Here is a 72089-nt window from a genome sequence, read left to right on the forward strand (position 1 = left end):
GCCTGTTGTGGCAAATTTCCTCAGCACCAAAGTATCTCCACCAAAACTGAAAGTGGCCACATTCATTGATATATTTCGTCCAATATATTCGGAGGAAGGGACGAACACGAAAACAAGAGAAGTAGCAACATTTGCTACCTTTGTAAAATACTTGAGGGATGTGGCGGGTTAGTGTCCACAATATTTCTTCTAATCATTTTGTTTTTAAATTGACAATCATTCCATGTCTTTGAATGTTGAAATAACGTAAGTTTGTTTAACAGAGGTTATCACCTTTTAAACACTATGTGCCATGTGCCACCTACGATATCTGACCTGGGAGTATTGATTCCTGCGAACAAAATGGACGTTACTCAATCATGGAGAGGAGTGTTTAAATAAAAGAGAAGAGGAAATGGAAATCATTATTAAGCTTTGATCTTTACTTTTAGCTGGAGAAAGAGGGCCAATCTCGTTAGAGAGAATTCTTCAGTACACAACGGGTTGCCCACAGATGCCGGTGTTTGGATTTGCTCCAACACCATCGATTGTGTTTGTCAATTCTAATTCAATGCTGTGCACATCTTCAACATGTGCAAATGTCCTCAAGCTGCCAATTCCAAGGGCCACTGACCTAACTGTCAGGAATTGTGAAGACATGGCTCAGCTCTTTGACTTGAGCTTTGTGTCTGACACTTTTGTTAAAGATTAACTGCCAGGGTTTAGTGATGTGGACAAAATATCATGAAAAAAATATCATAATTTCAAAAATACCATGAAGAACCTGTAACTATTCCATGACTAGACTACATCCCAAAATTATCTGTCGCAAAAGTTTTGGCCTCTGCTGTCAAAACTACTTGGCCAATTTCATTGAAGTTTGAATTTTATTCACCTATAAAACCTGGCCAATTATGATGCTGAGTTTCAGCAGCATAGATAAAGTATTCACAGATCTGTCTCAGTAACTTTCAGTAAAAATTCCCACTCCGTTCAGCCAGTTTGTATGCATTGAATGTACACAAAATTGCTGCCGGGATGGGAATTTTTACTGAAAGTTACTTGGCCAAGTAGTTTTGACAGCAGAAGCCAAAACGTTTGCGACAGATAATTTTGGAATGTAGTATAATCCTAAGAGCTCCTGTTGAATCGAATCGAATTCGAATCGGAGGGAAATTTCATGATCTTGGATTCTGGCTCCGTCCGGGAGTATGATGCCTGGAAGGATAGACTGTTGTAGACCTTTTCTATTACCGGCATACATGTGAATATGAAGGAATATGAAAAAGTGCCTTTTATAGGGTTTCCAGCGATTTTAATGGAGTTCTAGGGTCCGATCTAAACCACTATTTAAGCACTGATAGAAAGTAGTCTCATCTCATGTTACCTTGATGTCAGGTAACTGGACCGGACTAGAGATAATGTCCTGCATGGCATCACTGGAATGTTATGACGGTCCCTTATATCTTCATTGTTGAAATTTCATTAATCTGCACGTTGATTGTTTGAATAGGCCGCAATATGTAGATTGTGCACACCGGTCGATTTGAAAATGCCGCCCATCGGCGGTACTCCTTGATCACTGCCATGATTGGAATAAAAGTTTTGTATTTTTTCTAAAGTTTCTAAATTTTGACTCCTAGTATCTTTATAATGCTCACCTTAGAGGAAGAATCCTCTAAGTGCTCACGAATGCTCACCCTCTTTTTGGCTGTTCCAGCATTCTTACAAACCCACATGCATTTCTAACGTTTTCATTGCTTCCTGCTGATAGCACGGATTCATGTTCTGGTCAAACTGCACACAGGTCTATCAAATAGTAATTGATTCTGAACAATTTTTCTGTGTCCACATGCGGTCAGAAGTTCGATAGGTGGTCCCAAGGCAAACCCTATAAAGAACTCAAACCTATGGTGGAAAATGAACAATTTTCCAGGATCATTTCATTTGATAAGACATGTTTTTATTATTTTGCCCCCAAGCTTAATGTCTGCATGCTATCAGCAGTTGCACTCAGTGAAATTTGCCTGTCTGTGCAAGATTCTGGGTGACTAAGAATGCAGGGGCAGCCAACAGGTGCACAGTAGTTGGTGATGAGTCACTCCGCCCTTTGAACTACGCTTGCAGGGATGGGAATTGGAAAACAAAGCAATTTAGGGAGCATAAAAGTATTACTTGTACATAAACAGAATCTTTTAACCCCCCCCCCTTCCCCTTTACACAATCATGGCATACACAATCCATGAATATCCCCCTTGTACGTTCTCCACACGCACAATCTCCTCCTTTCAGGAGTTACAATGCATCAGTACATGAAACATCAGACACCGTGTTCATCAAGCGACCCTCGAAAATTACCAAAAGAGGATGCCTTTGGATTTTTTCTTCCTTCAAATAATGATTTTCAACGCAGACTAAGGAACGCTAAAGGAGGAACAAATCGGCCAATCTAGGCACACTGGGGGCGGAGGAGGCAGAGGCAGCGGTGTCGACATCTATATCAAGCTTAGTAAACAACGTAGGTCAATACTACAATCAAGATGTACAGACCGGGGGAGCTGGCGGTATGTACCCATAAGTCTTTGCGGTAGTCTCGCGCGTACCGGATATAACCTATCAAGCTTTTCTCCTTCAGAGAAATACTGCGTTGCGCTCAACTGCCAATTATGCATTAGTCTGGTGGACACGAGGTTGGCCTTGAAATTATCATATTCATAAAGTGCTTTCGTCATCTTCGGTACCTGTCGGCACATATTTCGGCATGTTCTGTAGTGATACGTCGAGCGGGATGCAGCACGTGCTGTTCTGACACACCTGTTTAGAATTTAGAGCTCTGTTATGTCATCGAAGTGCATGGGGTTAGCCGAGTGTATCATATCATGGCCTACTGTTATCGATAGTGTATAGTGTATATGGTATAGGCCCCAGTGATTTGATTTACCATCACACGGTACTGGCATGTGACTAAAAAATGTATGTTTTATGACAAATTTGTATCTGTAGCCTCTATTAAATTAGAAAATTCTTGTTCACATTGAAAATAAAATGCGTACTATGAATCATTTTTTTGTTGCTTCTTTTGCTACACTGGCCTCATATTTTCATCCCGGGCCAAATTTCTTCATTCCCAAACGTACATTTCAAGATATATCACAAACACGATGGAAAATGATTCTGATACCCCCGATTTGTCTCTGGATTCAATTAAACATTGGTCTGTAAAGTCGTTAAAAGATTACTTGGTAAAAAGAGGTCTTAGAGTCGGTGGTAACAAGGAGGACCTGGTAGCACGTGTTTTTGTGGTCCACGAGCTTGGCATCCCTGTTGTACCAGATTCCAATGAAAAACTTTGCCTGGCTCGGAAAGAGTACTTCGAGCTACTGACATTGGACAATGGCACGAAGCTTCCAGATCCACTCTCAGTCCGAACTGGTTGGATTGGGGAGGCGGATGGCCTTAAGAAGTGGCCTCCTATATTTTATCATGACATTTGTGTTTTTCTGATGTTGGATCAACCGGGGAATTGTGATCTAAGTCACAGAATTTTGAATGATTATAAAGAGGGCAAAGCCTACCGCTATTACGAAAGGGAGTGGGTGAAGGAAGTGTATGTGAATGAAGTCTTGACATCAAAAAGTTCAGTCGTCCTACTAAAGAATCAGTGCACGCCGAGTGAACGTCTCAACGAACCCCCCTATGAAGTATGGGTAGCAGCAGATAAGAAAACGGGGCGGATTTTGCGCGCCTATTGCTCATGTACAGCAGGGTAAGTTAAAGGTTTCATGAAGTAAGTTTGGTTTGTTTGGGGTCTATACTCCTACAACTCCATTCCCAGGCACCCTAATCGATGCATGTCAAGTCATGGAGTCATGTAGTCTGATATTTCAGTGTCATGGCAGATTCACCAATTTCCCGCCATTTTATGGCGTCATTTTTAACGTGCGGTAAATTACATATCTACATCTAAACAGCTACAGAGAAGCCCCGGCCGGTAAAAAAGGGCGGGGACATAATATTGCTTTCCTGCCCAAAAAGTGCAAAAATGTACAGTGCATCGTGGTAGCCCTTTAATGGCAAGTCCGTGGAAATACAAAATTTCTCACGCTAACATTCAATTTTCAGGTTGGGAGGAACATGTAATCATATCGCGGGGCTGCTGTTCAGAGTCGAAGCCGCAGTCATGGCAGGCTTGACGAACCCCGCCTGCACATCCAAACTCTGCTCATGGAATAAGCCGCCTAAGATTACACAAGTTTCGAACAAGCCCATAGTGACGATGCTGGTAGATTGGAATAAACCAACGCGTGGAAAAAGAGGCAAAGGTATTGATTGATTCTTGAATTTCTGTGTACTAAATGAGGGGTTTTTTTTCATGGGGCGCACTTCACGATTAGAATTTCATGTTGAGCGAGAAGTCACACTTCTGATAGAATCTGGTGCTAACGATTTATCAAATAATAAATAAAATGAATCTGTCAGACTGTGGAAGCAGAACAGGACTATAGTTAATTTTAATAATGCAATCAATTTTGAACGTAAAATAATGTTTAAATATTGCTAGAAATGTAATTTACTGTGTTATACCCCTTTTAAGAGAACAATGTCATCTGATATAATTATACTCATTTCAGGTGAAAGTGAAAGATATCGAATGTTTTCGTCGAAGCGACAACTCTTTGAAGCTAAGAAGAGCCGAACGCCAGCTCCAACCGCTTTACAGTTCGCCAAGAAGCTCAAATGTTTGCCCGGTGCAGTTTTTTTGACAGGACTCAATGACGAGGAGCTTGAACAATTAGATGAGCAAGGTCAACAGCCCCAGTTTGATGGGAACCTTAGTGGTTTATGGGAGAATAACGAAGAAGAAATGCAGGTCGATGGAAGTGAAACGGTAGGTCAGGCGCAAGGCACTGAGCAATTTCATTCACGTGCCATGTATATACTTTTACATTGAAAAAGCATTTTCTTGCTGACACATCAATCAGTTTAAACCATTCCTAGTTGATCTTGTCTTCGGCAGTGGGGTTCTATTTGACCAAAACTTTGAGACGTATCAAATAAATCTTTCAATTACATTGCAGCCACCAACAGAAGAAACAGCAATGGAGATCAACGATGCACTGCCAGTGAATGCTGCGAATAAACCCACCCTGATTCCAACCGATACGCCAGAGACAGTGCCAGAGAGAGTTCTTAGTATGCATGAGTTGGCAGATGAATACCGTGCCAACTGTCTTGGCCAACCCTCAGCAGAGGATTTTGTGGCATCCATCAAACCACTTTCCCAAGCCCAGGTAGAAATGTTAGAAACAGACACAAGGGAACAGGGGGACAGCATTAGATGGAAGGAAATGAGAAAGGGACGAATCACTGCTTCCAACTTTAGGAAGGTTTATACTAGAATGAAGACACTGGTGAATCCTGGTTCAGGTCTCTCGAAGGACACTGCGCCGATAATAAGCGAACTAATGGGGTATGGGGAATCTCTAGAACATGTATTTCAATTTAAATATGGCAGAGCAATGGAGCCAAAGGCGAGGAGCGCTTACTCGGAACTGCTGAAAAGTGTGGGCCATCCGAATGTAGAAGTAAAGGAAACCCGTTTATTTCTTCATCCACAGTATCCCTACCTCGGGGCAAGTCCTGATGGCCTTGTAAGTTGCGACTGTTGTGGAGAAGGTTTGCTAGAAATAAAATGTCCATCATCTATCCCACTCACTTCTCCTACCGCAGAAAACCTACCATGGTTAGTCAGTGGGGAAGATGGGCGTGTCCATCTTAAACGCAACCACGCGTATTTCGCCCAGGTACAAGCCCAAATGTTCATAACAGGTCGGTTGTGGTGCGATTTTTTTGTGTATTCTTCAGGAGGAATCCATCTTGAACGCATTGGGCCGAATTTACGAAGGGTGTTTTTCATGTGTTTTACCAGTCGCCGATTAAGTCTTAAACACTGACTGAACATGGTTTGTACGCGGACAGCTAACCGCATGTGTTTATCCGAATTTACGAAATGCGATCATCGCGCGATTTGCTAGACGCGAGTAAGTTGGTGTTCATCGCCTGTTCAAATACCCGCACTGAGTGGTTATGCAAAGAATGAAGGTCGTTGCGTAATATTCTATTGTTGGTCAGGTCACGTTTTACCTAACCACGTCGCCAGTTCACGGTAGTCCTGCACAGTACGAAAATGTCGAAGCAAAAACGGAGTGTGAATTTTACATCTGATGAACGGATGGGTCTAATTGAATCAATAGATGAACACAAAAAAGACATTGAGGACAAAAAGAGCGATGCATATGCAAACCAGCGCAAACAGGTGGCATGGAATGATGTTACAACTAAAATGAAGGCATTATTCCCTGAACGGTCGATGACTTCAACTAAGGAATTGAAGGAACTATGGAGAAGACTTAAAAACAAAGCTAAAGCAGCCCACCGGAAAAAGAAGTTCGATATTCAGAAGACCGGTGGTGGAGTAGCAGAAGGTGGAGATCTAGGCGAGGAGATTCTTGCTGTCCTAAATATCATTGCAGGGGAATTGGAGCAACTCCGTAACACTGTAGATGACGATGCTGATGCTTCCCAGGGTGCTGCTGCTCGTGATCATGGGGAAGAAATCATGGCACAGGTTGCTTCAATTTCGGCCGCTGATTTGGATTTGGGGTAATTATTCATTATTGAACTGACCATGCTTGGCCCTAACGATATGCCTCGTTCGTACTTGGTAAAAGAATGCAGGGATGCACTGAACAGCTTGCATGTCATTGAAAGAACCCCAGGTGAGCATGCAGGGGTTCAAGTGAAGTTTTTGACAGAGTTAAAGTCAAGTGTAGAAAAGTTGATAAAGGTAAATCCTGAGACATCAAAGATCCATGTAAAAATTAGTGGTGATGGGGCGAACATGTCCAGGAAGTCAAGTTTTCTGCTTTTCTCATACAGTTTGCTGAATCATCAGAAAGAAGCAGCTCTGAATTGTGATTTTGTTCAGCCATTGGCTGTTGTAAAGGCAAGTGAAAGCTACAGTGTTCTTCAGATCAGCCTCAAAGAGGTTCTTGCAGAAATTAATCAACTAGCTGAAGCTAAGGAGTTGATTGTTGGTGGAAAGAGATTTACGGTAGAACTGTATTTTGGGGCAGATACGAAATTTCTACTGTTAATGATGGGCCTTGGTCAGGCAACATCAGATTACTCATGTATTTGGTGTCTATGTCACAAAGATATGAGGCATGATGTCACAAAGACCTTGAGCTACTGGAATGAGCGTCCAAATGTGAGGACACTTGAAAAGATGCGAGACTGGGCAATTGAAGAAAAGTTCAGTTGCCATAATTTGCCTCTACTGTTCATAAAACCTGTGTACATTGTTCTAGATGAACTACATCTGCTCCTTAGAGTCACTGATGTACTGACATCAAACCTGGTTGACCACCTAGCAAGCATTGACAAGAAGAAGTCCTTCAATCACTTAAAGGAAGAGTCCAGACTCACATTGTTAGAAAGGGTTATAAAAGAAAAATGTCACTTATCTTTTTCTGTATGGAAAAAGAAAGATGGCGATGGCAAAGATTCAGGGATTTTCCATTTTACAAGTCTGGATTTTCCATTTTCCATTTTACAAGAAAAAAGGTTTTGAAAACATTGCCACACCACTTCCATGAACTCCTTGATGGGGCTGAGGCAAAAGAACTGCGTGACTTATGGCTTGACTTCCTGGAGGTGTATGAGAATATAACTTCTTGGTATCCTTGGAGCTCCGAGGAATGTTTTCGTAGGGCAAGTGCCTAGGTGACAAACTTCACTAGTCTCTCTGGCAAGATGCCTGGGTTTAACAAGAAACACGTCACACCATACATTCATGCAATGTGTTATCATGTGCCAGTATTCATCGCAAAGTTTGGAAAACATCAAGCAGTTTTCTGGCCAACCAGTTGAAAAGAAGAATGATGTAGCAAGGCACATCCATCAGTCCAAATCTATGAAACATGATCCTTGCTATGACATTCAAACTGCTTGCCAAAGAATGTCTGATCTGAGCAACAGAAAGAGAGTTCCAAGGCAGTATAACTTCAGTTCACCAGAACAAAAGATACCAAAATGTGCTGTTTCGAGCCATCTTGGTAATTGCGTCCTTCAAGGAACAACAGAAGACACAGTGACTGTGAATGGCAAGGTGTATTCAGCTTAAACTTCTAGTGTGGACTTCATTTCATGTTTGAAAGGTTTGGGAGTTGCAACAAGGGGGTTCCGCAAACCTACAAAACTGTTCAAAATCCTTCTGAGTGAGTAATTTTGTCTCTTTTTTAGCTCAGCTGACGAAAGTCAGCAGAGCTAGTCAAATAGCTATTCGAGTGGCGTCTGTCCTTCCTGCCATCCATCCATCCATCCATCTGTGGACATTTTGGGCATTTTGTAACCGTAAGGCCTAGGCACTTCAAATTTAACAAGTGGGAAGAATAGCCTTTGAAATGCTGCTGACAGAAAAATTTAGCCCGGTTTGACTCTAATTCAGCCCACCAGGGGGCAAAAAGCGTAAATTACAAAAATATTTTTTGTCGCTTTATGCCAGGAGTTCGAAGCTTGAAAAAAAGTTGAAGAGGTCTGCATAACAATCAGGTTTTGATATAAAATAGATTAATTTTGATTTATGTGACCAGTTGGCAGTAATTGGGCAAAAGTGTAAGTTGGCACATTGCCAGCTGTTTTGAATTTCGCGGTTCGAGGCATTCCCTCAGAAATTCCAGTGACGTAAACGTCGGGAAATGTCAGAAATTGGACACGTTCGGAAATGCGATGTAGTTTCTATAATTTAACGTTGAACTGTTCGAATTTGGAAACCTGTCTAAATTCTGAACTTTTCCCGGATTGTGCAGAGGAAGCGGATTGATAAGTGGTAGGTGAGCCCAGGTAGAAGATATAGGTCTTTCAGTACGTTCGAGTAAGATGCGTGTTATTGTGTTAGTAATAAACGATAAATGATCTAAAGCTATTTGGTGTGTTTCTATTGTCATTTTCTGCACGAAATAACAGCTTGGGAGCGCACATTGAAGGAAAGTAGTGCCGCATTGGCACGACGCCAGCTCACGCCGTTATCTGGCAGCATGGTCAGCTGTGTGAAGGTAAGAGGGTTTTATATCGCTATATTTCCCTTGATGTTCTTACTGTCATTGGCCATGAGAACTGTTATTTGAAATGTAATATTGTAGTATGAATCTCATAGATTCGTTACGTAGCAATATGCTGTAATTTTTGGCTTGCGATCCCGTAAGATTTTCTCGGCTAAAGTGGAAATTTCATCGTTAGAATGAGGTCGTTGCAATCCGAGAAGATGGCGGGCCGGGTGCACTTCGGCCAAAACGACATTATGCTTTCATGGTTAGGGACACAGTGTAAACAAAGATTTCTCGAAATTGTTGCACTGATTGTAACTGTAGTGTACATGACTAAGTGGCAGTGTTATTGTCATTGCAATGTACTCCTGTTTTTGAGAATTTTGACAGAGAAGTGGTCGTGAAATAACGCATCGGATGGCCAATGCATGAATGATTTCTCAGTGTGGCTGGCTGCTGGCGGTGTGCATGCCGTGTATGTAGCTATACGTACATACGGTTCTGATGTGGTAGTAGCTGTGTAATGGGTGACTAGTGGCGTAGTATTGGTGGAATTCATTGTGAATAGGCCTAGGCCTACACCTGGATATTGAGGACACCCTGCTGCTGAAGGTGCATATTATCGCCATTTACGTTGTAACGTTATTTTGCATCTCCTGTCCATTAAAATATTTGGCGATAATTGCACGAACTCTCTGTCATCATTGTCAAGTCCATTGAGATAACCTGCTCCATGGTACCTTATAATCAAGTACACCTGCATATCTAGGACATCCTGCTTTATGGTAGGCTACCTCATTGTCATTTAGTATTGTGTGAAGTCCACCTACCTATGTTTAGACGACATACAAGAACACGCTGATGTCTGTGTCATCATTGTGAAGTCTATAGATATAAAGTGCTATATGGTACCTTGTTACCAAGTACACCTGCATATTTAAGGGTTGGCTATAGGCACTAGCATTTTGGCTAGAACTTGAAATCTTAGAGCAATTAAAACTCCTTCAAAATGAAGTGAATGCTAATTTAAAAAATGGGATGCAGTTCTTTGTTTTCCAGGGAACTGCATCCCACCCCTAAAGTGGTATTCACTTCATTTTGAAGGAGTTCTAATTGCTCTAAGATTTCGCGCTCTAGCCAAAATGGTGGTGCCTATGGTCAACCCTTAAGACATCCAACTTTATAGACTTGTAACCAAGTACACCAGCATATTTCGGCCACTCTGTTGTATGGTACCTTGTGATCAAGTGTTGTTGCGTATTAGGTCACCCTCTTTTGTAACCTTGTGGTCAAGTACCCTTGTGTATTTAGGGCACGTATTACACCTGGGTATTGAGGTCGCACTGCTTTATGTTACTTTGTGATCAAGTACACCTGCCAAATTAGGATACCTCATTGTAAAGTCCACGTAATTGTTTAGATTAGTACAGGCTGCTTTCTCTGTCATTGATGTCAAATCCATTGAGATAACCTGCTTAGGTACCTTGTGATCATGTACACCTACTTACTCAGGACACCCAGCGATAGTATGGTACCTTCTTTAATGGTACATGTACCTCATTGTAAAGTCCACCTTAAATTTAGAACACGCTCTCTGTCATTATTGTCAAGTGCTCTGAAATAACCTGATAGGCTAGGTACCTTCTGATCAAGCACACCTGCATATTTAGGACATCTTGCTTTATGTTACCTTTTAGTCAAGTACACATGCATAATTTAGGACACCCTGGCTTATGGTACTGTGTAATCAAGTACACATTCATATTTAGGATACCCTGCTGAAAATGTTTTTTTTTGTGATCAAGTAGACCAGCATATTTAAGGTGCCCTGCTATATGGTACCTTGTAATCAAGTACACCTGTGTCCATGGTACCTCATTATTAAAGCCGCCTACATATTTAGGACAGTGGTGCTTTGTCACACCTCATTCAAAACCACCTAAATAAAAGACACAATGCTTTGTCAGACAGTAATTTCAAGACCACCAAAATATTTTGGACACCCTGCTCTGTCAGACCTCATAGTCAAAACCACCTAGATATTTAGGACACCATGCTCTGTCAAACCTCACTGTCAAGTCCACCTAAATATTTAGGACACCCTGCTCTGACACTAGTGACAGACCTCATTGTCAAGAGCAACTAGATTTTCAGGGTAACTTGTGGTATCTTGTTATCAGGTACGCCTGCATAAGACACCCTGTTCCATGGTCATGGTCATGGTGGTGGTGTGGTTTAAAAAGTTTTACCTTAGAGGACACCCTCCTATATTTATTATTTACCTTGATACATAGGACACCCTCCTATATCATGTATATTGGTTACATGCATTACAGAAATAAGACAGTGCGACTGAATATTTGGGTGCCTTGCTGTCTTACCTTATAATCAAATCTATGTGGGTGTTTCGGATGCAATCCTCTGTGATGTTGTCTTTAAGTCTACTTTGAATATTTAGGACATGGAGCTGCTCTATACTCGAGCATCTGGGCTACCTACAGTACATGTTTAAAAAAGTTGGCCTAGTCTATGTGATGAGACCTCATACTTTGACATTTTATAAGTAGTTATCAAGGTCACATTAAACTTACTAGATATTTAAGACACATTGCTCTATGGTGTTTGTGGTTTTGGCAATTGCTTTCAGACCTCCAGCTGTTCGATCCGGCGGGCACAATGGCCCAAACTTTGGTTTATTCTGTCTTTTACTTGCAGGATTGATTGCCAAGCAGAATTGAAATCTTGTCTTCGAGAGCTGTAAGGCAAATTGCACTTACAACTTCCAGCCGTGACGGAGGAAAGCGTGAGGCGTATTACACTCACTGCTTCCAAGTGTGAGCTACACTACACTCACATTGGGCCAGCTTACAAGAACAGCAAAGCACGAGGCGTATTACACTCGTTGCTTCCAAAATCTCAATATATTATCAAAACCACAAAATCCACAAAAACCACCAAAACAAAGCCACAAAATCTTCAAAAACTGCTATACTAATGAACACTGCAAATTGAAACGAGCATTAACAGAAATTACAAATTGTGAAATAACCAAATTGAAATCAAAAGACAACGTTTTAAAAAGAATTACATAAATTACATAATTAAAATTTAAAGACAATTTAAAATCTGTTAAGATGGGTATTGATCTTGCACAATATCGATCAGCTATCGGCCAGTTCGCTTCAAAAGCATTGAGAACCAGTCCCTCATTTCACAGAAATCATTGTGGTTGTTATTATGCTTACAATTTGTGGCAACTTGATCGTTCTGAAATATCATGGATAACAAAGGGAGATGAAGATGACTTTAGATCTATGTGGTATTTCAACTCACTCTGGCTGGTTATGATCCATATGCAGAATACAAAGAAGATCTTTCAAAAAAATCAGCAGCTAAATAACATCAATAATATCAAGGAATTAAATCAAGAAACTGAATCAGAGTCGAAATGGTTTGCAAGAATAGTCACTAATTATAAAACCAAGAAAAACCACAACATTTGTTATGAAATGGATACCGGTACTGACGATAGTCGAACAAGTCTGTCACCTCATCCATCCATGAAAAGTAATTGCGTAACGTCGTTGTGGCATAACAAACATAAAGTCTTTAAATTGTCATTAGTATTATTGTGTGTTCTTGCTTTGGGATATGAAGTGTACACATCCAATGTTCTGAAATTGAGTAATGATGTTGAAACAAATCCTGGCCCAGTTGATCACTCTGAGGGTTATCTTTTAAGAAAAGTTGTCCAAGGTTCATATCACCAAGGCCATGAACGATACTCTGACATTTCCTTGGGCAGACAGTGTGTTACAAATGCTGCATCTTCTCTTTTATATTCTCTCATTATTTCACCAGCACATTGGCAATCACAAGATCTTGATGATATTTTAAATGAAGGAGATTCTTGGTACAGGGAAATCAAGTTGACCAAACCATCCTTAAATTACTTGGCTGTTGATGAACTACCTGCTTACCATTCATGTTTTAATGAACATTTCAGAATACAACCTGTTGGTGTGTCATACAATTATTCATTTAATTCTGGTGCAAATTCCGAAGCTTTCTCAGCAGAACAATTCATTGCCAACATGTCATCAGAATATGGTGCTATTGTGGTAGTGGCATCTCAAGCCCTTGCTGTTGTTTGTGTTGATGAGAGATATTATTTATTTGATTCACATAGTAGAGATAAATTTGGTAAGCCATCACCGGATGGATTTTCAGTTTTACTTTCATTTACAGATTTAGAACAATTAGGTGCCTATTTAAAACAGCACATTGCTAATTTTAATGATTTAAGCATATTCGAAGCAACATTTTTCAAAATACAGATTGTCTCAAAAAGAACATTCAAACGCAACATTGAAAAGTTACCAACATCAGAATCGGCAACAAATAAATTAATGGACAATTACTTTAATGATCAGTCTAAACAAGAAAAACGAAAACATGATAAAAAATTGTACATGCAGTGCAGAAGAAGCATGGAAACATTTCGCAAAAATGAGCAAGAACAACAAAAGCAGTTTAAAAACAAGAGGCCCAAGGGCCTGGCGCTCAGCTGAAATGGATAGGTGAAGGCAAGGGTCAAGTGTGTGTCGGTACCGTTATTATGAGGCAACGAAGAAGATAAAGAGTTGGTTAACAAAATGAACTTTATTGGTGCGGCAGATATTTGATGCCTTTCGGCAGATATTGAAGCGCCTTGCGGCAGATATTTGTTGCCTTGCGGCAGATATTTGATAACGCTCTCCAGGAATGGAAAGCAGTAAAACGAGTAAGCACACCTTACTCTGAATGTGGGAACAGCAAGTGCTTTCCTGGACTTGAAATGTGCCAACGACTCCTCTTGCAATAACCAACAACAGTTAATCTGTAAAAAAAGAGAAGAGAAATTAACACTGACTGAATAAATGAAACGGCCAGGGGCCATTGTGCTCACCGTATACATCTTTTATTAGGCAGGATCATGCTTAGTTTAGAGGTGAATATGGTGAACACAATCAGGCATGAAGACTTTTTTTAGATGTGTATTGATGTCAAGTAATAAGACAGGGCAGTATATATAAGTTTATGATCCAACCAATAATTGTCTATGACATCAACAAGATCAATATCGTGTGATTGCTAAGAGTCCCTGCAATAAAAAATTCATCGAAAAAAAGTCATTAATAAGCGAGATATTGCACGTCCTACTTTTTCAGTTTTGACCCCCTGGTGGCCAAATCAAGAATCAGATCAGGCCAAAATTCGGTGTCAGAGATTATCTGATGTAGGGGGTTACATGTACCAACTTTCAAGTTCATAGCTTTAGCAGTTAAGAAACGTGCCATAGTTACACTCGAACGGTCAATTTACGCCATTTGACCTCTGTGACCTAGAAAAGGAGGTCAAATCCAAAAATCATAGGAAATGTGATGTATCCTTGCTAGGAGTCCCTGCCATAAAATTTTATCGAAAACAATTCACTCAAATAGGCAAGATATTGCACTTCTTCCTTTTTCCGTTATGGCCCCCTGGTGGCCGAATAAAGAATCAGATCAGGCCAAAATTCGACATCAGACGTTATCTGATGTAGGGGGTTATATGCACCAAGTTTCAAATTCATAGCTTTACTGGTTAAGAAACGTGCCATAGTTTACACTCTAACAGCCAATTTACGCCATATGACTTCTGTGACCTTGAAAAGTAGGTCAAATTGAAAACCCGTATAATATGTGATGTATTCTTCAAAACAGTACCTACCATAAGAATTTTATCGAAAACAAGTCACTTATAAGCGAGATATCACACTTTTTAGATTTCCACTTTTGGCCCCCTGGTGGCAAAGTTAGGAATCAGATCGAACCAAAATTCAGCGCCAGAGGCTATGTGATATAGGGGGTTATATGTACCAAGTTTCAAGTTCATAGCTTTAGTGGTTAAGAAACGTGCCATAGTTTACACTCCAATGGCCAATTTACGCCATATGACCTCTGTGACCTTGAAAAGTAGGTCAAATTGAAAACCCGTATAATATAAAATGTATATTTGCTATGAGTACCTACAACAAAAGTTTTATCGAAAACAAGTCACTTATAAGCGAGATATCACACTTTTTAGATTTCCACTTTTGGCCCCCTGGTGGCAAAGTTAGGAATCAGATCGAACCAAAATTCAGCACCAGAGGCTATGTGATATAGGGGGTTATATGTACCAAGTTTCAAGTTCATAGCTTTAGTGGTTAAGAAAGGCTTGTGGTATTCGACTCGATGACTCGACGACGCGATGGCTCGATGACGCGATCGTTGCTATGGATTTTGCTAAAATACGGAATCCCATGATCCTGGTCTCCGGGCTACCGCTGCAACAGCAGAGGTTTTAGCTCGGCCTTCCCATACCAAGCTACGGTATGTGGAAGGATGTCCCCCCCCCCCCCCAGCCATGGCCACTGAAGATTGGTCCCCGCGATTGATTTTGATATTTAAAGGACTCGTGGAAGTTTCATAGCATGCAAAATGACCGGAGATTTAATTGACAAACAAGCTTCTAGTGGCCAATGTCAGATGTCATGTGGTAGTCTGTCAAGAATCGGAATTTCGCATATGTGCAGTTTTTTAGACTCAGTCACTCAGTCCCTCTTCTGTCCCTTGACATCTGCCCCCCCCCCCCCCCCCCCCAATACATCAGCCCCTATACATGCTTTCCGAAATTGGTGGCTTGCATTGGAACTAACTTTTTCCCCCTTGTCCGTCATTAAAGGCATTCAAGTGTGTTGGTCAACCATGACTATCTCCTTTGTCCCTCCACCACAGGCCTAGTTTCCCCTTATGACATCACTATTTCGGACACTCAGCGCCCCATTTCTGGAAAGGTGTATAGGACATTTAATATTGCCGTGCTGAACGGATATCCAGAGCCAACCTTGTCTCCAGGAACTCGCGTGTCATTTTAACATTGGAATTTCTGCTCGTAAAGATCCTGGGTAGGAGGTTGATCTGAACCAGCTATATTTAGGTGTATTAGCTGTATTGACGGTAAGATACCAGTGGCTTGCATAGCAACATGGCGCATGGTTTTATCAAAAATGCGAACTTGTAGGAAACGAAAAATGGTCGGATTAGATACGGTGAAAACAGCTTGAAAGGGGTTGGTAATGATCGGTTCTTTTTTATTTTCCTCCACTTATGATTCTATGTATAAATTACAGTCCAAGCAGTGATATTCTTTAAAAAGATTCCAACCGGATCGCGTCATCGAGTCATCGCGTCGTCGAGTCATCGAGTCGAATACCACAAGCCGTTAAGAAACGTGCCATAGTTTACACTCTAATGGCCAATTTACGCCATATGACCTCTGCGACCTTGAAAACAAGGTCAAATTAAAAACCCGTATAATATAAAATGTATATTTGCTATGAGTACCTACAACAAAAGTTTTATCGAAAACAAGTCACTAATAAGCGAGATATCACACTTTTTAGATATCGACATTTGGCCCCCTGGTGGCCAAACAGAGAATCAGATCGGACCGAAAATCAGTGTCAGAGGTCAGCTGACCTAGGGCATTCTGTGTACAAAGTTTCAAGTTCATAGCCCTAGCAGTTAAGAAACGTGCCACTGTTAGGATACGACGACGACGACGACGACGACGGACACAGCGCTATCGTATAGACTCCCCTTACGGTGAGCCAAAAAGGGTGACATAGACGGGGAAATGTACACCACCGGATACAGTCTGTGCTTGATCAGGCATCGGTCAGATGATATCCTGAACAAGGCATCTATGGAAGCAAATCCAGAAAGAGACTTAACCTTCGAAGGGCACACTTATCACTCAGTGAAAAGTCAGTCCTGGGGGTTGTTTTCCAATTCAAAATAAAAGTGTAACCTCTTTGAATTAGTCTCACAGACTGAACCATAACACTCAACAGCCAACCGTGCCCACATGATGTGAGCCGTGAGCGAGTGGTGTACTACATTTTGAAAATTGTCTATCATGTAACAGAACAGGATCTAGTGGACTTAATGATGAGGTACTATCAAATAAGGTGTCCATCAAATGAATCATGAGGGCCTGTTGAGTTATACTCTAAGCCTGCACAGCGCAGTGTACAGACAGTACAGGATTGCCAACCAAAAACATGAGCATTGCTGCGTAAGGAAACTGCAGTGGAATTCATACTACGATGTCATAGGCCTAATGTGACTTTCAAAATAATTGTAAACAAACGTAAATGGCGAGATTTGTTGACCGTCCCAAAATGGCCGACGGCGAATTCTCCGGTCGCTAGCGCAGTCCATAAACAAGCATCAATTTTACCAACTTTGGGTGCAAGCTTGGTCATAAAAGTTACAGAACTGTTAGAAATACATCTAAACAACATATATATACAGTTAAAAGTGCATAAAAATCCCGTTTCAACCTCCGGGCGCTACCTTTTTTTCTCCGCCACACGCCGGGCCCTACCGGTCGTTATTTAGTGCGACCGCCACCAGAGTGTTTATCACGATCTTTCGCCGTTTTAATTGCGCGTTTTAGGTAGATTAATCAATTATTACATGCATGCATTATATATCACCGAAATGATAATTGCGTAGGCTATTTGAAACTAAGTTCAGATGTCATTTTCGATCTTTGAATTGAATTTAGGCGAGTGATTTTTGACACCCGGTCGACATATCAGGACTTGCAAAATTCACGCGAGATCGCTTGCATCATCGGCACGTTTGAAAACCGAATTTCACAAATTCCACAAATATTTATCACATACCATATGTATCACCACAAAGGTAACTCTCTAGACTATTTGAAACCAAGTTCAGATACTTATTTTCACAAAAATTCGAAGCTATGCAAGCGATTTTTCAGTGGTAGAGATCGACGGAAACAAATTTTTCGCTCTAAAATGACATGAGACGAGCACCAACTTCCGCTGATTTGTGCACAAAATTTCCGGAATATTATAAAAAACTATTGATAAATCTGAATTATATAGACTCTTTTCAGTACCTAAACAAATTTCAGGTACATGGTCATGTTGATTAAAAGAGTATCAACCGATTGAACATGAGAAGTTCACTCACCTTCATTGAAGCAGCGACTACCGCCATTTTTAAATGGTGGCATCTCTTCTATCGATCGGCCAATCAGCGGCACTGCTTGCAAAAAAGTTAAGCCACCGCCAAATTTGAAATCGCCAAAATTCAGGCAATGTGCCTGCAGCGCCAACTGGCGGTGAAAACTAAATTAATTCCATTAAAAGTAAAAAATGAAAAAATATTTAAAAATATTCAGCCACATTTGAAAACAATATTTGCTCTGTGGACCGAGGTAAAAAGGGAAAGAAATCTAAACGCGAAATGACCTCATTCTCTTAATACAGGTCGGATCGCGCCGATTTTTCGTTTTTTGAGTTCACCTTGGGCAACTCCTAATTTAGCACGGTCAATGAAGTGGCTAGGCCTTCCCGGTCAGAAATGTCCAATTTTGTCCACAGATGGGTCCCTAGATGGATGGATTGCAGGACGGACACCATTTGAACAGCTATACTACTAGCTCCGCTGACTTTGTCAGCTGAGCTAAAAAAGCGAGATTTGATGAAACTACACGAAAAAAAATTTTACAAATTGAAAAGACATCAAAGCAGAAAGCCAGACTAAATGATTCAAAAAGACAGAATGTTCAAGAAATTGAAAAAAGATCAAAGCAAAAAGCCAGACTAGATGATTCAAAAAGACAGAAAGTCCAAGAAATTGAAAAAAAATCAAAGCAAAAAGCCAGACTAGATGTTTCAAAAAGAGAGAAAGTTCAAGAAATTGAAAAAAGATCAAAGCACAGAGCCAGGCAAAATGATTTGAAAAAACAAAATGTTAAAATAATAGAAAAAAGATCAAAGCAGAAAGCCAAACAAGATGATTGTAAAAGAAAACATGTTCAAGAACTTGAGAAAAGATTAAAGCAAAGAGCTAGGCGCGATGGACCTAAAAGAATGCATGTTCAAAACATTGAGAAAATATTGAAGCAAAAGGCACGACTTGATCAATCTAAAAAAGTTCATGAAAATGAGAGAGAGATGCTTCGAAAAAAGAGAAAGCGTGGAGATCCTTCTTACAGAAAAACAGAAAGTTTACAAAAACGGACCAGGTACATGGAAAAGAAATGTAATAAACAAACAGACCAAACCCTACCAACTTGTCCTACATGCAATATAACTGAATTGAGCAGTGAAATGTCTTCATATCAAAAGAAGAAATACGGTGTAACATTAAAAGAAAATATTGATTTATTTCTTAACTTAACTGCCGAGGGTCCTATTTATATCTGCACCTGCTGTCACCAAACGTGGTTTAGGCATTCGGTAAAGTCCTCTGAATCCTGGCCTAAGCTTTTTGACTCTGATTTTGTTAAAAGTCTTTTGACAGAAAAAACATCTGTGGATGGCAAACGATGGCTTTGTAATACATGTGTAGATTCTTTAAAATCTGGTAAAGTCCCAAAACTGGCTGTTGCCAATGGAATGAAATTTCCAGCAACACCACCTGAATTACTTGATTTATACCAACTTGAAGAGCGTTTGATTGCTTTGAGAATACCATTTATGCAAATACGGCAGTTACCAAGAGGCTCACAATTATCTATGAAAGGATCTGTAGTCAATGTACCTACAGATGTTGAAAATACAGTCAATTCACTTCCAAGAACACTTGATAAAACATGCACAATTCCGATAAAATTGAAACGAAAGCTATCCTATACGCATGCAGTGATTACACAGAATGTACGTCCTGCTGTTATCATAAGCGCCCTGTATTATTTGATGAACAATAGTGAATTATATAAGAATGCCAATTTGACAGTGAATGATGGGTGGCTTCAAAGTTTCCCTGCTGAACTTGTGGAAGAGGAAACTCCCATTTGCGAGGCAAATATTAATAATCCAAACAATGCGAGTAGTGTTGACACTCTTGTAAAAGAATTCGAAGAAGCCGAACAATTTAATCCTGATGATCATTTTGAAGAAATTCAGGACGATACGCCAGGCAATCTTGATACTTTACTAGATGAACCTGAAATATCTAACTCTTATGTATATTCATTTGCACCAGGTGAAAATCAGAGACCACTTGGCCTGTTCCAAGATAAAGATTCTGAATATCTCTGCTTTCCATCTATATTTATTGGCCAGAGACGCCCAGATAATGAAGAACGTAGAGTTCCTGTTCATTATAGTGACATATGTAAATGGGAACTGAGAGCTGCAGATAGAAGAGTGGCTAAATCAGTGCCAAATCTTTTCTACAAAATGAAAAAACTGCAAATCAAACAAATTTCAGATAAAGTTCAGCTGGCTATGCGACGATGTAAAACACAAGGTAAAACATATCACGCTAGTGATTTACTGAATGCTACTGTTGTAAATGAAATTACCAGATTAGATGAAGGATACCGAATCTTCAGAACTATAAGAAGTTCACCACCATATTTTGAAGCTAAAAAAAAGGAACTCTTTGCAATGATAAGACAATTGGGTTTGCCCACTTGGTTTATTTCACTATCTGCTGCTGAAACAAGATGGATTGACCTTCTTCGTACTCTGGGGAATTTGTTGGATAACAAAACCTATTCAGATGATGAAATACTTGATTTCAATTGGACCAAAAAATGCGACTTGATTAAATCAGATCCTGTTACTTGTGTGAGATTCTTTGATCATAGAATCCATACTTTTCTTCACACTGTATTGTTAAGTCCTCATAATCCCATTGGCAAAGTAACAGATTACTTCTACCGTGTAGAAATGCAACAAAGAGGAAGCCCACACATTCATATGCTAATGTGGATTGCAAATGCACCGCAATTTGATATAGACTCTGATGAAGATCTAGTCAAATTTATAGACCAATACGTAACATGTTCACTTTCTCATACATCTGACTTGGCCTTCATTCAACTCCAACTACATAAGCACAGTATGACATGTCGAAAAAACGGGAAAGCAATTTGTCGTTTCAACTTTCCTCTGCCACCAATGCCTGCCACAAAAATCTTGCGCCCATTTGAAATAGAACCAGAGGACATTGCTAAACACAAAGCAAATTACACCAAAATAACTGCTGAATTAAACGCAATGGGAGATGGTTCAGATATATCCTTCAATGAATTTCTAGATAAATTAGAATTATCTGAAGATGAATATTATTCTGCTCTCAGGACATCAATCAGTGGACCTAAAGTCTTTTTGAAACGAGAGCCATCAGAAATCCGAGTAAATGCCTACATGAAATCATTGGTAAATGTTTGGAAAGCCAATCATGATATCCAGTTTGTTTTGGATGCATTTGCTTGTGCAACATATATTGTATCCTATGTCAGCAAATCAGCTCGTGGTATGAGTAATTTATTACACAATGCTTGTACAGAAGCAAGAAATAGAAACGACAATTTACGCCAGCAAGTTCGACAAATTGGAAACAAATTTCTGAATGCATGTGAAATATCAGCTCAAGAATCTGCTTATCTGGTGATGCAGTTACCCCTAACTAAAGCAACACGTGATGTTATATTCCTTCCAACAGCACCACCTGATGATCGTACTTTTTTAATCAAGAGTACTGCTGAATTAGAAAAACTTCCTCCAAATTCAACTGATATCAAAGTCGGTAATATAATATCAAGATATAGTACTCGACCAAAACAGTTGGAAAGTTGGTGTTTAGCAGATTATGCTTCAAAACTCAATATCACTTATCCGAAACAAAATAATGACCCATTCAAAGATAATTTAGACGATGTTAATGAAGACTTTATTTTAAACCTTGACACTGAAAATATGCAAGCTGATAATGATGAAAATGAAGTAAACTTCACTACAAACAGTGGTGTAGTCTATAAATTGAAAAAGAACCCAAAAGTCATTAGATATGTGCGATACAATGTAAACACTGATCCTGAAAACTGTTACCGAGAAAGAATTCTTCTTTTCTTGCCATGGAGAAATGAAACATCAGATTTACTTGGTGGCCATAGTACACATTATGCCCATTATAATGCCAAGAAATCCATAATCGATATCAAAAGAAAGCAATATGAACACATGGCTGACATCCTTGATGAAGCTGCAAAAAGAGCTGAAACTGAATCACAATCGTTTGATGGCATTGCCCCAGGCAACATGCACACAGAAGCTGAAGATGCTGATCAAACAGTTCATGATTGTCCAGAATTAGCTTTCTTCAATCCTGCAAACAGTGAGCAAATAAGAACCTATGACATAGGGGTTGACATTGGACTCCATCCTCAAAAAGAATCACACCATTTTGATAAACTACCAGGTAGAATATCTGACGAAGAATACCACCAACTGGTGAGAGATTTAAATACGAAACAGCGTGACATCTTCAAACATGTGTTGAAACATATCAAAACGTCATCTAACATGTCTAAGCCATTACACTTATTTGTCACAGGTGGTGCTGGTGTAGGCAAAAGTGTTACTATTAAAGCTATTCATCAAAGTCTACTCCGTTGTTTGTCTACGAATGCAGGTGATGACCCTGAACATTGTCGTATTCTACTAACTGCTCCAACTGGAACAGCGGCATACAATATTCGTGGCACCACCCTGCACACAGCTTTCCATATTTTACCAAACCAAGGCTTAAAGTACACTAAATTACCAAATAATCTAAGTGAAAAATACATAACATACTACAGAAATCTCTCTGTTCTCATCATTGATGAAATTAGTATGGTCGGACGCAATATGTTCCAATTTCTATCTCTTCGATTACAAGAACTAAAAGGTAATAAAGAGCCATTTGGTGGCATTCATGTCATTACTTTCGGAGATCTGTACCAACTACAACCAGTTATGGACAAGTGGATTTTCTCAGATCCAGCCAAAAGAGAAAAGGTTGATTATAGAAATTTAGCAACCAATTTGTGGACTGGTGAACAATTCGATACTAATAATGATAATGAATCAAACCAGACCTATTCTAATAAGGCTGAAAATGAAAATGAATGCCATTTCGAGATGTTTGAACTAACCGAAATTATGCGCCAAAAAGATGACATGGATTTTGCACAACTGCTCAATCGTTTAAGAGAAGGCAAACACACAAAAGATGACATTGAAACATTAAACTCGAGAGTAATTTCCAAAGATGATCCTAATTATCCTAAAAATGCATTACACTTGTACTGTACAAGAGCTAATGTATCAACACACAACCAATTTGTCTTTGATCACATATCGTCTGAAAAAATCATTGTCAAACCCGTTGACACAGTACTAAGTGATTTTAGTGATCAAGTCAAACAAACCATTATTGAACGTATTCCTGATGACCCTTCTGTAACAGCTGGCCTAGTGAATGAACTCTCTGTAGCAGTTGGCCTGCCTTACATGATCACATGTAATGTAAATATAAGTGATGGGTTGACTAATGGAACCATGTGTGAAATGAAAAGAATCCAATATATGAATAATTTTGAGCGACCTGCAATTCTTTGGGTATTGTTTCAAGATCCAGAAGTTGGAAAAACTATACGATCTACTTACAAATCATTCTTTTCAACTGATACCCCTAAAGACTGGACTCCCATTTTCGCAGTAAAACGCACATTTTACCGTGGCAAGAGTTTCACACCGGTTACAAGGACTCAGTTTCCATTAACAATTGGAGCCTCAAAAACTATCTGGAAAGCACAAGGTTATTCCCTAAAAGAAGTCGTTGTCGACATGACTTCACATAGAAAAATCAACCACGTACACTATGTTGCATTGAGCAGAGTTACAAATATCAATGGCTTATTCATTTTGAATTTACAAGAAGACAAAATAGGTACTGACTCGGTTGTTACTGAAGAAATGGATAGACTTAGAAACAAATCTCACTTGAACTTCAATTACACCATACCAACAGTACTTGAACAAGACTATCTGAAATTAATATTCCACAATACAAGATCCTTAAATCTTCATATGAATGATATATCTGCTGATCACCATATGATGGCGGCAGACATACTACTTATAGCAGAATCTCGTCTTGTTGCCACAGACACCAATGATTCCTTTGACATCCCAAACTTTCATCTGTTTCGAAATGATCAACTTAATACAACTACTGCAAGAAGACCACCACATGGTTTGGCTATATATATATCGGCTCCTCTTTCTCAGTTCTGTACAGTTCAACATGTATCAACTCCAAACTTCGAAGCCACCTGCATTTCTTTGTCAAAATCCATGCTCTTCCTCCAAATCATCTGCTTGTACAAGTCGCCTTCGTGTTCACTTACAGAATTGTGTGCAAAGCTTCAAACAATTGCATCAGAAATAGATCTTACAAAACCTTTACTTGTGGTTGGTGATTTCAACTTCGACATTTGGAATGGCAAAAATAAATCACATTTACAAAAAGTATCTAAAATATTAGAATGTGAACAATTCATCAACGAAATTACAACTGATTATGATTCACAGATTGACATGGTCTTTTACAATCGAACCAATCTTATTACATCAACAATAGAATCAACATGGTCAGACCATAAAATAGTACTAATAGGCCTTCCAAATAGTCAATAGTAATATAATCATTACAAGAAAAAAATAATTCAGAAGAGGAAGGTGGACTGGGAGGATGAGGGGAGGTGGACCAAACTGGGATAGGTCAACAGTGACTGCATTTAAAAAAATCAGGCGAGTGTTTTTTTGCTCACCTGAAATTGTTTAGGTGGACTCATTTCTCCCAGGGGCTTGTAGCTCACCTGGTATTACATGTTTTAGGTGCTCAGTTGTTGATGTCAGGTAGACAATTTTTTTCCCACCTCAATTGATTTTAGGCACTTAATGGGTGGACAAACTCAACTGAGTGCCTCAAAATAAAGTCACTGCAGTCAGGATCACTCATGTTCCAACAGAACAGAGTACTGTACATGTAATTCTTAGACCTAATTATTGACTCTCTATGTTAACAGAAAAATGTATAAATATTATAACAGATCCATAATAAGGGGGGCAGAACCGAAAAAGAAACAGTGTGGACCAGAATCAAATTACTGAAACAATACTCCTTATCCTCCATCCACCAAGTGTACAAAGTTCATTTAAATATACAAAATCCAACCTTTCATGATAAACATTTTAAATGAAAAATTATCCAGTACTAAAGCTTTCCACCACCTGCAGCTTAAAAAGATTACTACTGGGGCTGCAACTTGGACAGAAGGGCAAAATAGAAGGGGGGGGGATAGGGTGTCAGAAAATTCAGTTAAACACTTGGACATTTAATTCTTATGAATACAAGACTAATGGACGTCAATTCACAATATGGCGATATCAGGATTCAAAGCGATCTACTACAAAAACATTAGTATTTAATTCTTGTGAGTGGTGGATGGACATCAATTCAAACATGTGATATCAGGATTCAAAACGGTGTATACACAGACATTAACATTATCAATCTCATGGATTTATGGACGCAAGATTTTGGTAGCAGACATTGCCGTCTGTGGCAGAGGAAAGTTGAAACGACAGTTCACTGGAACAAGATAACATGGAAGTGCAGAAATCATGTAATTATTGAAAATGTTCAAGACCTTTTCTTTTCAGGCATCAGAATTTATCAGTTCTTCTTTCACGTTAAAGCTTTAATCAACTATCTTTTACTTTATAGACCTCATGCCCCTGTGACTGCTTGGTTACCACTCTTACCACAACAAAGAAGCTTTAAAGCACAATGAGATTTTTCCTTTTCTTGCAACATTATCTTCTCTGATTTCAGACATCTTCATCGACAACATGGCATCGAATTCGAACAAAAGAAAATTTGAGGATGAACCAAAAATTACCCAAGATCTTTATGTATTCAACACCAGTCCAATGAAGACAAGTAAGGCTAACAAGGATTATTTCAAAGCCATTGCACAAACAAATAAAAACACTTACATGGACCTTGTGTGCTTCCAGCCCAAATTGCACAGCCAATTTCGAAGAGCAGAACAACAAAAGTAAGTCTATACTGCCTTGCTAATTCTTCTCTTCATGCATGCATATACAGTGGAACCTCCCTTAGCGGACACCTCTCTATAAAGGACACTGTTTTTGGTCCCAAATTGGTCATTTCCATTGAATTTGACCTCCGTGATCAGGACACCTCTCAATTAAGGACACCATTTGCCAGTCCCAAGGGTGTCCTTAATATATAGACATGGAACAATTTGATTATTCACCATGTTATCTCCACTGTTTTAGATTTGCAACCTGACTATGGACATTTCTCCAGGCAAACTCCAAAAATTATTCTCCATTGCTTACCTCCCAAATACTTGGAAGTTAGCAAGTATTCAATAGCTTTAACTTGTGCTTACAAATCTCATTCTAATGTCAATAACATAAAGTCTACATCATTTTCCTTTCATTTGCAGAAGCCCAGTCAAACTGAGGGATGCTGCCCTTACAAAAGGTTTTAAAGACGATTCAGTAAATGACTTAAAAGTGACCTACCAAACAAGAATGTCTATTGAAACGCAACCTCTAAACTTTAAACCAAAAGCCCCGAAAGTTAAAGTCACACCCACTATCAAGCTCAACTCCCTGAACAACCAAAGGATTTCTCAAAGGGTAGGTGCTGAGTTAATGTATTACCCAATCAATATATGAATTAATAACTTCTCAATACCACATGTAGGCTAGTACTACTTATAGTGAAGTACTTGATCAAGATGAAGAGCACCTCCTGCATAATCTACGTACTGGAAAACTAGAAGTGCTAAACATGACAAGAACCATTTCCCACTTAGAGCAACAGTTTCAACATGAAACACCAACCTTTCAGACTCCTAATTCCCACTATAGAATACATTGCACAATGTTCAGTGTATGTGTATTCTTGAAATAAATTCAGATGCCATCATGCATCACACATACATGTACTATAATCAGATAGGCAATAAAGCATTCCACTCACAACAACTATAAAGAACAACATTTCTCTTACCAACAAAATGACCCTGTGACACTTTGGCATCATTCATGTCTAACAACTAATTGTCATTATATTTCAGCTCAACATCACAGCGAAGGTGGTGAAAGTACTTGAAGACACCTGCCTCAAAGATGTTCGAGGACAAAGCCTAAATGCAAAAGTCATACTTGTTGCAGATGACACCGGATGTGCCAAGTTAACATTATGGGAAAAGTTGATACCTATGGTTGAAAATGAAAAAACCTACCAGTTCAGTGAATTGTCCGTATACTATTTCGACCAAAACTCATTAACAACCACCCCGGAAACTGCTATCAAAGTTCATACTGACATAACGGTGATTGATATATCACAAGATATAATTGAGGAACAACATCTCGATGACACCAACACAACAGTGAAGAATGCCACAGTTCAGCAAGTTTCTGTAACAATGAGAAAGGCATGCTTGTCTTGTAAACATGTTGTGCCAACAACCGACCACCACACCACAAAGTGTGGAAATTGTGACATGCGCCAGTTAACCAAAATGTTAACACAAAACATTCGGGTAAAATTGCTCTTAATGGCAGAGGACAAGGAAAGAATCGCTGTCACAGGTCTAGACCAGATCATGATTGACTTTCTGCTGAAAGAGGGACTAGTCATAACTAATGATGTCACGACTGACGACATTGAGGAATTCATTTTGAATTTAGAAACTATCCCATCAGTAACATACAATGTGGACAGACTTGTTCTAAAATTTTGAACCCAATTCGTCAAACTGCATAATTCATTTTCAAATGCACATGATCCAGGCCTATGGTAAAGCCTCCCAGAAAATGGTGCACCACAGTTTGACATGATATGTAAACCAGCACTAAAAGCGCCCTTCGGGTTGTGCAGTAATTTCATTCAGTTTTGGAAACGAAAAGCATTTATTTAGTTATAATTTGAATACAAGCAGAATGTTCCTAATTGAAAGTCTATTGTGTTTAGCCTTTTATTATCATGAAACATTGTAATTTCTTACAAATCTTATACTGATTTGATTGCATACTAAGTTACATAAATGTTCATTTTCAGTACCCTTCTAACATTGTCTAAAGACCGTGCCGCAAAAACATCCACATTATGTATACTCTTACAAATGCAAATAAATAAGACAAATACGTGTATGATTATGAATGCATTAATACTCATGCATATTAACCAGATACAAAATGTAGACATTTGTAATTGTTTGTTTATACTTCTTAAGAAGGTATTATTTTCTATGTTCTAAGTTTATTTTATGCATCCTTTATGTTCATAGATATAGGGATCATTTCAGAAGTTTTATCCCAGGAGAGATAACATGATCTTGCATATAAACATTGTAATTTCTGTTAATTCTTGTACTAATTTCATCACATACAAAGTTATGTTAATGTTTTCCTAAGGACTGTGACGCAAATACGTCCTTATGATCCATTAAGTTACACATGCGTATGAACACATACATGTACATGATTATGAATTCATACGCATGCATAACCAGATGCAAAATCTAGATATTTGTAATTGTTTGTAATTTTGGTCATAATGTACCTACATATGTATATTGTTTCATTATGTTCTAAGTTTATTTTACGTATCCTATATTGTGTTCATGTATAAATAGATCATCTCAAAATTTAAGCAACCACAGTTTTAACAAAATTTTCTGCTACATGTAATTACTGTAACCCTGGAAATTTTCGCGAGCTGTTTAATTTTGCTGATTTTGCGCATGGTAGTAATCTGCAAAAATAACCAGCGCGAAATATAATCTTTCTTTCTTGTTAACTGAAGAGCAATCTCGTGTTCGCAAAATTTATCAGCGCAAAATATAAGTTTTTCATTGATTTTTTACAAATCCGCGAAAATAACCAGCCGCAAATATTTTCCGGGTTACAGTATGCAAATTCAACAATTTCTAGTCCAACTCACATGCCAAGAGCCCTGTGTTCTTAAATCCGTTTATTTTTCTTTTGACTGCAATCATTTATGTACATACTGTAATTGCCTGCTGGCCAGGATATCACCATTTTTAACTTTTTCACAATATTGAATAAAACTAGTTCTTTTATAAAATCTTGTCTCAATGACTGACTTCCCACTCATTCAAACCTCTTAACAGCGCTTAAGAACCTATCAACAGTTTCAATATTGTAACAAAAACCAAAACAAGCCCTCTCTGCAACCCCCAATCAGTTCACATTACTAGTACGTAGTAATGTTAGTCACATTACTAGTACATGGTAATGTTAGAACCCCAAACAATGTATTTGCTGGATATGATGGTGTTTGCAAAGGTGTCTATAAAGGAAAGTGTCTGGCGAGTGTGGCTTGTGACAGTGAAATCAGTCTGGAGCCATTTATGACACATTGCGTGACTTCAAAGTTGGTCTTGGTGTTAATTTTGTAAAAATTTTGGGGCTTATATGTAGCAACAAGACAATATTTCAGAATGACGCTATGATCAACACGAACATTAGGCGTAATCTTAGGGTAGACAGCCTTGTTTGTGGAAATGATGCATTCTCAGGGCTGCTCAAGAACTACAACACTTTCCCAAAATTAACACTAACACCAACTTTGCCAATTGCCATTTTAAGCCATTGGCTGTAGACCTCAAGAGGCCGCATTCTCATGGTTGAATGAAATATCAATAAACATGTACCCCTGCATTAACCCATGTATTTCAGCTGAGCGCCAGGCCCTTGGGCCTCTTGTTTATAGAAAAAGTGCACAAAGGTCTTATATCGTTCGTAGTAGCTAATTTGATACATAAATCCTGGAGTATTTCAACTTTGAAAATTGATTTGGGGATGCTAATGACTTTGCTCTAATTTTGAGAAGAGAGGTGATTTTCGACCTTAGGTCAGCCCACTATACACAGTAAATTCCTTGGTTGTATGCAGCTCGGTGGTCTTGCCAAACTGTTAAAAGTGCACAAAACTCACAAATAATTTCAACAAATAAGTTGTATCAAATATTGGCTATGCAATTTAAGGCTCCATACGATCTGGATCTGGACGCAATTTGATACTATTTTTGTCATGCTGTAATGAATTTTCCATTACCAATCGGCTCCATATTCTCCTTACTGTATTCAGCCAATGGGAAGCAATGTCGCTCATTTCCAGTGATGTGTAAAAATGGTGTCTCTTGGCAATGTAATGATTAACAGTACGCTTTTCTGTCTAAATCGCACCATCCCTGTAAAGCAGAAATATGGACTGTTTGAGATGCTTGAGATTTTTAAAATGCAAAGAACAACGGTTCGGACAGCTGTTGAATGCATAGAATATCTTGCAAAATATCCTGACATTCACACTCTATCTCGAGATGAAGGCTGGGAACTGCAGCAAAATGGAAAATCTGTATTGTAAAGGTGTCCGCCAAGTTATGTGAGAAAATCCCTTGAGTTTGCATTTTACAGCGTATAACCCTGAATTAGACAGTTGCGAGGGTGTCATTGTGGTGCCAGGGGTGGTGACATGTGTTGAAATGGCCGATGACTCACGTGTTATAGTTATTGAACGAGACACAATGCAAATTATTAAAATCGTAATAGCCCCGAGGCAGTGGTTCATTTTGCAAAGTTGTCGGTCTGCATATTACACGAATGACACTAACCTTTACTTGGTATTTAAGGATGCTATGTATTAAAATATTATAGTACGCAATTATGCGATGTCAGAACCGAACTTGTATATTGTGTAAAAAAAAAACAAAGCGTGTGTCTATAGAGAAAAGGCATGGCATCATTTAATGTGGAAAGGGCAAGTTTGTTTTCATTTAGTTGTCCGACATGTCATATTATCAGGTGTGCAGAGAGTATAATACAGGGTGTTTTTTTTTCCAGCGAAAACCTGTAAAAATGTTCAAGAAGTTATGTTATGCAGATGCAGTGTCTGGAAAAGACGCTAGCGTTGGTGAGTTGATTTTAAAAGCCATTAACCACACAGGAAGATGCAATCATGAATTTCATGGGTGTTAACCCTATGTTGACTCTGTACATATGGCCCCCCACACGCACAGGCAATCGATTTTCGATCCACATGGAGCATACTCTTCACTGTCAGGTTTAATGTTGAATAATGTATGCGTCACTAATCCAAATTACGAAGCACTGCTTGAAAAAACCCCAACATGTTACGTTTTTTGCGTTATTCAGACCGGTCATGAAGTAACAGGTGTCATAATTCTTTTTATTTGACAGTCATCATAGATTCAGAGGACGAATTTACGGATGCGACGCCTTGGGTAACGGTTAAACGAAAAAGGAAAAGGACATCTCGTAAGTCTCATCATACCGCTATTATTCTGCATATGTGCCACAGCTAGTAACCACAATACGTTTATTTTTTATAATAATAATTGTAACTACTGTTTAACGTTCTATATTCAACATTACAGGTTTGGCTCTTAACAAGAAGAAACGAAAATCGACACTAGAACACCCGCTACCCACAGCCCAGACGCCAAAACTACCTGTAGTGTCAGGTCCAACAGGGAGAGGCCTACAGAAAAAAACAAACAAACAAGGTAGGTTTACTAAAACAGTATTTATATATATATACATGTATATATATAGGCTTTAAGAACCGCACATACAGTAGAAAAAATAAGACATCCATGTATTTTGATATCTAAAAAAAAAAAAAATTTCACTGGATCTCTGTGAACACATGTTTGATTGAAAGTTTATTTTATAATAATCACTGTTCAATCACACGAATCTGATTTACAGTTGCATACCCTCCATGCTTTCAGAAACATTGAAAACACAGATGTGCAGTTCTACAAAAAAAAGAAACTCGTCACATACACTTCCAGCGTCGACTACGGCCGCAGCCGCAGGGCACCCACCACCACCTACCCCTAGTGGTAAGACAGACGACGACGACACCCAAATGCAAGGTATGTATATTTCATGAAGATGATGATAATAATGATAATAATAATAATAATAAAACACTATTAATGGACATGTATTGTGCGTGTGCATGTTGATGCAATAGCAATGTTCTAGAGCCTGGATCAATGAAGTTCCTTCATGTATGTAAATTAACCAACACATTTCCCTCTTTTCATATAGGTTCTCAAACCGCCGTGGACCGTCTGATGGGTGTTGTGAACACTATACTAAATGAGAGGGCATCGAAGGGGCGGTTTGGACTACCAACTGCAATGCATGAACCACATGAGTATGATAAGGTTGTTCAACAAATCAACCCTTTCCTTAGAGCAAATGATAATAATAATATTGAGGACGATGTGCAAAAATGTGAGGGGGAGTCAGAACAGGTATTACATTCTGTGCAGAGCACTTCTTCCTCTTCTTCTTCCACGTCTAAAGGTGCTAATGCAGAGGACGTAATTATAATTCCCGACTCCCCCTCTGAGGAACGCATCGCCCCTTCACAAATTCCGGGGTCGTATACACGTATTGATGCCGTTGCTGCGGTTGTTCCAGCCGATGCAGACCCTTATGATATAGACGCTCGTCTATATTTTCCTCTTACACCTCCTGGAGTGCCAGGTGCAGTGCCGTTGCAAGATGGTGAAGGGGCTTTACCTGGGTTACTTAGCCCGTCTACATCGGCTAAGGAACCGCAGCAGCAGCAACGGCAGGAACCGCAGCTAGACGCAAACGAGTATTGCGTGCCACCTGTTAACCCTATCGAGGGTTTACCTGTGACCCATGATACCTCAGATTATCCTGATCTAATGGACTTGCTATCCTGTGATATGGTCTTTTTATGGTGGCTTTTCATCTCAAATTAAGTTTAATAATTTATTTCAATTTTTATGAAGAATTCCCATTTCTCACTTTAGTTGTCCTACAAACTCTGAATTAGGGAAGTCCCTTAGGATTAAATACGCCCAGAGCTGTTGCGCTTGTTAACCATTGTTTTTATGTTAGTTTGCTTAGCATTTAGGCGACAACCCATTCATGGTTAAGAGACATCCTTTATTCTGGGATTATCGCTATGTGGACAAATCACCCTGTAATCTGTGCCACCTTTGTCTTATAATTAATTGGTAAGCCATCTGTCCTAGCTTGTTGTTGTAATTATGTCATTAAGTTTTCTGTGTTGTTAGAAACCAATTTTCTTGGTGAATCTATATTTTATGTGTGGTCATTCAGGTCCTGGACTCCAGCCTGAGAAGAACACTACCGGTTTTGGACTTCCAAACTGTGAAACTGTGTGACCTATGATTGTGTAGATGTGTATATGGTGAAGGAACAATATAGTTTAGTAAGTTATTCATGTCTTCAAGTTTTATTTGAACTCTGACCAGCTAGTACCCCCACCCGAACCAGCAACATAATAGTATCGTGTGACACAGGTGAACACACCTCACAGACAGTATCACCGCCAACGCTATCAACCCCTACATTTTCTGTTGCTGATGAAAAGGAATTGGACAGGAAAATAGTTGAACAGCTTTAGAATTGTATGAAGCTGTTTGATTATCTTGCGAATGGACAGTTGGGACTTGAGACGGTCCAGAGCAGGCAAAACATCGATGATGTTGGCCTTCAAACGGCTCTCGAAACATTGCCTGAACCGGAGCGATCTAATATAGAGGTTCTTCACACCTCTCAAGTCGCAACGACTTCAGACGCTTACGTGTGCCCTTTGTACAAAACACCTAAGCGGAAAATTCCTTTTCGTCAGCAGAAAAAAGAAAAAGAAGTACAACCGAAGGTGATCGCCCGATTCTAAGGAGTCTTTTATCTGAGGGCAATATAGCGGAGCCTTCGGGTGTTGGAGCTCGTTACGCTCCAGGGAATACTGTCAATAGACAGTATCCTTTAAAAGTTCCCGATTCCTCGGAGCGTAACGTCGCGTCACACCAGTCTTTTTTAGATTTAGGCGGTCACAACGAAATAGGCCCCTGATGGTGTAGCATTCTGGCGGTAACAGACGTCTGGCACAAAATACTCGTATTGCTGAAGCCAACGGTGACGATGGGGGTGACAATGTTGATGATGATGATGATGATGATGATGATGATAATGATGATGATGACGATGACTGTGATAACACTAGTGATGATGAGTTTGACTCTGACACTGATGAGGCTCGCGAACACATACAACCTGTTTTTCAGGTAGTGTCAACAGGTGAAAAATACATTCCAAAATATCGACAGAATGGAATTGAAATGGATATTAAAGTTGATGGCTTACAAAAAAGTTCATCGTACAATGATGTCTTATTTCACCTGTCAAATGCCTTTTCGGAACTTTTGGCCACCCTCATGAAGAACGCAGAGTCTCAAGACAGGGTCAGACTTATCATTTCGGGTGATGGTTTGAAACATATAAGTATCCCTTTCATAGCTCCCGATCTGATGACCGTGGAGAGGGTTAGAAACAATTAGAAACAATGACACCCTCTGCTTGGCCCGTGCAATCGTAACGGCAAGAGCCCACACTCTAAAAGATCCTAATTATTCGTCTATCCGAAAAGGGTATGATAAACATCAACTCCGTTTAGCGTCCGAGCTTCATGAAGAAGCGGGTGTGCCCAAACGGAAATGTGGTATTCCACAGGTGCGCCTATTTCAAAAACACTTGGTGCCCGATTTTCAGTTAGTTGTATTTTCCACGCTTTTTATGGACGGCATATGCTTTAAAGGGCCACCCGCGAAGCATCGTTTGAATATCTATCATTGTGGCGACCATTACGCCCCTATAACAACGATGACAGGGTTTTTGGAGAAAGCCTATTTTTGTACGCATTGTGATACTGGATATCAGAACTATAAAGCGCATATATGCGATCGAACCTGTGCTTGTTGCAAAAGTGATATGGTTTGTCCTATTGACAAATGGAAGAATTGCATGGGGTGCATGCGTGTTTTTAAAAGCGATCAGTGTTACGATAGACATCTCGTCAAAAATGCCCACGAACGCAGCGTGTGTGATATTTTTAAAAAATGCAAAACATGTGCAAAGTCTTATGACGCACGTGTAAAGCATATTTGCTACAATTCATATTGTCGTACTTGCGAAGACCACAGGCCTTTCTCACACGATTGTTACATTAAAAAAATCGTGAGAAAGGAACCAGAGCCTGGCGATCCTATAAGTAACATGAATTTTGTATTTTATGATTTTGAATCTACGCAGGAGAGGGTATTGTGCAATGGTTCAAAGGAGCACGTGCCCAATCTGTGTGTTGCACAGCGTTGCTGTTATCATTGTGACGATGAAGAAAGCGTTGAAAATGACGGAGACACACAGTGTATTTTGTGTCGAGAGAGGCGTGAAGAATGCGTCTTCAAGGGGGTGGACACGGTGTCTGAGTTTTGTAAATGGCTATTCAGTGGTGACAATAGGGGGCGGGTGGCAATTGCTCACAACAGCAGAGGGTATGATGCTTTTTTCATCATCCAGTATCTTCACAGCGTTAGTATAAAACCCACAAACGTTATACAGGTAGGCTTGAAATATCTTTCATTCGAAGCATGCGGTGTAAAATTTCTTGATTCGCTGAGTTATCTGACTATGCCACTGAGTTCATTGCCGAAAACATTCAATCTGAAAGAATGTCGAAAAGGCTGGTTCCCACACCATTTCAATACAAAAGATAATCAAAATTATGTCGGTGAGATACCTCCCATGGAGTACTTCGATCCCAATAGTATGTCTTCTGAAGGAAGACAGGAATTTATGACCTGGTATATGGGGCAGCGGAAGCGCAGTGGAAGATGTAGTGTCTTTCCTGCCGAAGACAGGTTGGCTTGAGCGTTTCGCGGCTGAGGTGGAAATAGGCCCAAGAAACCTCAACAAGTGACGCTTTCGCCGTTTTGTTTTTCTCGAAACCGGTGCGGTTTCTGAGTGTCCAACCCTGTTTGCGGGTTTTGTTGGCGCACCAAGCGCGCCTAACTATAGCATTTGCGTGGACAATCATGTGATGTAAGTATAGATGCCATAGCAAGCATCTTTTTAGTGTTCTGATCAAAGTGGATCAGGTATTTTGGGTGCTAACTGCCACGCCTCCTCCACCCCGGGCAGATTTTCCCGCTATCTTGGTCACGTGACCCTTTGTTCTCTTTAAAGTAAAAATAAGTCCCTTTCTGCCTTGTCTAAAGACATAAGATGTATGTTAAGATGTTGAGAAGACAGTTCTGTAGTTCCTGGGACCAACTTGCTGTTCCCAGTGGTTAATTTAAGCATTTGCAGTGGCTGTATAGTGCTGCCACCTGCTGTCCGTCTATGGAACTGAATGTCCTGTCCTGCTTGTCCTGCTTTACAGTAGTGTCACAACCTTGTCTTCCATGTGGATGTTTTTAGAGAAGTTTTCCTAGTTTGTTTTGGTAACTTTGATGATATGTATGACAATTATTCGTCTATCCGAAAAGGGTATGATAAACATCAACTCCGTTTAGCGTCCGAGCTTCATGAAGAAGCGGGTGTGCCCAAACGGAAATGTGGTATTCCACAGGTGCGCCTATTTCAAAAACACTTGGTGCCCGATTTTCAGTTAGTTGTATTTTCCACGCTTTTTATGGACGGCATATGCTTTAAAGGGCCACCCGCGAAGCATCGTTTGAATATCTATCATTGTGGCGACCATTACGCCCCTATAACAACGATGACAGGGTTTTTGGAGAAAGCCTATTTTTGTACGCATTGTGATACTGGATATCAGAACTATAAAGCGCATATATGCGATCGAACCTGTGCTTGTTGCAAAAGTGATATGGTTTGTCCTATTGACAAATGGAAGAATTGCATGGGGTGCATGCGTGATTTTAAAAGCGATCAGTGTTACGATAGACATCTCGTCAAAAATGCCCACGAACGCAGCGTGTGTGATATTTTTAAAAAATGCAAAACATGTGCAAAGTCTTATGACGCACGTGTAAAGCATATTTGCTACAATTCATATTGTCGTACTTGCGAAGACCACAGGCCTTTCTCACACGATTGTTACATTAAAAAAATCGTGAGAAAGGAACCGGTGCCTGGCGATCCTATAAGTAACATGAATTTTGTATTTTATGATTTTGAATCTACGCAGGAGAGGGTATTGTGCAATGGTTCAAAGGAGCACGTGCCCAATCTGTGTGTTGCACAGCGTTGCTGTTATCATTGTGGCGATGAAGAAAGCGTTGAAAATGACGGAGACACACAGTGTATTTTGTGTCGAGAGAGGCGTGAAGAATGCGTCTTCAAGGGGGTGGACACGGTGTCTGAGTTTTGTAAATGGCTATTCAGTGGTGACAATAGGGGGCGGGTGGCAATTGCTCACAACAGCAGAGGGTATGATGCTTTTTTCATCATCCAGTATCTTCACAGCGTTAGTATAAAACCCACAAACGTTATACAGGTAGGCTTGAAATATCTTTCATTCGAAGCATGCGGTGTAAAATTTCTTGATTCGCTGAGTTATCTGACTATGCCACTGAGTTCATTGCCGAAAACATTCAATCTGAAAGAATGTCGAAAAGGCTGGTTCCCACACCATTTCAATACAAAAGATAATCAAAATTATGTCGGTGAGATACCTCCCATGGAGTACTTCGACCCCAATAGTATGTCTTCTGAAGGAAGACAGGAATTTATGACCTGGTATATGGGGCAGCGGAAGCGCAGTGGAAGATGTAGTGTCTTTCCTGCCGAAGACAGGTTGGCTTGAGCGTTTCGCGGCTGAGGTGGAAATAGGCCCAAGAAACCTCAACAAGTGACGCTTTCGCCGTTTTGTTTTTCTCGAAACCGGTGCGGTTTCTGAGTGTCCAACCCTGTTTGCGGGTTTTGTTGGCGCACCAAGCGCGCCTAACTATAGCATTTGCGTGGACAATCATGTGATGTAAGTATAGATGCCATAGCAAGCATCTTTTTAGTGTTCTGATCAAAGTGGATCAGGTATTTTGGGTGCTTACTGCCACGCCTCCTCCACCCCGGGCAGATTTTCCCGCTATCTTGGTCACGTGACCCTTTGTTCTCTTTAAAGTAAAAATAAGTCCCTTTCTGCCTTGTCTAAAGACATAAGATGTATGTTAAGATGTTGAGAAGACAGTTCTGTAGTTCCTGGGACCAACTTGCTGTTCCCAGTGGTTAATTTAAGCATTTGCAGTGGCTGTATAGTGCTGCCACCTGCTGTCCGTCTATGGAACTGAATGTCCTGTCCTGCTTGTCCTGCTTTACAGTAGTGTCACAACCTTGTCTTCCATGTGGATGTTTTTAGAGAAGTTTTCCTAGTTTGTTTCGGTAACTTTGATGATATGTATGACAATATTACTGGCCCTTTTGTTAGGTCAAGTGGATCTCCTGGCCCTGTTTTGATAGTTGTATTATTTGACTAGTGTTAAGACATTGTTTGTCGCTTGTTTTTACAGTTGAACCATCATCATCATCATCATCATCATCATCATCATCATCATCATCATCATCATCATCTTCATCGTTGTGTTCGTCATCAAGTTTGTACGAATAAAGATCAAAGGAAGAAGTCGGATAGTTTCTACACTATTATTCACGCAAATTGCACTGGGGTTGAAGACCCCCACTACAGTTCAAATCACATCATTGGTATGTGATAACTCAAACAACTGATTCGTCATGGCTTCAGGTTATGAGGATCGTCTGGCAGTGTTGGCCGAGGCAGCTGCCATGAAGACTCGGTTAAATGAAGAACTAGAAAGTACACGAAGGAACATTGAATCATTAGAAAAAGAAATTACGCAACGTTTGATTACGTGTAGTCCGATATTGCATATATCGTCAGTAGATTCCACTTCATCAACTGCTTCAGCGGAGCTCACCACACAGTTTGAGCAGGTTGTCAAAGCCATGGACCGAATGGCTGTGAAGGCATCGTTGCCAGATCTTGATGTGGTAAAGTTTTCTGGTGACCCAGCTGAATACCACAGGTTTCTAAATCGCTACAACCAATTAGTGGGGTCCCAGAACCTAACAAGTTCACAAAAGATGGCTCACCTAATGCAATTTGTTGAGGGAAAGGCCAAGAGGGCGATTGCTAGTTTCGACGGAGTAGAAGGTGGCCTGCAAAGGGCACTCGAGATCTTACAGAGACGCTTCGGAGAACCACATCTAGTAACTGAAGCATGTGTAGGATCGATTATAAATCGCCCAAACATAGCCATAACTGATACCCAAGCCCTGTGCGAATATGCTGACAAGGGCAGAGCCGTATATGAAACACTGAAGTCCCTCAATGCACTGGGTGAGATGAACAGTGCCAACTTGGCACACATGGCCAGAAAATTGCCAGTTCCCCTCCAGGTGAGGTGGAGGGAACAGGCACAAAGGTTGAGGTCGACAGGCACGTCCCCTCAGTTAGAACAGTTAGTGATGTTCATTGAAAGATCGGCTGACGTAGCTAGTGATCCTGTTTTTGGCAAGATCGGTGAAACACACCATCCTAAGAAGAAGACAACTGGTTCCTACTCCACCGCAGTAGTCAGGACTGACACCAGTCAGGTGAAGGCTGGTTGGACGGCGTCAGGAGGAGCTGGTAGTGGTAATGGTAAATCGAAGATGCAATGCTGTGTGTGTGGAGGTGCACACACAGTAGCCACTTGCGAAGAGTTCAAGAACAAACCGCTCAAGGAACGAATGGCAACTGTCCGAAGTCAAAGACTTTGTTTTAACTGTTTGAATAAAGGCCATGCGGTACAGAAATGTGCAGTGAAGGTGAAATGTGCAGTGTGCAGTCAGAAACACGCTACACTGTTGCATCGTTTTACAAACAGCAATGAGACGGGGCCTGACAAGAAGGAAGAACCTAAAGAGACATCATCTGAGCGAGTTGGTTATTTCACTCTCACTAGTAGGCCCGGTGTGGCTTTGCAGGTAGTCCCGATTAGAGTACGCGGGGGCGATACCCCCCTTACCACCTATGCCCTTCTTGACTCAGGTAGTCAAGAAACTTTCATAAGTCAGTCTCTAGCCACTCGACTGAAGCTACCTGTCGCTGGGCAAGAAACGTTGATGGTGACGACCATGGCAGGTGAGAGCACGTTAAATGTGGCCTCGGCAAACATCCAAATCGAAGCAGTGGTCAAGCCCATGAGATCAGTGAATGTCCGCACCAAGGTTGTGGAAAATCTTGACATTCATAGTACCTACGTTACAGACATCACCAAGTGGCCTCATTTGCAGGGAATACAAATTCCCGATGTAGATGTAAGAGACGTGTCTGTACTGATAGGTACCAACGTACCTGAAGTTCAGCTCCATCTCGAAACTCGCATAGGCAAGCCTGGCGAGCCGTTTGCAGCACGTATTATCCTGGGCTGGTCGATTTTTGGTCCTATCAGTGGCAATAACAGTGACACCGAAGGTCGAGACGTGAAAGGAGCCCGAGCGAACTTTCTCAAATACAGCAACGATCCAATCGAAACCACGCTACTCCGTCAGTTTCTAGAGTTGGATGGTCTTGGCGTTTCTGACAAGAAGGGAATGTCAATCGAGGACAAGAAGGCTTTGAAGACATTGGAGGACACAACCAAACGGGTAAATGATCGATATGAGGTCGGAATGCTTTGGAAAAGTCCAAGCTTCTTTTGGGAAGCTGAAGAAAACTGGCCCATGACCGTAGTGCCAGCTTTATCAGAGGACAATGCAGAGCTGATTAAGGAGAAAGTTAACGTGAACGTTACTAATACCCAGCCAAACAAAGAGAAGACTGGTATTGACAAGATAATCAATGAGAGCAAGTCATGGTCGGAACTGATAGACAAGATAGCCTGGTTGACAACCATGGGGATGATCGGCCCTGTTACCGAGAATCCGACGGAGAAAGAGAGGGAGGCTGCAGTCGTGTGTTTGGTGAAAATAGCACAGGAGGAATGTTTCAAACAAGAGATTGCACTGTTGGAGAAAGGGAAAAACGTCCCCGCTGGGAGCCAGATAGCAGATTTGCGTCCGATATTGGCAGACGGTGTCCTCAGAGTGGGAGGAAGGCTCGAAAATGCTCCAACGCTATCAGCAGACGAGAAACATCCCATCATTCTGCCCAGTGGTCATGTCAGTTGGTTGATCATGGAAGAGACTCATAAGAAAGCGGACCATGCTGGGCGAGAACAGACGCTAGCCATCACCAGACGCAGATTCTGGATATTGGGAGGACGACGTATAGCCAAGAAGACAGTCAGGGAGTGTTTCGAATGTAGAAAGCAGAATGTACAGCCAATGCAACAAGTTATGGCCCATTTACCAGCCTGCCGATTGATGCCGTATAGGCCGAGCTTTACCTATACAGAAGTCGATCTGTGGGGACCAATGGAGATTAAACGGGGTCGCAGCCTAGTGAAACGTTGGGGATGCCTATTTACATGCTTGACTACACGAGCTGTTTTTCTTGAGGTGGTGCCATCGTTGAGCACAGACGATTTCATCTTAGTCCTGAGGATTTTCATCAGTAGAAGAGGTCCCCCAGAAGCCATATTTTGCGATTCAGGAAGCAACTTCACTGGTTGTGAACGACAGCTGCGAGAAGCTCTACAAGACTGGAATACACAGGCAATAGAAGACGAAATGCGGCAGAAGGGAATAGAGTGGTCGTTTCACCCTCCCACTGCATCGCACATGTCAGGTGTCTGGGAGCGCCTGGTAAAAATCGCCAAGGGACATCTTAGGACCGTGTCAGCCAACTGCCAACTTACTGACTGTGGTCTCCGAGCATTGCTAGCCGAAGTAGAAGCTGTCATGAATGGGCGCCCCCTGTGTCCTGTGTCAGATGACCCTAAGGATATGGAAGTTTTAACTCCAAATCACTTCTTGTTGCACAGGAAGGTGGAAGGACTACCGCCCGGTGTGTTTGTGAAAGAGGATTCCATCCTGAGAAAGGAGTGGAGGAAGGTCCAGTACCTACTCGATCTCTTCTGGGAACGTTGGCTGAGAGAGTACGTGCCCAGCCAACAGCGACTGGACAAGTGGAGATTAGAACGTCAGAATCTGAAGGTCGGAGATATGGGCCCGTATTCTAAGATGTTCCTTAAATCAACATTAAAGGGCCCTTTAGTTAAGTGTCCCTTAGCTAAGTGTCCCTTTCCTTAAGTGTCCCTCAGCCATCCGTATTCAAGAACCAGACTTTGGCTTCCCTTCCACTAAGGTGTCACTTTAATAAAGAATTGCAAAAGGGCCCCTTATAGCAGTGTCCCTTTTACTAAGTGACCCTTATGCTTATGTATTCGGTGATAAAATGCATTTCCACATGTGGTTACCTAAACGCATTCATGACGTTATCATTGAGCACATGCATTGTATACAGTGTAGGCTACCTCTGCAAGTAAGTTGAACATCACAGACATCTGCGAGTTGAACATCTGCACAGCCATGCCTCTAAAAAATGTTCCGAAGGTCGAACGCGACGAAGCTTCAATGAATTAGAGAAGCAGTTCCTAATGAATCTTGTGCAAAAGGAAAAGAGTATTCTGGACTTGAAAAAAATACGAACAAAGTTACTAGCAGAAAAAACCAGGTGTGGGATAGGATTGTCAAAAAGTTCAATGAGCAGCCATCAATAAAGAAAGGGGAAGTGCAGTGCAGTGCAGTGCCACACAGCTGAAGAAGGTCCTTGAGAACTTGAAAGCGGAGGCCAAATAAGACGTCGCCCAGGAGAAGAAAACTCGCCAACAGACAGGAGGGGGGGTCCGAGGAGACAGACACTGTCGCCGATGATCTGTCGCATACGGTTGCATCCTATTGTGATGAAGTGCTGAACCAATTGGATAACAGCTTTGACGATGACAACGACTATCATAATGTACCAGGTTAGTAGGCATATACACTATTTGCCTTGAAATGTGCATTGCTGAAGGATAAGTAATTTGCTTGCAGATGCTGGAATGTCCCATGGTACCTAACTCTCACTGAGTTTCTTGTTCCTATTGCAGAAACAATAAAGAAGCATACAGCTGCTGGAAAACCGCCGACCGACGAGTCTGATGCAGAGAATCCATCAGCCAGGAGTGAAGATGAAGTGAGCCAGCCCACTATATCGATGACAGTACGCCTGGTACACCTGCTACATCCTCCAAACAGCAAACCATGTCTTCCAAAAGCCCTGCCCACGGCCCTGCTATGACTGCTGCTCTGGAAATGCAGAGGAAGGAGCATGCTCCGCAAATGAAATATCTGGAGGAGAAGATTCAATTTCAACGGGAAGAACATGACAAGCGCATGGAACTGTTCAGGCATCAGATGAATGTATTGGTAAATGCCAACAAACAAGTGGCACAATCATCAGAGCAGGAAACAGCAAACAACACCACTGATTACCAACTTTTTAGTATTTATTCTGAGCTTAACTGAATCATGGTACAGTTGTATGGTATAAACAAATAAATGGAAAACATTTCCATTCCTAGGATTGAAATACAAGTGGGAACACTGACACTGCAGTCTTTTTGAAACAAATATCCCTGAAGCAAGTGATTTTAAGCATCACAACATGTTTTGTTTTGTTCTGACACTGTCTGAATGTTACGTTAATTCATCAGTAATAAAGCAGTCTTGTCAAAGATAATTGTTATACACATTCAGGGACATAAATCCCTTGCCGCATCGATAGATCTCTTTTCCTCCACGCTTGGGGCCTGTATTGGAATGTGAACACCATCGATACATACCAGAACATCACGAAAGCCATGCATTTCATAGAATGTTACCTTATTCCTCACAGCGTCCTGGCCTGTTGGAAACCGAATTATCTGTCCTTGATGTCTGGTATTAATAGCTCTGGAAACCGTCTTGACAATCCTTACAAGTCACCAGAAACGATCTGGAATGATCCAGTTGCGAAATATCGAAGTGCCACTAGCAGTTGTGTCCTTGGTGTCAAAGGGATTCCACGTTGGTTCGCTGCGTCTGGCAAGTCGGGCCCCAAGAAATCCGTCAGACAATTGAATCCATTCTTTGTGAAGCGAAAGCGCTTGAAAAATGACTCGTCATTATAGTCATTTTCATGGAGAAGTGAAGAAAAATACCAGGACAGGTATCTTTCTTGTGATTCTGGAGGATTTCTGGAAGATTCAGGATGTCTAAAATTGTGTGTTTTTGAGAGAAAGTGAATAATTCTTGTGTTTAGATATTGAGGTACTATCATTGGTTGTCTTGCCTCTTTATTCTGTGTTTGTAAGTTGAGAATTTCTCTAGTTTTTTTTTCATGTTCTAAAATTTGAACCTTTTAGTTTTTTGAGAGAGAATTTGTACCATGGAGTAACATGGTTTTGGGATCAGACGACCAATACAGTACTGAAATACAGCACAAGTTATGGTTGGAAAAATCATTTGTTTCTTTCGTTAACAGGATGTGAATAAGTTCTCTGAAGACTTGATTTGATTTGAGAGTGCAAGTGGACACTCCCCTTTTTGTCTTGCCAGTGTGTAGATGGTGAATGGCACACTGACGTTGACTGACAATTTTTTAAGGTTGTGAAGCTGAGACGCCGACAGACAGACATTCAAGTGCTCTATTGTCTTGGAGTATGGGACAATAGCTTGGTTAATTGTGCATATGAAACATTGCGTCAAGATTTAACACTTTAGTGGTTACTGTAAACTCTAGTGTGATGTTTCTAGGGTTGGGTATGGTTTGCCTTGGGTTGGTTTGTGGCTTGGTGGTTAGTCGAAAAAAATTTTTGGGTTTTTTTTGGTTGGATGATTTCAACCTGTCCTCGTTGTGAGGTTGTGCTGTCCTTTGTGGGAAAGACACAGTGGGTTTGAACAAGCTTATCGGGAGTTCTGGTTCGCTTGTTGGGGCCGCTGTAGTGTCTTTCCTGCTGAAGACAGGTTGGCTTGAGCGTTTCGCGGCTGAGGTGGAAATGGGCCCAAGAAACCTCAACAAGTGACGCTTTCGCCGTTTTGTATTTCTCGAAACCGGTGCGGTTTCTGAGTGTCCAACCCTGTTTGCGGGTTTTGTTGGCGCACCAAGCGTGCCTAACTATAGCATTTGCGTGGACAATCATGTGATGTAAGTATAGATGCCATAGCAAGCATCTTTTTAGTGTTCTGATCAAAGTGGATCAGGTATTTTGGGTGCTAACTGCCACGCCTCCTCCACCCCGGGCAGATTTTCCCGCTATCTTGGTCACGTGACCCTTTGTTCTCTTTAAAGTAAAAATAAGTCCCTTTCTGCCTTGTCTAAAGACATAAGATGTATGTTAAGATGTTGAGAAGACAGTTCTGTAGTTCCTGGGACCAACTTGCTGTTCCCAGTGGTTAATTTAAGCATTTGCAGTGGCTGTATGGTGCTGTCACCTGCCGTCCGTCTATGGAACTGAATGTCCTGTCCTGCTTGTCCTGCTTTACAGTAGTGTCACAACCTTGTCTTCCATGTGGATGTTTTTAGAGAAGTTTTCCTAGTTTGTTTTGGTAACTTTGATGATATGTATGACAATATTACTGGCCCTTTTGTTAGGTCAAGTGGATCTCCTGGCCCTGTTTTGATAGTTGTATTTTTTGACTAGTGTTAAGACATTGTTTGTCGCTTGTTTTTACAGTTGAACCATCATCATCATCATCATCATCATCATCTTCATCGTTGTGTTCGTCATCAAGTTTGTACGAATAAAGATCAAAGGAAGAAGACGGATAGTTTCTACACTTTTATTCACGCAAATTGCACTGGGGTCGAAGACCCCCCACTACAGAAGAGAGTCAGCCTCATGATCAGGAGGTCATGGGTTCGACTCCCGGCCAAGTCACTGCTTAGTTCCCCTACTGGTCGAGTTAAAGTGAGCACCTTCTGGTTGCTCCTTGAAACCCCTGATTGATTTCTGTGGAGACCGGGGTAATAATATGATATCCCAAAGCGCTTTGAGCGAGAACTATAGGAATTGCGCTATATAAAAGACTCATTATTATTATTATTATTATGAAAAACAAATAGTTAAACCATACAACTTGGCAGATGAACTTCTTGCCTATTGCAAAAGTGATGTTACAATTCTACGTCGTTGCTGTGTCCTTTTTGCACGGTATTTTAATAGTATTCTGAAGGTGAACCCCTTTGAAAAAAGCGTTACCATGGCATCTGCATGTAGTCAAGTGTATCGTCAGAACTACATGGAACCTAAAACGATTGCAGTACTGCCGCCCTATGGTTATACAGGCGACAAGCAGTCGGCTATCGGTATTAAGTGGTTGGAATGGGTCATGCCAAAAACGCCGAATCTCTTTATTCAACACGCGCAGAACGGTGGTGAAAAGGCGATTGTGAATTACAAAGTAGACGGCTGGGACGCGCAAAATAACGTTGTATATTCTTTTGATGGGTGCTATTATCACGGTAGTTCGGAATGTTTTCCTAATAAAGATACCATGAACACGCGTACAGGTTCGACTATGGGCGAGCTCCAAGAGCGCACTATTTTTCGACGTAATTTTCTGATAGACCGCGGTTATACAGTCATTACCAAACGCGAGTGCGAATTCAAGGCGGATATTAAGGCGGACCCCGAACTAGCGGCATTTGCAGAAGATTTAAAGACCAGCGATCCTCTTAACCCCTGAGAAGCGTTTTTCGGGGGTCGAACGAACGCCGTGAAACTGTATCATAAATGCACTGAAACCGAAAATATCAAGTACGTAGACTTTACATCCCTGTGTCCGTATGTCAATAAATATAGTCATTATCCACTTGGGCATCCTGTTGTCTACCGCGGTGAAAATCTTCAAAAGATTGAAGATCCTCTTAAGTGTGAAGGTCTAATTAAATGCAAAATTTTACCACCAAAACGCCTGTATTTTCCTGTACTACCTCAGAGAATGGGCGGTAAGTTAAAGTTTGAAGTTTGAAGTTCCTCTTTGTGCGAAGTGTGCAGAGACGGCATCTAAAATATGTGAGCATTCAGACGATGAAAGCGCGTTGCTAGGCACATGGGTTATATCCGAAGTCAGAAAAGCGGTCGAAAAGGGTTACAGTTTATTGCAAACCTACGAAATTTGGGATTTTGAAGAAACGAGCAAATATGACCCTGTGACGAAAGAGGGTGGCTTATTTACAGGTTTTATAAACTCTTTTCTGAAACAGAAGCAGGAAGCTAGCCGGTGGCCCGATTGGTGTGAGACAGAGGATGACAAAAACAAATACATCGCTGATTATGAGAAATACGAGTGTCGTGTCGTCTTGCGGTGTTCACGGCCGCTCCGGAATTGGTGCATTACCAACATTTTATTGCTAAAACGGCCATTTTGGGTTCGTTGTTCCGCGGATGATTCTGCCTTTTATAGTAGTAAATGATGCTGTGATCAGCATTCATTTAGGACACTAGGAAAGAGGAAACTAACAACAAGATGTATGTATCATGTTAGAATAGCCCACCCAGTACATTTGTGTAAATTGAGACTTAAGCAAAGTGCGTGTCACTGGTTTAGTTCGGCTGTCCTCAGTATAGAGGGCGCCTGTGGGTGGGACATCCCGTCTAGTCCTTTGTCTTTGAGCGCCTGTCAAGGTTGTGACAGTTGTCACTTTTGTATTTTCAGTTTAACCCTATGCCTATACTACGGAGATAAATAGACGTCTTCTTAGAGTCGAAATCGTCGTTGCTTTCCTTGATAGTGTCACATCACAGTTAAAATCTTGAGGTTCAAGATGACATCCCGTAGAGGACTGGATTTGCTGTCGGAGGCCACAATGAGGAGGCTAGAAGAAGAATTCGAGACAACCCAGAGGGAAATCGAATCACTCACGGAGCAGATCGCAAATACACCCGGTGGAACCCTACTACTTGGTGGAGCTTCGGCAAGTAGGCCTCAACCACGCCGCCTCGTGGATGAGGGTGGGAGTAGAGATGAGAGGAAGACCCCTGCGGTGCAGGGCCCTGATGGTATTCAGTATGGACGCGGTGGTGATGCATGGGCATGGCCACCCGTCGTCAATGGTGGCCTGTCGTCACAGCCACCAGTTAGTGTGAGTGAAGGACACTTACTTTATGGTTGTGGTGCAATGTCACAACCACTCGTCGATGGTGGCCTATCGTCACAGCCATCAGTCAGTGTCAGTGGAGGACACTTACAGCAACATGGTGGTTATGGTTTGTCACAACCACCTGTCATCAGTGGTGATCCATTGTCAATGCCATCAGTCAGTGTGAGTGGAGGACACTTACTTCATGGTTGTGGTGCGTGGTCACAACCACTCGTCGATGGTGGCCTATTGTCACAGCCATCAGCCAGTGTGAGTGGAGGACACTTACAGCAACATGGTGGTTATGGTTTGTCACAACCACCCTTCGAAAATAATCCACGAGTCGAACCAGAGCAGTTGTACCATGCTGCTTTTGCTGCACCCGTACCAGTAGTTATTGGAGGAACAGTATATTATCCCGTACCGCCAAGTAATCACGTCGGGCACCCTGAGCCCCGCCCCCCGGTTACCTCTACACCCCAAGACTATCGCAACAGCCCTACAATCCATGGGGCGTCGTACAGGTGCACACCTGGTCAGTGCCATGTAACTGATCAGCAAAACAGTCAATTTGAAATGTCCAGTGTTGGCCAAGTCATGGGCAAGGTTGCTGAGAGCTTGGAACGACTATCCGTAAAGAGTAGTCTACAGCCCATGGAAGTGGTGAAGTTCGCTGGTGAACCTTCTGAATATTTGAAGTTCAAGTCACGCTTCAGTCAGATGGTGGCGTCCTACGACCTGACTGAGGAACAACAAATGTCGAGACTTCTCCAGTTCTTAGATGGCAATGCTAAGACTGCAGTGAAGTGATATGAGGGCGTCACTGGTGGGTTGAAGAAGGCCTTGGACCTACTGGAGCAACGCTTTGGGAAACCCCACCTGATCACGCAGGCCTGTGTGGACACTCTCACCCTTGGACCGAACATTGCCAATAATGATAAACAAGGGTTGAGGGAATATGCTGACAAGGCCCGAATGATTTACGAAACACTACACTCGATGTCCGCGATGAGCGAAATGAATATGTCCAACCTGGGTTTGATAGTTGGAAGGCTTCCTTTACGTTTGCAAGGACAATTTCGGGACAAGGCTCAGAGAATCCGTGACAAAGGCGAGAGTCCAGGTTTGAAGCATATCGTGGAGTTTGTTGAGACCGCAGCGCAGGCTGCCAATGATCCGATTTTCGACAATGTCGGGGAAAATTCCAAGGGTTTTCCCAACAACAGTTCGAACGTGTCAAAGCCAAAGCCACAGGGCTTGGGGACCAAACCGCCAAGAGCAACAACAATGACAATCACGGCTGGCGGTGCTAGGCCTCAGGACCAGAGCAGGTGCCACTTTTGTAATGACAATCATAAGCTGCAGAACTGTCAGAAATTCCGTGGTAAAAACAGAAAGGAAAGGAACTCTTTCATTCGAAACAAGAAACTGTGTTTCAATTGTTTTGGCGACCATTACTATGATCGTTGCACCAGCACAGGACGCTGCAACTGATGTAAGGAGAAACATCACACGCTACTCCACAGGGACATAGACCGGCAGGGCGATGAAGAAAGGCCTGCATCAACCCCATCTGAAGCCAAGGTGGGGCGAAAGCCGGAGACCGAATCGACCAAAGCTGAGGCTAGTAGTGTCAAAGAGAGGACAATCAACAACAATACGGCATGTAGGGTTGAGGACAAACCAATGGGAATCACCTGCACTGCATTACCAGCCACACCCGTGCGTAGAGTTGGAGCAGATGGAAGGACAATCACCACGTATGCCTTGCAGTGAAGCAACTTTTATCGCTAGATCGTTAGTCGACAAGCTGGCTTTGAAAACTGAGAACTATGAGACTCTAGAATTATGCACTATGTCAGGGGTCACCACCGAGACAGTTGGGAACGTTAGCTTTTCCGTGGAGCCAGCCAAAGGAGGAAACGGAGTGACGGTGCAAAACACCAAGGTCGTCACAAGCTTGAATATCACTGCGACCCGACCTATCGATCTCAGTCGGTGGCCACACCTGGACGGAATCAACACAGCTTTAACAGCAGATTCAGACATCGCTGAGATAAAGGTGCTGATTGGGGTGGACGTGCCACAAGTCCACATACAGGAGGAAGTCCATGTAGGAGGACGCGGGGAACCTTACGCTATCAAGACTTTGTTAGGCTGGTCCATACTGGGGCCGCTGAGAACCAAGCAGCAAGCTGAGAGGTTGAACGTCAACTTCCTCCAGTTCAAGGACCAGGATCCGTGTTCCATGGAGGACCAGATGCGGCAGTACGTTGGCATTGAGGAGTCCGCCATCATTGGCATAAAGAAGGGGATGTCGCCCGAAGATAGACGAGCCCAAGCGATGCTTGAGAAAAGCACCACCCTCAATGATGGCAGGTATGAGGTTTGCATGCTATGGAAATCACCAGACACCTAGTTACCTAGCAACCAAAAGGCTGCGGAACATAGGATGATGTCTCTGAGACGAAAGTTGAAGAATAGCGCGGACTTTCACTGCAAGTACAAGTGCTTCGTAGACAAACTGTTAGACAGGGTCACGCTCGTAAGCTGACCCAGGAGGAGAGTGAAATGCATGGACAGCGGACATGGTTTCTGCCTCATCATGGTGTGGTGAACCCCCAAAAACCGGACAAAGTACGCGTCGTCTTTGATGCTGCTGCGAAGACAGATGGTGTATCTCTGAACAGCCAACTCTTACAAGGGCCGGACTATACCAATAGTTTATTGGGAGTTTTGCTGAGATTCCGGGAGTACCACATAGCAATTGTCGGCGATATTGAGGCGATGTTCTTACAGGTCGCAGTCCCCGATGAAGATTTAGACTCGCTACGGTTCTTCTGGTGGCCCGATGGAGATTTAGACAAGCCCCTTCAGCAGTACAAAATGCTGAGGCACATATTTGGTGCCACAGACTCACCGAGTTGTTGCAACTACGCAGTGAAACGTACCGCAGAGGACAATAAGGACCAGTATAGTGAGGATGCAGTCACAACCGTTGAACGTGAGATGTATGTCGATGACCTCCTTAGGTCTCTCAACATGACAACGCAAGAAGCCATCCAACTGATCATAGAAATAATCGACATGCTCGCCAAGGGAGGATTTCGTATTACGAAGATCTACAGTAACGTGAGAGAGATTTTGAGGGCCATCCCTCAGAATGAACGAGCCAAACCTACCCTTGATTTGGATTTAGATGAGCTGCCCGTGGAACGTGCCCTAGGTGTTGAATGGAATACTGAGGAGGACGTCTTCCAGTTCAAGGTCCAGCTGCAAGAGAAGCCGATGACCAAACGTGGAGTGTTATCTACCCTTTCATCTTTGTACGATCCCATCGGATTTGTTTGCCCCGTAGTCCTTGAGGCAAAGCAAATCATGCGGCGCTTGTGGCAAGCCAAGGTAGGATGGGATAATCCCATTCCAGAGAACGAGTTGGCAGCATGGGATGATTGGCTCACCGGTCTGTCGGCGATTTCTCGGATCAAGATTCCTAGATGCTACCTCAAGTTCCAGATTGAAGTAAAGGAAATTAGCCTGCATCACTTCTCTGATGCATCAGAGAAGGGCTACGGCATGTGTGCCTACCTAAGGATGGTATACCAAGATGGGAGCATCAGTTGTTCATTCCTGACTGGGAGGAGTAGATGTGCACCCTTACGTCCGATGTCGATTCCCAGGCTTGAGCTGCAAGCCGCAGCAGTGTCAGTCAAGATGTATTTGACTGTCAAGGAGGAGTTGACCTACCCCATCAATGGAGTGGTTTTTTGGACTGACTCTATGACAGTACTACAGTACATTAAGAATGAATCCAAGCGATTCCACACGTACGTCGCCAACCGGATAGCTGATATTCGTGATGCCACCAGTCCCAACCAGTGGAGACACTGTCCGGGAGTGTCGAACCCATCCGACTTTGCATCAAGGGGACTTTCCCCTCAGAAACTAGCCAGTCAAGACCGATGGTGGAATGGCCCAGAGTTCCTGTGGCAGGATGAGGACCAGTGGCTGAATAGTGAAGTCCAACCACTAGCAGAATCTGACCCTGAGGTACGCAAGGGAAGTCAGCAGGTCTGTCAAGTCTCGACAAGGGTCAAGGACACTGAGATGGTAGCGCCTGAACAGCATGGATTGAGCCGTGTAATCCACTACTACGGTTCATGGAAGTTTCTGCTGAGAATGGTTGCCTGGTTGCTACGGTTCTGTCAATGGATCAAGGACAAGAAACAAGTCACTGTCCCAGGTGGTCTGTCTGTCGAGGAGATTCAAGGGGCCGCCAGGGTCGTCTCTCGTATTGTCCAAGCTGAAACCTTTGCCGAAGAGATCGCCACAATCCAAGCAGGGGATGAAATCAAGGAAGGGAGCAAACTGACCAATCTGAGGCCAATCGTCGTTGACGGATTGCTCCGAGTTGGGGGTCGCTTAGAAAGAGCTGTCATCCTATCCTGGGACGAGAAACACCCAATCATTTTGCCTCGTGATCACCCTGTGACTGTCAGGGTCATGCGACATTACCACGAGAAGCTTGCTCACGTTGGTAGAGAACAGACTCTAGCCGAGTCCAGGCTAGAGTTTTGGGTTATCCGAGGGAAAGGACTGGCTAAGTCGATGGTCAGAAACTGCATCAAGTGTCGTATTGCCAACGCGCGTGTCATGGAGCAGTTGATGGGACAGTTACCACCCTGTCGCCTCGTACCATACCAACCACCGTTCACATTTACGGGAGTCGACTTCTTCGGACCTATGCAATTCAAGTGGGGACTCAACAAGACCAAGAAATGTTGGGGATGTCTATTCACTTGCCTCAACTCACGAGCGGTGTACCTGGAAGTGGCGCCTTCATTGAGTACGGATGACTTCATCATGGTGTTGCGTCAATTCATCTGTCGCAGGGGGCCGCCAGAGGAGATCAGATCTGATCACGGATCCAACTTTGTGGGAGCCAGTCGGGTACTGCAGGAGTCCGTTGCTGAATGGAATCACGAGAAAATCCAGAAAGAGCTACAACAGAAAGGGGTTAAATGGGAGTTCCATCCCCCTACTGCTGCCCATATGAGTGGAGTCTGGGAGAAATTGGTCCAATCTACGAAGCGTCATCTCAGGGTTCTTGCTGAAGACCGATTGTTGACTGAATTCCAGCTTAGGACACTATTTGCTGAAGTTGAAGCCATCCTCAACAATCGACCTCTTTGTGCTGTGTCTGAGGACATCAATGATTTGGAGGCCTTGTTGCTGCAGCGGAAAGTGGCAGGTCTGCCACCTGGGGTGTTCACGAAGGAGGATGGCCTCCGTAGGAAAGAATGGAGGAAGATTCGATACCTGTCGGAGCAGTTCTGGAAACGCTGGATCTCAGAGTACCTACCCAGTCTCCAGCAATGGTCAAAATGGTTGACACCTCGGCGTAATATTCAGGAAGGTGATCTAGTCATGATGAAGGATGACGGAATTCTCCGAAATCAGTGGAAGCTCGGACGCGTCGTTCAGTCAATCTTAGGAGACGATGGAATGGCTCGTGCAGCTTTGGTTAAAACTTCCACCGGGGAGTTAACCCGCCCAATAGCCAAGCTGTGCATGCTGGAGGAATCTCCAGACCAGACAGGACGTTAAACATTACGTGATTCTCGCGTTGTAACCATCGCGATTCAGTGAGGAAAATGCGCGCGTAATTGTGACTTGCCAAACGGGCAATATTCGTGCTATGACACTTGTGTAGTCGTTCCGTTAGTCTTATACCACCTTTTGGTTTTGCGCCTAGTATCATTGCGCTCTTTATCGTTTACTTCATTCGTTTGATGGAGTGAGAATTCAGGACGTTCATTATGTTGGATGTTTTATTTAGTACTGAGAGTGTAGGCGGATCGCTGCTCTTGGTTGTTACTTGCATAATCGATGCCTTTGGTTCTTGTGATCATTGAGTCAGGTATCTTACTGGTTAAATGCTAGACTCTGGAATTGACAATCTCTTTGGACTAATTACTATATGCAGTGTAGTGACATTCCGTTGGACAATGAAGGACAGGTTGATTTAAGATCTATTGTGGATAAGTTAGAAGCGACACTCCTGGTTGTATAATAAGCTGCTTAAAGGTTCAGTCAGCTTATTGGGGCCGCTATGTCGTGTCGTCTTGCGGTGTTCACGGCCGCTCCGGAATTGGTGCATTACCAACATTTTATTGCTAAAACGGCCATTTTGGGTTCGTTGTTCCGCGGATGATTCCGCCTTTTATAGTAGTAAATGATGCTGTGATCAGCATTCATTTAGGACACTAGGAAAGAGGAAACTAACAACAAGATGTATGTATCATGTTAGAATAGCCCACCCAGTACATTTGTGTAAATTGAGACTTAAGCAAAGTGCGTGTCACTGGTTTAGTTCGGCCGTCCTCAGTATAGAGGGCGCCTGTGGGTGGGACATCCCGTCTAGTCCTTTGTCTTTGAGCGCCTGTCAAGGTTGTGACAGTTGTCACTTTTGTATTTTCAGTTTAACCCTATGCCTATACTACGAGATAAATAGACGTCTTCTTAGAGTCGAAATCGTCGTTGCTTTCCTTGATAGTGTCACATCACAACGAGGGCATTACTTTAGACAAGTACAACATCAAATATAACGCAGGCATGCGCTGTACCTTCAAGGCAGGTATTTGCTCACTTTGGGGTAGGTTTGGAATGCGAAATAACTTTGTGAAGACTTTATACACAGATAGCCCCGAGGTTTATGTTGACAAACTGACCGATGATAGCATCGAAGTCACCGATTCTCTGTTAGTGAATGAAGAATTCGTTTTGTTAAAATACTGTGCGAAGTCAGATTTCGTCGAACCTTGTCCTCACACAAATTGTGTCATCGCAGCTTACACAACCGCTCATGCACGGTTGAAATTGTACGAGGAATTGGAAAAACTAGGGGAACAGGTGCTATATTTTGATACAGATAGCATTATTTACGTACATGACAAAACAAACACGAACCACATCAATCCACCTCTGGGCGACTATCTGGGTGATTTTAAAGACGAGTTGGGCGGGGGGGGGTCCATTGAAGAATTTGTATCAGGAGGGCCTAAAAACTATGGGTATCGTGTGAAAGGGAGCCAAGAGACTGTGTGCAAAGGCAGAGGGTTCACTCTTACCAATAGTAACAGTAAAAAAATTAATTTTGAAACAATGAAGGATTTGGTGCAAAACTTAAATTTTTCGGACACAATTGCCGTCGAAAATCCTTACAAGATAAGGAGAAGGAAGGATTTCAAAATTGCTACAGTTCGCGAAGTGAAAAAGTATGGACTTGTGTATGATAAACGTTACCTGACCCGCGATTTCCACACCTCGCCCTTCGGCTATTAACTATGTTAATGATAATAATAATAATAATAATGACCATCATTGATCTGTTAAGCCCATTCTCAATTTTTTTCACAAGTCATAATGAAACCCATTTCATGTTTTGTTTGTGAGTTTGTAAGCACAAATATGTAGCGATTGTTTGTGTTTATGTCTTACAGCAACATTTGTAAATATTATTGTGTAATTTTCTAGTCATCATCATCGTCATCAACATCATCGTCACCGTCACTGTATATGTCCACATAATCAATGACAGTGATGTAGTGTAATCTCAATAAATGGGTCATAGAGTTTGAGGTGGTGCCACCTCGTGATAGATTAGGGACAGTACAAAATGGCTGTCATGTTCTAGAAATATACTTCAAGTGTTCAGAGTTTAAATCCATCGTTATCTTCTTTCGGAACGCCCATCGGCAACTGAACATGGTGTCAGAAGTTAAAAAAGACACTCATGAACTGGGAGAGACTGTTATATTTGTTGAGAGATGTCGATGTTGATGAGCTTTGAGCCAAGATTTGTGAATCTTTCCCCAGTCGGAGCAAATGTTTCTGATGACTGCATGTACATCTCGTGTGCATCATGTGTATAAAGGTGCTGTGCAGTGACTTTTCATGTGCTGAACAGTGAGTTGCGCCCATGAATGATGAATCTGAAGATAATCTAAGGAATTTTCGTGACATTTTGCCCTTCCCTGTTACTGTTATTACAACAATGGCACAATTCCAAGTGCAGCCACCTGAGTCTTTTGACTTTGGTAAACCTGAAGGGTGGAATAAGTGGATCCGGCGATTTGACAGATTTCGACAGGTGTCTGGCCTTGCTGCCAAGTCGGGAGAGGAGCAGGTCAACACGCTGGTGTACTCCATGGGAGATGAGGCAGAGGACATTCTGACCTCGTTGAGACTCACTAATGACGAGAAGAAAGATTACGAAGTAATCAAAACCAAATTACAAGGTTATTTTGAACCGAAGAGAAATGTGATCTTTGAACGGGCGAAATTTAACCAACGTTTCCAGCGAAAAGGTGAAAGTGTCGATACTTTCATAACTGACTTGCATACACTCGTGGAGAAATGTGACTTTGGAACTTTGCACGATGAATTAATTCGCGATCGAATTGTCGTTGGGTTACAGGACAGTAAACTTTCATGCTAAGCTTGCTAAAGGGCAGCACGCCACATTGGCAGATGTGTATGTTGCGCGCGGCCTAGCAAAACCGTTGCTAGGAGATAAAGCGATTCGTAAGCTAAATCTTGTGTCAGTAGTCCAAGCCGTTTGTAAAAGTCAACTCACCAAATGGAAAAAACAGTTCCCAGAACTTTTCGCAAATCTTGAGAAAATGACTGGTGAGTACGAGATCAAGTTGGAAGACAGTGCGAATCCGTACGCAATTTCATCACCACGTAGAGTTCCCATACCGCTCTATAATTTAAATAAAGTGAAAGCCGAACTGTTACGTATGGAAAAATTAGGGGTAATCTCAAGAATAACTGAGCCTACCAATTGGTGCGCGGGAATAGTCGTTGTTCCAAAATCCAATGGAACTGTTAGGATCTGTGTGGACCTAACCAAGTTAAATGAGAGTGTAAAACGTGAGAATTTCATTCTGCCATCAGTTGACTCTACACTAGCGCGGCTCAGTGGAGCCAAAGTTTTCTCTAAGCCAGATGCAAATTCTGGCTTTTGGCAAATTCCTCTTCGCAAGGAGTTGTCCCGTCTTTGCTGTTTCATAACGCCATTCGGGAGATTTGTTTTCAACCGCCTTCCTTTCGGGATTTCATCAGCTCCTGAAATCTTCCAGCGCAGGATGCAGGAGATGTTAGATGGTCTGGAAGGGGTAGTGTGCCACATGGACGATATTCTAGTGTTTGGGGCTGATCAGGCAAAACATGATGAGAGACTCAAAGCTGTTCTTCAGAGACTTAAAGATGCTGGTGTCACACTTAATGAGGCCAAGTGTGAGTTTTCAGTTGACAGGATTAAGTATCTGGGGTACTTGATCACAGCCGAGGGAATTTCAAGATAGTGACAAGATAAATGCTATCCAGAAAATGGCAAAACCGCAAAATGTGTCAGACATTAGGCGTTTCCTTGGCATGGTAAATCAGTTGGGAAAGTTTATTCCAAACTTAGCGGACAAAACCGAGCCTCTTAGGTCTCTTCTCAGCAAGAAGAATCAATGGTGTTGGGGGTCATCTCAGGACCATGCTTTCCAGGACTTGAAAGCATGTTTGTCTTCTAAAACGGTACTCGCAATGTACGACCCAAGCCGGGACACTGTTGTTTCTGCGGATTCATCCTCTTTCGCGTTAGGTGCCGTGATAAAACAGAAGCAGGAGGACGATATGTGGAAGCCTATTGCATATGCGTCGCGATCATTATCGGACACTGAGAAAAGGTATGCGCAGGTGGAAAAGGAAGCATTGGCGTCAGCCTGGGCCTGCGACCGATTCCAAGTGTATTATCTGGGTAAGCGCTTTACCCTAGAAAAGGACCATAAGCCGCTTGTTGTGCTACTAGGTTCGAAGAGTGTCGATGAACTGCCTGCGGGAGTTCAACGTTTTAAACTGCGTATGATGCGTTTCTCATATGACATCGTACATGTTCCGGGGAAAGCACTTTATACTGCAGATACGTTGTCCAGGGCACCTATATCTTCGCCATCGTCTACTGTCGAGGAAGGATTTTACAACAAAGTAATGATATTGAAACAAATCCAGGTCCAGTTGATCAAGTTTTCTCTGCTTCTGGTATTCCTGCGTATATTGATAAAGTCACACAAGGCCCATTCCATCAGGGCAATTCAAAATATTCAGAAGCGTCAATTGGCAGACAATGTGTGACCAATGCCGCTACAGCTTTAATGTACTCACTTATAATTTCACCTGCTCATTGGCAATCACAAGAACTTGATGACATCTTGGATGAAGGTGACTCGTGGTATAAACAAATTAAAATGGCAGTACCAAGTTTACGTTACTTAGCTGTTGATCAGCTTCCACCATATCATTCAATGATGAGCGAAAATTTCAAAATAAAGCCGGTTGGGGTGTCACAGAATATCTGCTTGGTGTACAATGAAAATTCATCTGCTATATCTATGAGAGAATTTCTTGCAAAGATGGCTTCATGTCATGCAGTTATTGTAATCATTGGATCACAGGCATTTGCTGTAATGCATGTTGACAATCGATATTATATGTTTGATGCGCACAGTAGAGATAGATCAGGTCGTCCTTCTCCAAATGGTTTTTCAGTTTTGCTCACATTCTCAAATGAGTCGAAGTTAGATATGTATTTAAGACAGTATGCTTCAAATGTCAATCAATCTGTATTTGAGGTAACTTTTTACAAGGTTGAGAAAGTTACATCCAGGGCTTTAAAGCTTGGTCTAAAAAGACACAGTTCCATCAACCATGTCAATAGTGATGATGTTCAGTCAGATGCTAAAGAAGATGAACAGGATTCAGCTATCAATGCTCAAAGTAGTGATAAACGTAAATCAGGGGAATTGGTTGAAAAGTATTTCGTTGATCAATCTAAAAAAGCAAAAAAACATGAATATTTCAAACTGTGTATGCAAGAAAAAAGACGAGAACCAAGTAAATATGAGCATCAGCGAATGAAGCATTTTGACAAATTGTCAAAATGCAAAGCAAGACAAAATGAAAATAAACATGAACAGCTTAAAACCAATGAGAAACTTTCCAAACAAAGAGCAAGAAAGGATGAGAGTAAACACGACCAGCTTAAAACAAATGACAGACTTTCCAAACAAAGAGCAAGAGAGAATGAAAGTAAACATGAACAGCTTAAAACAAATGAGAAACTTTCCAAACAAAGAGCAAGAGAGAATGAAAGTAAACATGAACAGCTTAAAAAAAATGAGAAACTTTCCAAACAAAGAGCAAGAAAGGATAAGAGTAAACACGAACAACTTAAAACAAATGAGAAACTTTCCAAACAAAGAGCAAGAGAGAATGAAAGTAAACAAAAACAGCTTAAAACAAATGAGAAACTTTCCAAACAAAGAGCAAGAAAGGATAAGAGTAAACATGAACAGCTAAAAATAAATGAGAAACTTTCCAAACTGAGAGCAAGACAAAATGAGGAGAAGCGTTGTAAAGAAAAAAATGCTGACAAGCAAGCAAAGATAAAGGGAAGACTTGATCCTCAAAAACTGAGTATCGGGAATGTAAACGATACGTCAAGAAAAAGGAAATTACGTCAAGATGGTACATTTTGTAACATTGAAAACTTAAGAAAAAAGTTAAAGCGGCTTGATAATAAATCGAGTGAATCGTGTCATGAAAGATTAGATATCAATCAAAATGAAATTCCACTTACAACACCATCTTATAACTCGTATACAAAAAAGAAGTATGGATGCAATTTAGATGCAAATATTGCCATATTTAATGCATTAACATGTGATGGTCCAATCTATGTATGCACCTGTTGCCACCAAACTTGGTTCAAACATTCTGTAAAATCTTCAGAATCATGGCCCAAAAATTTTGGCTCTGAATTTGTTAAAAGCGCTTTGACAGAAAAATCATCTGTGAATGGTAAACAATGGCTCTGTAATACATGTTTGGACTCCCTTAAATCTGGCAAAGTTCCTAAATTAGCTGTTGTAAATGGAATGAAATTTCCTTCTCGACCAACAGAATTAGTAGATTTACATCAGCTTGAAGAGAGACTAATAGCTTTGAGAATACCATTTATGCAAATACGACAGTTACCAAGAGGATCACAATTGTCTATGAAAGGATCAGTAGTAAATGTGCCGACAGATGTGCAAACTACAGTCAATTCACTTCCGAGAACAATTGATAAAACTTGCACAATTCCAATCAAGTTAAAGAGAAAATTATCCTACACCCACGCTGTTACTACACAAAATGTACGCCCTGCTGTAATCATCAGTGCTCTGCATTATTTAATGAAAAACAGTGAATTGTATAAAACAGCAAATTTGACAGTGAATAATGAATGGCTTCAAAGTTTTCCACCAGAAGTTGAAGAGAATGAAACTGTCAATTACAACAATGAGTGTAGAAGTGATTACAATGAGAAAGATGTTGATACCCTTGTAAAAGAATTTGAAGAGGCTGAAAAATATAAAGATGATGACCATTTTGAGGAAGACCAAGATGATAATTCAGGCAATTTGGATACATTATTAGATGAACCTGAAATATCAAACACTTATACTTACTCATTTGCACCAGGTGAAAATCAGAGGCCACTTGGCCTTTTCCAGGATGAAGATTCTGAATACCTTTGCTTTCCATCAATATTCATTGGACAGCGACGTCCAGATAATAAACAGCGTAAGGTCCCTGTTCATTATAGTGACATATGCAAATGGGAACTAAGAGCAGCAGATAGACGAGTTGCAACATCTGTACCAAATCTTTTCTACAAAATGAAAAAGTTGCAAATCAAACAAATATCTGATAAAGTTCAACCCGCTATGCGAAGATGTAAGACACAAGGTAAAACATATTGTGCAAAGGACTTACTCGATGCTTCCATCATTAGTGAAATAGCTAGACTGGATGAAGGATATCGGATCTTCAGAACAATAAGAAGTTCTCCACCATATTTTGAAGCAAGAAAAAAAGATCTTTTTGCGATGATAAGACAATTGGGATTGCCAACATGGTTTATATCACTGTCTGCTGCTGAAACTAGATGGACTGATCTTCTGCGCACTTTAGGAAATTTGTTAGATAACAAAAACTATTCAGATGAAGAAATTCTTGAATTTAGCTGGACCAAAAAAAGTGACTTAATTAAAACTGACCCTGTTACGTGTGTAAGATTTTTCGATCATCGAATCCATACATTTCTACATACAGTCTTGATAAGTCCACATCACCCTATTGGCAAAGTGGCTGATTTTTTCTATCGAGTTGAATTTCAACAACGGGGAAGTCCTCACATTCATATGCTCATGTGGATTGATGGTGCTCCACAGCTCAATAAAAACTCTGATGAAGAGCTTATCCAATTCATAGACCAATATGTAAGCTGTTCATTGACATTTTGTGATGAATCTGATGCAACCTTTATTGAGTTGCAAATACACAAACATAGTAAAACTTGTCGTAAAAATGGAAAAGCAGTTTGCCGTTTCAATTTTCCTCTGCCTCCAATGCCTGCTACTAAAATCTTGTATTCATTTGAAATAGAGCCAGAAGACATTGACAAACACAAATTAAATTACACGAGAATTACAAATAAATTATACTCTATGGGAGATGGTTCAGACATATCATTTCATGAATTTCTTAATCAGTTGGAGTTATCTGAAGAAGAATATTATTCTGCTCTAAGGACATCAATTAATGGGCCTAAAATATTCTTGAAACGAAAACCATCTGAAATTCGAGTAAATGCCTACATGAAATTATTGGTGAATGCTTATAAAGCCAATCATGACATTCAGTTTGTTTTAGATGCGTTTGCGTGTGCAACATACATTGTGTCATATGTTAGCAAATCAGCTCGTGGTATGAGTAATTTATTACACAATGCTTGTAAAGAAGCAAGAAATGAAAATAGCAATTTACGTCAGCAAGTCAGACAAATTGGAAATAAGTTCCTAAATGCCTGTGAAATATCAGCTCAAGAGAGTGCATATCTAGTCATGCAATTACCTCTTACCAAAGCAACTCGTGATGTAATATTTCTCCCAACAGCACCACTTGAGGATCGAACTTTTTTGATTAAAATTAATACTGAATTAGAAAAGCTTCCTCCCAATTCAACAGATATCAAAGTTGGTAATATCATAAGAAGATACAGCACTAGTACAAAACAGTTGAACAATTGGTGTTTGGCAGATTAGGCTAGCCATTTTTGAGGAAATAAACTTCAGATCGGTCCAAATTTCCGTTGTCAACTTTCACTCACTTTCTCCCTATCCTTGCAGGTCCACCCCATCCCGGGGTTACATTTTGGGGACTCAGCCGGGAAGCCAACAGCAAGTGAACAACATCTGATAATAACCAGGGAGTGACAACGAGGGAATCATGGAGAAGGGTGCGAGGCTGCTGTTGTTGACCAACATACATACCAGCTTGTATGCGGCCAGTCATGATGACCTAACAGCGATGGCCACCGCTGGTGGCATGACAACGACCGAGAAAACGCGTGACAAACTTTAAGCGACCTCGAAGCCGTGATGACGAGATGTGGAGGTGACGCGGATGGTGGGGAAACGGTGTTGAACCGACTACAAGCTAGTGTGAATAAAGTAATTGCTTCTTGCGTCAAAGCGGAACCTGTTCCAGTAGCGATGGGTACTACTACCCCTGTGGGCGTCACCTGGCGGAAAGACTTGAAGTTAGTGGGACAAATCGGTGACGCGGATCGTGATAAAACCATGTCGTACATGAGTTTTCTACATCAGATGGAGGCAGCAAAGGCTAGGGGGCACAGCAATCTGGAGATTGTGAATGCAGTGGTAAGGGCCGGGCCATTCAGCCCAGTACGAAGTTAAGGAGCTACTTGGAAGGCTGAACAGACCTGACATTAGAAGTGGTGCAGAAGATTGTACGAACCTTCTATCACGAAAAGAACAGCACTGAATTGTATCAAGAACTGTGTAACCTAACTCAGGGCCAAACAGAGGGGGCGCAGGACTTCCTTTACCGTGCATTGGAGATCCGCCAGAAAATCACTTTTGCCTCAAAGGAATCTAAATTCAGTTACGATCAGACTGGTCTGCGTGATGACCTACTTAGAAGTGAGATGCAGGTACTGCTCAAAAGCTACAAGGATGACGAGGAACTAGTTGCAGGGTTGAGTCAGGCAACAAAGGAACTTGAGGAACGTAAAGTTAAGATCGGTGGCCCCACCAAAGTTAAGATTTCAATGGTTCAGGATGAGGCAGGGGCTAGTAATGTGCTAGCGGAAATCCAAGCACTACGATTGGAAGTGAAGGAGCTGCGCACGTCGATGAAGGAGCGGGACAGCACGAACAGCGACCAGCAGAAACCGCGTGACCCACACAGCACTACCAAAAGGAGACGGAATCGATGTCAGGCATGTGTGGACAATGAAGTGCAGCGGTGTTTCCATTGTTACCTGTGTGGAAGTGGCGATCACTACAGGGCCTATTGTACAAAATCGAAGTCGCAGGGAAACGAGTAGAGGTTACTGACAGGGGGGTGTCAGTGGCCTGTGTGTCAGAAAAGTCCCCTACTCCTGTTTGCTATTATTGTGGTTGTGGTTTACAAAAAATTGTGAAGGTGTGTACGGGATGTCACTCGGTGACTTATTGTTCTGTCAGAGAGTCATGTCAGAGAGGGCATTGGGCGGTGCATAGGAACCTTTGTAAGGTGATTCAAGCGGAGAAGAATAGGAGACAGGAACTGGGAAAAGACTCTGTGACAGCAGCATCACTCCGTGGAACTGTGCATGGACTGACTCCAAGGGCAAAATCTGAACTGGTTAAATTAGTGGGTGAACAATGTAATATTCTAGCTAAAATATACAATAAGGCTCAGACATTTCTCTGGGACACAGGTGCACAGTGTTCATTAGTTAACACTGACTGGTTAAAAAGTAATTTTCCACAAAAAAATGTGAAACCAATTGAGGAGTTGTTTCATAGGGATCTGTCTCTTCGATCGGTCAGTGGGGGTCTTTTAGCGATTCAGGGGTATGTGACATTTCACACTGAGTTTGGTGGTCAACTGATAGATGTTCCATTTGTGGTGACTATCGCCAAGCTAGAGAACCCGATATTAGGCTATAATGTTATTGCCCATCTCGTTAATAACCATCCCGATGCATGTTCTCTGAGTTCTGTTTTTCCAGGGCAGAAGCAACAGACAGTGGACTCGGTGGCTCGGGTGGTGCGGCAAAGACGGGAAGAGGACATTGGTCTAGTGAAAACTGGTCGTCAGCCTGTGACCCTGGCCCCAGGGGAGTGCAAGACGTTGAAATGTTTCATCCTGGTGCAGCCAATGGGGGTGAGTTGGGCATCTTTTCTCCCTCTGTTACTATGGCTGAAAATGGCAGTCTTGAAATGCCTGAATCCTTGGTGCGGCTCAGTAAGGGTAAATTGTGCTCTTTGAATATTCCGGTTAAGAACAGCTCTGGGCTAACAGTCGTATTAAACCGTGGTACAATCATTGGTGAATTACATTCAGTACAGTCGGTGGTGGCCATGAGACCACCTGAAACCTACAAGGACCAAACCTGTGTGAACCAGGTGTATCAGACCAAAAACCCTGTGTCGGCCAGTGACCAAGGGACAGCCTGGGATCCGCAATTAGAATTAGATGAAGCTGTCTTAACGCCTGATCAGGTTAGGCTCGTACGGCAGATGTTACGTGAAGAGTGTGAGGCCTTTTCAAGAGATGACAACGATATCGGGTGCGTACCAGATCTCGAGTTGGACATCGAGCTTTTGGTCAAGGAAACAGTCCGAAAAACGTACAATGCAGTACCTCCACCATTGTATAATGAGGTAAAAGATTACCTGATCGATCTCATCAATAAGGGGTGGATTCAGAAGTCCACGTCCCCGTACTCTAGCCTCATGGTCTGCGTCCGGAAACGAGATTTACGTTTACGTCTTTGCATTGACTACCGTGCGGTTAATCAGAAGTAAATGAAATGGCCAGGGCCATTGTGCTCACCTCATGCTGTAGGAAAGATGGATAAAGAGCATGGTATTGTGTCATGTAGTGTTAAGTTTGATGTAGGTCCAAGCAATTACAATTTCCCCAAAATGGCCAATTTACAGTACATTCGACCTCTGTGACCTTGAAAAGTAGGTCAAATCAAAACACATTGAATGGTTGTTAGAATTAGATGTACCTATGATATAAAATTGGTGCCAATCGGGCAAGTCATTAATAGGAATAATGGCATTTTGAAGAATTTAGGATTTGGCCCCCTCCCTGGAGGCCAATCGGCAAATCAGATCGCACCAAACTTCGGTACCTGAGATCACCTGACCAAGGGGTACATGTGTACTTAATTTGTGATCAATAGTCATTGCAGTTAAGAAACGTGCCATAGTTACGGCCTGACGGTGAATTTACGCCATTTGACCTCTGTGACCTTGACAAGAAGGTCAAATTAAAAACCTGTGTGACATATACTGTATGGTGGTTAGATGTACCCATGATATCAAATTGGTGGCAATCGGGCAAGAAGTTAAGGAATAATCACATTTTTAAGGTTTTTGGATTTTGCCCCCTGGTGGTCAAGTGGTGAATCATATTGGACCAAACTTCGGTCCCTGAGATCACCTGACTAAGGGGTAAATGTGTACCAAATTTGGTATCAATAGTCATTGCAGTTTAGAAACGTGCCATCGTTACATCCTAACGGCCAATTTACACCATTTGACCTCTGTGACCTTGAAAAGGAGGTCAAATCAAAAACCCGGAGGATATATGATGCACCTTTGCTAGAAGTACCTACCATATTTTTTTCAAAATTTCCCGACTACTATTAAGGGAGATATTGCATATTTTCACTTTTAACGTTTGGCCCCCTGGTGGCCAAACCATGAAACGAATCAGACTGAAACTTGGTCTCCAAGGTGTCATTACATAAGGGTACATGTGTACCAAGTTTCAACTCAATAGCTCTAACAGTTACGAAACGTGCCCTGCTAACGGACGACGGACGACGACGACGACGACGACGACGACGACGACGGACGACGGACGCCACGGTATGGGATAAGCTCACCTCTGCTAAGAGGTGAGCTAAAAAGGAGCCAAAGGCCCATTCCCCGGATTCAGAACGCACTTGACAATTTAAAAGGCAACTGTTGGTTTTCAACGCTAGATCAAGGTAAAGCGTACCATCAGGGGTTCGTTAAACCTGAGTGTCGGCCATGTACAGCATTTATCAGTCCTTGGGGCCTGTGGGAGTGGATCTGTATTCCTTTTGGCTTGTCTGGAGCCCCTGGAGCTTACCAGGCCTTTATGGAGGAGACTTTATGGGACCTTCGCGACAAGAATTGTGTACCATACTTAGATGATGTTTTAGTTTTCAGTGGCAGTTTTGAGAAGCATTTAGAGGACGTCCGGGCGGTGCTTCAAACATTACGGAAGAAGGGGATCAAACTACTCTAATCTCCCACTTACCTGTCCCATTCCTGAACCCGGAAAATCATCAGAAAATCCTAAGTCCAATAAAATGGGGTGGGGTATGGTCGGAAACAGAATGCCCTGGATCAATATTATAATTGTTCTGTCGACTTCCTTGTCACACCCCAGAGCCTGGCAAAGAATTACACTAGGCCTAATCAGGTGAGGTTACGGATGACCTCAGTGACATAACAATTACGTATTCTCCAAAACAGTATAAGAGAAGTTGGACAGTTCTTGTGTACTCATTGATGTTTTTGTCAGAGGTTCGATTTGTTAATCGACGAGATGCGTTTGTTTTGGATTTTTTGCTTTGCCATTGGATTTTGGGTCGTGAATTCGATGGATAACGGTGACGACGGTGATGGTGGCGGTAATGGTGGGCATGGTGATGGTGGTGACGACGGAGGTAATAATGGTGCGGCTAACGAAGGCCAAGAAAGGAGACATCTTCATGGCTACAGCTTGAATCAGTGTTTGGACTACGTGGATACTTTTAGGCTGCACCATGCGATGGGCATTGCGCATGCCCGGTCTTGTCGTTCTTTTGCCGTACATCACCGCATCCATCCAAGAACATTCTCAAGATGGCTAGACCAGTATGAAGAGATGTCGGAACGCCGCGACAGGTGCACCCAAATTGAGAGGAGACGGCGGAGGATTCGGCAGCATGGCAATGATGAACAAGGTAACTCATTTTTGTCAGGAATTTACGAAAGATGTACAATTTTAAGTGAAGTAGGCCCATAAGATTAAGGCCTGTACTCACTGACGCGTTTTTCCGCCGCATTTTCACCGCCGGGCGGGGAATCCTTTGTTCACCTAATGAATAACAATTGATTTCCGCGCCTCGGTGAAAACGCGGCGCAAAAGCGCGACAGTGAGTTCAGGCTTTCACTGTGAAATGAGGTTTTATCCATAGTTCGACATTATTCAGGGACTCTTCTTAGATTTCAGGCATACTCTACTCTTCTCCCCCTCCGATTCATCCCTTCACCGTCTGCTTGATAGGCCTACCGTTTGTCCTTTTCAGCGTTTTGGGCAGACATGGAAAATCAGCTCAACGACTGGTTTATTTAACGCCGCCAGCATGGAATTCCAGTATCCGGGATCGATCTCCAGTCACAAGCAGCCAGAGAATACAGACAATGGTGGACTAATCTGACGGAGGAACAAAGGCAGCAGACGAGAGCGCAAAGGCCTCGCAATCAGGATTTCCGAGCGTCAGATCACTGGCTGACCCGATTCAAAGAAAGGTAAAAACAACGAAGCCATTTCGTAAATTGGTATCTCACTTGGGTTGGGTTCTCTCACAACTTTTGTTCTGCCATAATGGAATAATGGGCCCAATGACCAAGAAATGGACAGTAATGGGGGAGTAAGCTACGTTTTTCAAAGCTAAAAGTGGTCTCCTTTTCCTTTCAGAAAAAGAATAAGCCATCGAAGAAAGAATAAGGACACGCGAACCCTCCCCGACAACGCTATGGAAATAGCGGCCGTCTATCGTAGGGAAACGTCTCAAATCATCCAAAATGGAAATTTCCATGTGATCATCAACATGGATGAAACATTTGTCAACTTTGACATGGTGCCGAAAACCACAATGGCTACAACAGGATCACATTCGATCGACATCAGATCCTCAAGAGGGAACGGGAAGATTGGATGCACGGTAACCTTGGCCGTCTCCAGCGATGGACGAAAACTACCAGCTGAGGTCAACTTTAGGGGCTTGGATGCTGAAGGCGAAGTTATTGCAGAACTGCGAGCCCATGCTCCCCAGAACGTGCGAGTAAGTAAACCTTTTCATTAACTAATCCTGGTTTATTAGCTGTTAGATGACCATATCATCTTCAACTGCCAATTGAGCTAGCTCTATGATCTGCCTGCTCCTCGTGTTTAATGGTCTTTTTACGAATCCTGTTCTATTTTTAGAATCATTGCAGTACGTTGATCTTTGAAACCATTTCCCAAAGCTATCAGCTGGCTGAGCAACAATACAATCGGAGAATGAGTCATACATTTTCATGAATTGCACCGATTTATTCTTTATTTCCAAACGAAACGTTTTAATCTTAGGTTACAGGTACTCCGAATGGCTGGGCAAGACATCAGTCATTGATCGAATGGTTGCAAGCCATTGTTGTGCCATTTATTGCCGGAGCAACCTTTCTCCTCATCTTGGATCGCTACCCTGCCCATAGACATCATCTGTTTACGGAGGAAATTCCGCGGCAAAATGGACAGGATTCGTTCATTCCTGGACGATGCACTTCAATTTTGCAACCTTTGGACTTAACTGTAAATCGCAGTTTTAAATGTCATCTCAGATTGGTGTGGAAAGCCTGGAAGATTGGACATACCGAAGATGATGGACACTGTGATCAGATTTCCCGCCAGGAGGTAGTACGTATGATCAGTCTCGCCTGGGAAAGAGTGGCATTCCAAGTGATAGTCAGTGGGTGGAGACTAAGTGGACTTCTTCCGGACGGGAATGACGACCCAGTGATCCCGCATCCAGCAGATGGGGAACTTGAAGAGGTTAATGATGAGCTTGAGTTTGACCCTGATGACGCTGATGTTGACTTTCATGATGAATAAAACCTTATCAGAATGTTAATCTTCTGTTCAATTTTTTCTTTAATGCCCATTATCAGGCAGTAGATCACCCTGTTCTTTCGTCCCAGTTCCAATCTAGTGACTTTACCCTTCCATGTCAAAGACGAGGCCACTCTTTTTAACTACAGGTGATGAAATCAACAATCAGGCCCGATCACAGTTTAAAGACTCCTTGTGGGTGTTCCTAGACCACTTCACTGCTTAACTGCAGAATAGCCAGGACTCTTCTATAATCACCCTTATTCCATTGGGCAATTGATCGGTTGTAGTAGCTCCCATTGTGTAAATACAGTGTGTTAAATGGTGAACGAATCGCCACAGTGATCTTGAGCTGTTACGAAACCGTGACCCTAATTGCCCCGGTCGCCCAGCCGCAGTACACGTAAACGACTACGTGACTAGGCAAGATTGTCGTAAAGCCTTACAGTGTCCATTGTCATGTCACTACTCCAGGCTGTTCCATAAATTGAGCTCTGCCCCAACCAAAATTAGCAATATTCGGACTTAGTCACTTGCGATAGGGTTTGGAAATGGGACAGGTAAGTGGGAGATTAGAGTAAAACCCCGGAAATGTTTCATTTTCCGGAAGGAGGTGAGGTTTTTAGGGCAGTTAATTTCAGAGGCTGGTAGTCGAGTTGATCAGGCAGACTTAGAGGCAGTAGCAGCGTTGAAGGACAGGGAACCAAAGACTGTAGGGGATGTTCGCAAGTTGCTTGGCCTCCTGGGCTATTTCCCTAAGTATATTCCTGATTTCAGTCAAAGGCCAAGCCCTTGTACGACCTACTGAGAGCCCGAGAGGAACTGGTACCAAAGTCGAGATCCAGACAGAAAGGTAACAAGCGTAATAAGCAAGGTCAGGCATCATCCAGACAAGAGGTCACATGGACAGGAGAGCACAAAGTTATTCTTGAAGGGTTGATTGACGTCCTCACAAGCCCCAAGGTCATGGCATTCCCGGATTTTAATGCTCCGTTTGTGCTGCAGACTGATGCGTCACAAGAGGGTCTGGGGGCGATTTTATACCAAAAGCAAGAAAATGGTAAGATGGCCGTGATAGCGTATGGTTCTCGCACTCTCATGCCAGCTGAGAAAAACTATCATCTGCACAGGGGGAAGTTAGAGTTTCTGGCGCTCAAGTGGGTGGTGACGGAGAAATTCCCCGATTACTTGTATTATGCACCCTCTGTTGACATTTATACGGACAATAATCCCCTCACATATGTACTCACAACAGCAAAGCTTAACGCCACAGGTCACAGATGGGTCGCAGAACTGTCCGATTATAATATATCTAACATTAATTATAAGCCAGGTGTAACGAACACAGCAGCGGATGCACTGTCAAGATTACCATTGGATGTGCATGGCTATATGAAGAAGTGTACAGCGACCACGGACCGAGATCAACTACTGGCAGTGTTGGGATCGCATGGCAAGCCTGAAAGTGAGGCAGACACCGACACGGGTTGGGTAAATTGTCCAGCCGAGACCGATAGAGAGAATGAGGCAGAGATTGAAGGCATTGAGACGTTCAGCGATAGACAGATTCAACAGGCCCAGATGGAAGACGCTGAGCTGGCGAAGGTGATGGGTTGGTGTAAAGGGAAACAGAGGCCAACACGACAGCAGTTGTCCAGAGAATCTCAGATGGTAAAGGCTTGGTTACGAGACTGGGACAGACTCAAGGTGTCCGAAGATGGGATCCTCCGCCGGTTGTGTCATTTACCAGATGGGAATGTGGTCAATCAACTCTGTATGCCCGCCAAGTATCATCCATTGGTTTACCAGGAGCTTCACGAGAGAATGGGGCATCCTGGCGCGGAAAGGGTAATATCGCTTGCCCGTGATCGCTTTCACTGGCCAGGCATGAGTAAGGATATCACTACTTATGTCACAAAAAGGTGTGTTTGTATCAAGGATAAGAAACCAAACAGCCTTCCCCGTAGCCCGCTTAAGCCCATTCATACCACTTGCCCATTTGAATTAATCTCCATTGACTTCCTACATCTCGAGAAGGCCAAGGGTGGTTATGAGTACATACTTTTAATTGTTGACCATTTCACTAGGTTTGCCCAGGCTTATGCAACACGCAATGAAGCTGGTAAAGCTGCGGCAAATATAATTTTCAACGATTTTATCCCTAGGTTCGGCTTTCCCAGCAGATTGCACCAAGACCAAGGGGGGGAATTTGAGAACGCACTCTTCCGTCAACTACAGCAGAAGTGTCAGGAATTACGCATTCCTGAACCAAGTCATTTCCTGAATCAAGTTATTAGTTCGACAAATCGCTGCAGCTGCATGGGGCCAGGAAGTCTGAGGAAATCCTTGCGGATTAAGCTAAGCTTAATCGTCTAAGCACCTTCTTTCATCTCTTAACATCTGTTAATTTGTAATCTTGTTTACTTAGTCAATAGTTTGTAGAAATAAAGTCAGTTGTAAAAGAGATACGATAGAGTCAAGTTCACCATCAATTTGTAGTCAGCAACTCCCCAGTAGAAAACCCGAAGTGCGGAGTTTTCGACATGGTGCCGTGACCAGGATCTGGGAAATTCACCGAGTAAATACACAACGCGATATACTAACGTAAAGGTCAAAATGGATAAAATTGATCAACTCAAGAAAAACAGAGACTTGTTACAGGAAGCCTAGGACACCGGTTTCGAACAGGCAAATGCCGTGATTGAAAAGGAGTCACCAACGAAATTCGAACTGTCAAAAGTTGAAGCATGTTCAACAGAAATCGACGAAACGTTCGTCAAGTTACAAAGTCTAAACGTGGAAATAGCGAAACTAGTTACAAAACAGAAGGAAGATGACCTCACCAAAGAGGAAATCTTACAAACGAAACAGAGGAATATAGACAATCGAACTAAACTAGTGCACGTGAGTAAGTTTGTAGAATTACAGTCCAAGAAAACGGTCGCAAAGCCAGCGACAGTCGACGCGCCAGCCGCGTCAGTACCCAAAACAGCGCAACTGCCAAAGTTGAAATTACCGACATTCGACGG

General features: G+C 42.0%; 2 protein-coding genes across 2 annotated transcripts; both read left to right on the top strand.

Moving 5' to 3' along the window:
- Positions 1-18697: 18697 nt before the first annotated feature.
- Positions 18698-22651, top strand: LOC135501632 (uncharacterized). Its single transcript, XM_064793850.1, has 3 exons — positions 18698-20311; positions 21650-22437; positions 22619-22651. The coding sequence occupies exons 1-3, from the start codon at positions 19063-19065 to the stop codon at positions 22649-22651; spliced, it is 2070 nt and encodes a 689-aa protein (XP_064649920.1). The 5' UTR covers positions 18698-19062.
- Positions 22652-24061: 1410 nt separating this feature from the next.
- On the top strand, positions 24062-28536 carry LOC135501665 (uncharacterized). The gene is made up of 4 exons (XM_064793903.1): positions 24062-25661; positions 25871-26096; positions 26514-26709; positions 27153-28536. Exons 1-4 carry the CDS (start codon positions 25643-25645, stop codon positions 27822-27824), a joined length of 1113 nt encoding a protein of 370 aa, XP_064649973.1. The 5' UTR covers positions 24062-25642; the 3' UTR covers positions 27825-28536.
- The last annotated feature ends 43553 nt before the right edge of the window (positions 28537-72089 follow it).

The sequence above is a fragment of the Lineus longissimus genome, chromosome 17 (genome assembly GCF_910592395.1).
Source record: "Lineus longissimus chromosome 17, tnLinLong1.2, whole genome shotgun sequence".
NCBI classification, from domain to species: Eukaryota; Metazoa; Nemertea; class Pilidiophora; order Heteronemertea; family Lineidae; genus Lineus; species Lineus longissimus.

Coding starts and splice junctions, on each gene's coding strand:
- LOC135501632 (XM_064793850.1), top strand. CDS start 19,063: ATGCATGTTCAAAACATTGAGAAAATATTGAAGCAAAAGGCACGACTT. Junction 20,312..21,649: donor TGTTCATTATAGTGACATAT/GTAAATGGGAAC, acceptor TCCTTCCAACAG/CACCACCTGATGATCGTACT. Junction 22,438..22,618: donor ACGAAGAATACCACCAACTG/GTGAGAGATTTA, acceptor CTACGAATGCAG/GTGATGACCCTGAACATTGT.
- LOC135501665 (XM_064793903.1), top strand. Junction 26,097..26,513: donor CGAAGAGCAGAACAACAAAA/GTAAGTCTATAC, acceptor TTTCATTTGCAG/AAGCCCAGTCAAACTGAGGG. Junction 26,710..27,152: donor ACCAAAGGATTTCTCAAAGG/GTAGGTGCTGAG, acceptor ATTATATTTCAG/CTCAACATCACAGCGAAGGT.